General features: G+C 36.9%; 1 non-coding gene across 1 annotated transcript; it reads left to right on the top strand.

Annotated features, from left to right (window-relative positions):
- The first annotated feature begins 31,153 nt into the window (after nt 1–31,153).
- Nucleotides 31,154–31,256, top strand: LOC120101173 (U6 spliceosomal RNA). The gene has a single exon (XR_005501570.1). It is a non-coding gene; the product is annotated as a U6 spliceosomal RNA (small nuclear RNA).
- Nucleotides 31,257–72,089: the final 40,833 nt, after the last annotated feature.

Consider the following 72,089-nt stretch of genomic DNA (forward strand, 5'->3'; position numbering starts at 1 on the left):
GAAAAGATTGCATTGAGAAGAGGAAAGTTTTATTCCTGATAAATTGGTTCTCTTTATAAAGGAGTCAGAGGAAATTAACTCATCACGCTATTAACTAAAGATCTTCATCTTTTTGTCAGGCTGTGCCTATCGAACTGAAAAGATCTGACTCCATTATTAGGTGCTGTACTAATGCCAATATTGATGCCAGCATGGCTTTCTCCATGGTCAATTAGATCATTTATTTGGAGATGGGCCATTATAAAATAGTAAGGGGCAAATGGAATTGATTGCACTGCATTGACAAGGTATACTGTCCTTTTTGTAATCATTTGAACAGACAGATATTAATTTCACCCAGGAGAGAACTTGCTTTGTTTAGGAAAAGCTTTATGCTCTTCAAGTCTCCATTCAGAAGCATTTATATTGCTCAGGGCATAATTTTTGAGTAATGTAGAGATAGTATTACATGTAATGGGGTAACAGGTAAAAATGAAAAAAAAACCTTAAAATTAAAATGCTTTAAGATATTAAATGAAAAATCTCAAATTCCTTAAATTTTAATTGATTTTGGATATTTAGGGTTTGCTATGTCTAGACATTTAGGACTGAAAACTGGAAGCTTTCACTTAAGGGAAATTAAAACAGCCTTATAATATTCTGCAAAAAAAAATGGGGGTTCAGATAAGATCAGCCATGTCAAGAATTGCTGCACAGGCGAATTTTTAAAAAGGAAAAAGTTAAGAAAATTAAAGAGAAGATTGACAGTTATCAGAGGTTTGTTCAGAAGACATTGGCACTAATATAATACCATTTGGAGAGTGAGTAATGCAATGAAAGGAATTTAGTATTTTAGCTATGTTTAATTTAAAACCCAAGCATCTGTTCTTAATAATGAAAAACTGTAGCCTTCTTAACCTGTACACCCCACAGGCCAACAACTGCAGTCTCCTAAAAGCCTCACAATCCAACTACAACCTTCCTGAACTGAGCCCCTCACAACCGAACAGCTGTAGACTCTAACCTGTTCTCCGCGCACGGCAACAACAGCAGCCTTCTAACCTGTACTCTCAGTAACCCAACAACTGTAACCCTCTTAGCCTACACACTGAACACCCCAACAACTGCAGCCTCCTCACCTGTGCTCCCCATCACATCTAGTTTATGTATCAGCATCAGGGAAACAATTCAGTTCAGAATATGAAATGAAACATACATATGATATATCTTTGGAAAAATCATTTTTTTACACTTCAGATTTTATTCCCCTCCTGGTCCACCTCCCCTCCCACCACCCCACCCCACCCCGTCCCCAGTCTCTTGAGAGTTAGGTGCATCTTCTCTCATTGAACCCAGACCCAGGAGTCCTCTGCTGTACATATGTTGGAGGCCTCGTCTCAGCTGGTGTATGCTTCCTGGTTAGTGATCCAGTGTCTGAGAGAGCTCAGGGTCCAGATTAATTGAGATTGCTGGTCCTCCTACAGGGTTGTCATCCTCCTCAGATTCCTCCAGCTTTTTCTTAATTCAACCAGATGGGTCAGCAGTTTCTGTTCATTGGTTGGGTGCACATAATTTACATCTCACTCTTTCATCTGCCTGTTGGCTCATTTGGAGGGCAGTCATGCTAGGTCCCTTTTTCTGAACGCCCCATAGCCTCGGTAAGGGTGTCAGGTCTTGGGGCCTCCCCTTGAGCTGGATCCAACTTTGGGTTTGTCACTGGACCTTCTTTTCCTCAGGCTCTTTTCCATTTCCATCCCTGCATTTCTTTCAATGGGAAGAATTATGGGTCAGAGCAACGCATCCCACACTTGATGCCCTGTCTTTTGGTTGGAAGTGGGTTCAGAATTCAAAGAGATAGTAAAACTGTAGAAGAAGCCATAGAAAAGAATAGACTTATTTTTGTGAAGACAGGTGCATAACAAAATAAAGGGCTAGTTACTTTTAAGGACTCAGGCCACAAATATTGCTACATACTTTTTCTTTAATGTTGATGGATCTAAACACTTTAATTCAGCAATTTAATTAACAGTCACAGAAGGGATACTTTATATTTCCAAATATAAGGAAAATTCTTATTAGATTGTACTATGAAGGCTAAGGGATACCGTGGTGCCTAGCCCAGAGCTAGGAAGTAGGGCACTTGGAAGGGCAACTTTTCCTTAGGAATCACCAATAGCCTATGTTCTTTGGAGCACTCTAGCACTTACATTCAGATCCTCCCCCCCATAAAAGTCAGACATTCATTAGGACCTATTAGCCTTTCTGGAGTGCCTTAGCACCTTATCCAGTTTGTACCTGTGATTTTTCCCAAATGAAAAATTTGCATATCTACTTCTCTTGTACTATCATCATCACCAAATGGCACTGAGATTCATCAGCATTCAAATGTTAAGGTTAGGGCTTTTGAATGAGCTTATGCACAGACTGTGGGTGATGAGCTGGGAGGATTACACTCTGAAACACAAGGTAAACTTTATCGTGGAAGGTTTTACTTGTGGGCAAGAAAGTGTCTGGTGATTAATGGTTTGCTGGAGTGTGAAGAGTTCAGAACTTAGAATGTTTGGTTTAACAATGCCTATTGTAGCATTGGCATTTTCTGGTTACTCATGTAAGGTAAGATAGGTCATTTTCTCTATAATAGAAGATTTTGCAGAAGCTACACCTGCACAAAGTAACTGGGCACTGATCCTTTTGCAAAGTGCTCATTTTTCTGAGCTGCCTGAAGTTGGATGATTAGTCCCAAGTTCCAGAATAATCATGCTTTATGAGAGAAGAATAGAGAAAGCTATATTATGTCGTAGAAAGTTGAAATGATTAGCTGGCTTTACTATGTTAAGCCAGAGAATTATATACAACATGGAATTTTGTTGGTCAAATCCTGTATAATTTTATAAGAAAATATTCCTGGAGGGTGTCTAAGTCAGGGTTTCTATTCCTGCACATAGCATCATGACCAAGAAGCAAGTTGAGGAAAAAAGGGTTTGTTCAGCTTTAACTTCCACATTGCTGTTAATCACCAAAGGAAGTCAGTACAAGAAGTCACACAGCGACTTGGAGGAAGGGGTGAATGAAGAAACCATGGAGGAATGCTACTTACTGTATTGCTTACTGTGGCTTGCTCAGCTTGCATTCTTATAGAACTCAGATTACTAGCCCAGATGGGCGTGTCCCTCCTCACCTTGATCACTAATGCCTTACAGCTGGATCTCATGGAGGCATTTCCTCAGGGAGGCTCCTTTCTCTGTAATAACTCCAGCTTGTATCAAATTTACACTCAAAATCATACAGAACAGAGGGAGATATTTAACTCTCAGGGAGATACTTAACTCTGTTAGAACAAGACATATACTAGAAAAGATGCAACAGGATGGACCATACCCACTGTAGAGGTGTTTTTTTGATGAACAAGCAAGATAATGGTAAGCATAGAGTGAAGAAGAAATGTCTGAAATGTCTAGTTACATACTAGAGATGGAAATAATGAGGATGGAGTGGATGCAGGATGAGAAACCAGAAGACATATCTGAAGATGATGTTTTCAGGATCTAAGAGGAAATGTTACTCCCTGTGGTGATCATCAAGGTACTAGGAAGGGGACTTCTAAAATCACTAAAAAATTCAGCTGGTCCTCACAATTTTCAGTTCAGTTTATTAAAGAAAGACAGGCAGATGGTTACTCAGAAGACATGTAATTGAATAGAACCATGAAATGGCAGCTCAGAGTTATTCTGAAGTGTAAGTACTAACATGAAATCAACAGCTATGGATGCTTAGCTAGCATGGAGCTGTGAATGTGTATAATATGGGAAGAATCCCAAGGGCACCAAAAGGTGAAGAAGAAAAGGAGTCCAAAAGAGCAGGATGTCAGAATGACTGAGTTATACATGTCTGCTTTGTTGTTTAGTGCCCCAACAATGTTTAATATATAAAAGTCATTGACTTGATTTCTTCATTTTAATAACACTGCATACAGAATTCATTTTCTAACTAGTTATCCAACCATAATGATGGCAGGCAAATATTCTGAAGATTTCTCTCATCTACTCCTACATGGATCACCACCACTTATTTGGGTTAGTACATGTGGAGTAAAAAGGAATAACAAGCCCATTCAAGATCTGCCACATACAAGTTAGCACTGACACTTGCGTAGTTCAAGTCTCCTTCCAGTTCCTTATGTTAAAGCAGAGTTCTGTGGAAAGCATCCCTACAGGATTCTGTTAGATGGAGTCTATAGGTGTCGTCTCATGAATGTGTATCCTGAAAGTCTGTGTTACTATTCTACCTCTGTAACGACATACCTTGGATAAGCAGCTCATAAGTAGGAAAAGCTTAATTTGGCTTATGACAGCCATCATAATTGATGGCTGCTCTTGCTTCTGTGCCTGTGGTAGCATTCCTATTGGGAATGAGTGACAGGAGACCAGTTCACTTCATGGTTGCTGGGCACGGAAGTGTGTGTGTGTGTGTGTGTGTGTGTGTGTGTGTGTGTGTGTGTGTGTGTGTATGATACTATTCACTTCAATATCACTCCCCAATGACCTATCTTCTTTTCATGAAACCTCAAATTCTAAAGGATAATGACCTCCCAAAAGTTATACAACTTCACAACTAAGCCTTAAGCACACTATTTTTTTCTTTTTTTTCAGAGCTGGGGACCGAACCCAGGGCCTTGCGCTTGCTAGGCAAGAGCTCTACCACTGAGCTAAATCCCCAACCCCCAAGCACACAGTTTTTAGGGCACATTTTAGAGTGAAATTCACAACAACTTAAATACATATTAAGAGTTGATAATCCTGGGAAGAATGGACAGCCTTGTCTTGTTTGGTCGAATTGCTTCAAGTATCTCTCCATTTGATTTTATATTGGCTGTTGGTTTGCAGTAAATTGCTTTTATTATGTTTAAGTATGGGCCTTGAATTCCTGATCCCTTCAGTACTTTTAACATAGAGGGTCATATTTTGTCAAATACTTTTTCTGCATCTAAGGAGATGATCATGCTATTTTTTTCTTTGAATTTGTTTATATAGTGTTTTATGTTAATGGATTTTCAAATATTGAACCAAACTTACATCACTAAGATAAAGCCCACTTGATCATGGTAAACGATGGTTTTGATATGTTCTTGCATTCAGTTTGCAAGAATTTTATTGAATAATTTTGAATCGATATGCATAAGCAAGATTGGTCTGAAATTTTCTTTTTTGGTTGGGTCCTTGTGTGGTTTAGGTATCAGAGCAATTGTGGCTTCATAGAATGAATTAGATAGTGATCCTTCTGTTTCTGTTTTATGTAAGAGTTTAAGGAATATTGATATCAGGTCTTCTTTGAAGATCTGGTAGAATTCTGACTAAATCCATCTGGCCCTGGGCTTTTATTGTTGGAACATTTTCAATGACTTCTTCCATTTTCTATTGGGATATGGGTCTGTTTAGACAGTTTACCTGCTCTTGATTAAACTTTGGTGTGTGGTGTCTGTCTAGAAAACTATCTATTTCATCTAGATTTTCCATTTTCGTTGAGTATAGGGTTTTGTAGTAGGATCTGATGAGTGTTTGAATTTCCTCCATTTTGTTGTTATGTCTCCCTTTTCATTTCTGATCTTGTTAATTTGAATACCACCTCTGGGCCCTTTAGTTAGTTTGGATAGGGGTTCATATATCTTGTTTATTCTCTCACAGAACCAGCTTTTGGGTTTGTTGATTCTTTTTATTATTCTCTTTGTTTCTATTTGATTGATTTCAGCCCTGAATTTGACTTTCCTGCCATCTACTCCTCTTGAGTGAGAGTTTGCTTCTTTTTGTTTTAGAGCTCTCGGGTGTGCTGTTAAGTTGTTAGTATAACTCTCAAGTTTCTTTACCAGGGCACCTAGTGCTATGCATTTAACTCTTAGCACTGTTTTCATTGTGTCCCATGAATTTGGGTATGATGTGTCAATATTTTCATTAAATTCCAGGAAGGCTTTAACTATTTTATTTCCTCCCTGACCAAATTATCATTGAGTAGAGAATTGTTCAGTTTCCACTTGTAAGTGGGTTTTCTGTTGTTTTTGCTGTTATTAAAGACAAGCCTTAGGCCATCCTGGTCTGATAGGGTGCATGGGATTATTTCAGTCTTGTTTCAATTGAGGTTTGTTTTGTGACCAATTATATGCTTGATTTTGGAGAAGATACCATGATGTTCTGAGAAGAAAGTATACTTTTCCTTTCAAGGTGAAATGTTCTGTTGATATCTGTTAAGCTCATTTGGTTGATAACCTCTATAAGTTTCACTGAGTGTCTGTCTGTTTAGTTTCTGTTCCAATGATCTGTCCATTGGTGAGACTTGGATGTTGAAGTCTGCCACTATTATTGTGTGGGGTTCAATGAGTAGTTTTAACTTTAGTAAAGTTTCTTTTATGAATGTGGGTGCCCTTTCATTTGAGGCATAGATGTACAGGATTGATAATTTCTCTTGGTGTATTCCCTTTGATGAATATGAAGTATCCTTAATCATCATGCTTGATAACTTTTGGTTGAAAGTCTATTTTATTGGATATTAGGATGGCAACCCAAGCTTGTTTATTGAGACCATTTGCTTAGAAGACCTTTTTCCATCCTTTTACTCTGAGATAATGTCTATCTTTGTTATCGAGGTGGATTTCTTTTATTCAGCCAAGAAGCTGGATATTGTTTGCATATGTAGTCTGTTAATTATACCTTTTTATAGGTGAGTTGAATCCATTAATCTCCCCATATCTATTCAATATAATACTCAAAATGCTAGCTAGAACAATAAGACAACGAAAAAAGATCAAGGGCATACAAATTGGCAAAGAAGAAATAAATGTATTACTATTTTCAGATGATATGTTAGTATATATAAATGACCAAAAATTTTACCAGAGAACTTCTCCAGCTGATAAGCAACTTCAGTGTCTGAGTATAAAATTAATTCAAATAAATCAGTAGCCTTCCTTTCTACCAATGGTAAAGAGGCTTAGAAAGAAATTAGGGAAACAACTCCCTTCACAATAGCCACAAATACTATAAAATACCTTGGGGTAACTCTAACTAAACAAGTGAAAGATCATTATGATAAGAACTTCAAGTCTCTCAAGAAAGAAATCAAAGAAGACCTAGACGATGGTAGCATGCCCATGGATTGGCATAATTAATGTAGAGAAAATGGCCATTCTACCAAAGCAATCTCCAGATTTAATGCAATCCCCATCAACATACCAGTATAAATCTTCAAAGACATGGGAAAAGCAATTCTTATGTTCATCTGGCAAAAAACAGAATAGGGAAAAAATTTTAACAATAAAAGAACAGCTGGGGAAATCACCATCCCTGCACTCAAGGTCTACTACAGAGCGATAGTGAGAAAAACTGCATTGGTACAGAGACAGACAGGTTGATAAACGGAATAGAATTGAAGACCCAGAAGTAAGATCACACACTTATGCACACTTGATTTTTGATAAAGAGGCCAAAAATATACAAAGATAAAATAAAGCATCTTCAATAAATGGTGCTTTTCAAATTGGCTGTCTGTATGTAGAAAATATGAAAATAGACCCATATCTATCACCTTGCACAAACTGAAGTCCAAATGGATCAAGGACCTTGATAATAAACCAGTTACACTGAATCTAAAGAAGAGAAAGTGGGAAAGAGCCTTGAACTTATTGGCATAGGGGCAAGTTTCCTAAACAGAACTACAATGGCTCACTCTTTAAGGTCAAGAATTGACAAATGGGACCTCATGAAACCGGAAAGCTTCTCTAAGTCAAAGGACATAGTCAATAACAAATCAGCAACCTGCATATTGGTAAAAAAAAAGTCTTTACTAACCCTACGTCCAATCGAGGGCTAAAATCCAAAATATATAAAGAACTTAAGAATCTTACCACCAAAAGAACAAGCAACCCAATCATTAACGGGGTATAGAACTAGACTGAGAATTCACAACAGAGGAATTTTGAATGGCTGATAAGCACCAAAAGAAATGTTCAAAGTCCTTACTGATCAGAGTAATGCAAATCCAAATATCTACCTTACACTAATCAGAATGTCTAAGATCACGACCTCAAGTGACAACACATGTTCCTTAGGATGTGGAAAGAGAGAAACACTCCTCAATGGCTGTTGGAATGGCAAACTGATACAACCACTCTGGAAATAAATTTCGAGGTTCCTCAGAAAAATGGAAATAGATCTACCTAAAGATCCAGCAATACAACTCTTGGGAATATACCCTAAAGATACCCACCATGCCACAGGGGCACCTGTTCCACTATGTTCACAGTAGCCTTATTTGTGATAGTCAGAAGCTGGAAACAACCCAGATGGTGCATGACGGAAGAATGGATGCAGAAACATGCGGTTCATTTACACAATGGAATACAACTCAGCTATTAAGAATGAAGACATCCTGAGTTTTGCAGGAAATGGGATTAGAAAATATTCTAAGTGAGGGAACTCAGTCACAAAAGGATATGCAAGGTATGTTCTCACTAATAATTGGATAATAGTCAAAAAAAAAGAAAAAGAAAAAGTGGAGAATACAGAAGAGACATTCCACAGAACTCAAAAATGTCAACAAGCTGAAGGACCCAAGTGAAGACCCCTATATGCTACTTGGGAGGGAGAAGAAAGCAACCACAAGGGGGTGGGAGGGAGACATCTGGGATGGGAAGGGGTTGGGGGGGTCAGAAGGGAACATGAATTGGTATTGGGTGGGGGAGAAGGACTGAAACCCTGAGGGCCAGCAGAAAGAATGCAAACAGGCCACCAAGGGAGGTAGGGGGTTGGGAGAACCCTCCAGAATGTACCAGAGACTTGGGAAGCAAGAGACTCTCAGGAATTAAATGGGGGGACCCTAGATGAAATGCCCTACAATGGGGAGAGGAAACTTGTAGAGCCCATTCCCAGCAGAAAGACAGGGCATCAAGTGAGCGATGGGGTTGCTATCCCCCAGTCAAACTCTGATCCATAATTGTTCCTGTCTGGAAGAACTGCAGGCATGGAAATTGAGGAAAACCTGAGGAAAAAAAATGTCCAGTAACAGACCCCAAAGGAGGATCCAGTTCAAGGGGAGCACTCAAGGCCTGACACCACTACTTAGGCTATGGAACGCTTACATAAAGGGACCTATCATAACTTACCTTTGAAAGGCCCAACAGGCACCTGAAGAGTCAGATATAGATATTTCCACCCAACCAATGTACAGAAGCTGCTGACACCTCTGATTGAATTAAGGAAAAGCTGGAGGAAGCTGAAAGGAGGGAGACCCTGTAAGTGGACTAGCAGTTTCAATTAACCTGGACCCCTGAGCTCTTTTAGACACTGGATAACCAACCAGGCAGCATACACCAGCTGATATGAGGCCCCAAATGTACAGCAGAGGACTACTGGGTCTAGGTTCAGTAAGAAAAGATCTGTTTAGCCCTCAAGAGACTGGAGATCCCAGGGAGTTTAGAAGTCTGATGGGATGGGTGGGGTAGGGACATCCTTGTGGAGACAGGGGGTGGTGGGGATGGGGATGGTGGTGTTGGTAGGTGGGGAGGAGTTATAGGATGTGAAACAGTGAGAGGGTAGACTAGGAGGGGAAAAATCTGGAGTGTAATATATATACATATATATATGCATAAATAAATGAGTTGGTAATCCTGGAGACTGTGCTTAGGACTTTATTTGTAGGCTTGATTTCTACAGAAAGAAACCTATGCCACAATTAAAATATCCAACAAGCTAATTTTCATGAAAAGGCTCACTCACTGTAACACTGAATCCAGAGGCATTCCTTTAATTAATACATATGAAAATGCTAAAATATGGTGGTCATTCTTAGGGCAGCCATGAAGCACCTTTCAATATCATACACTAAACTCCCACACATTTAATATAATTTAGTTCTGACAATTGCTGTCACTGTTAAGCACATGGCATGATATTTTGACTCGATGGACTCTGGGTTTTCTTTGTTTTCAGTTTTTTATTTACAGTTTTGCTTAAGGTCTGTTTAAGCTCTTACCTCTTGGGTGCATTCCACAGAAACAGCCTGATCTATCCAATCAATGATATGCACCTAAGAAAAGAAGCTATGCATGATAACTATATTGGAAACCTTTTTTTTTGAGAAGAATTTTATGGTGCCAACTGTGTAGGCAACTATAAAAACGAACTTCTGATCCTTCTGCCTCCATCTCACAAGTTCTGGAAGTAAAGGTGCATGCATGTGCTATTGAGGATAATATACCGAGCTTCCTGTAAGCCAGGAATGTATTCTACCAATGTTGGAAACTTAGGAAGATTTTTATAAAATTATAAACTAGAAAAACTCCAGAGGATAGAACGTATTTGTATCAAAACTCAAAGATTTGAACATCAGCATCTTCATGGTCCATAGATGTATTATAAAAAGGAAAGGGTTCACTATGGGGTTCATGGAAGACGTGGATGGGATGTTATCCACAAGACTCTGGGATTCCGGAACATGATTAAGGGATGTGAATTAGGAAAAAATGTTCCTCAAGAGCACCTCCTATGGTGTATGACAGCAGAAGGGACACACACTGGGTCATAGGATCATAAATTATTTTATTCTATATCTGAGCATCATAGACAGAGCTCATCAGGTATTACCATTATAGAGCATTCAGTGCTCTTAGTTTGGAGGCAACTGTGCTACGATAAAAATCATTTGTTGGTGATCAACTCTCATCAGATCAGAGAGGATCAGCAGACCACTAAAATGTATGTTCCGTTTTCATGTTGCTCACTAGAACCATCACAGTGCACATTTTTGACCTCACTCTTAATGCTAAATTTAGGTCTGTGTTGACAGTTGAAATGGGAAAAATGGTCAGATTGATGTTTTTGTCCTTACACTTTCTAGATATGGATTGTGATACATTTCAGACACTGAAAAACTGTGGAGGGAAAAGAATCCTTCCCAATTTGGGAAACTGAGTGGAAAACCTACATTTTCACTTAATACATACATGTGTACATACATAACGTAACATATTTCTATGAACACACATTAAATGGATATATAGAAATTTTCACAGTTGCCAATGGTCTGACCATTTGGCTGGAATCTGGATAGAAAATTAGTGAGTCTTATAGGAGAAAAGCTAAAGAGATGGCTCAGTGGTTAAGAGTGCTTGCTGCTTCTGTGGAGGACAGGGGTCAGTTCTCAGAAACTACATTGGGTGGCTCATAACTGCCTGTAACTATAGCCCCAGCAGATTCACAGGCTCCCACAGACAAATGTTTGTCTGATAGTGTATATGCACATGCACTTGCCTACACACACAAACACCCCCACACACAAAATTTAAAAATAATATTCTTTAAAAAGAAACAAGGATATTTAGAGCCTTATGGTTGAACATATGGAATGAGATTGGACACACATTTTTCAAGGCTATTTGTTTTACATATAATGCAAAATATAAAACATACTTAGCATTGATGGGTCACTAAACAACCAAGTAGACAAAAATAATCAGCCATTTGGTGCCAACCTGCTTCCATTATCAACTTTCTAAAATGTGGCAGGGCCATAATGGTAGAGACAGAGTCCATGGCTCAATAGTATTCCATTTTACTAAAGATAGTTAAGCTAGTACTATTTCTCCCAAATCTCCAACCTTCAAGTTAGACACCACAACTTAAATTCTCAACAATAAAAAAACTAGAGGAATCACCATCCCTGACCTCAAGCTGTACTATGGAGGAATAGTGATAAAAACCGAATGGTTGCAAGCATCTGTCTTTGTATTTGTCAGGTTCTGGCAGAGTTTCTCAGGAGACAGCTATGTCAGGCTCCTGTCAGCAAGCACTTCTTGGCATTAACAATAGTGTCTGGGTTTGGTGTCTGTATATGGGATGGATCCACATATGGGGTAATCTCTGGATGGCTTTTCCTTCAGTCTCTACTCTCTCTCTCTCTCTCTCTCTCTCTCTCTCTCTTTTATTAACTTGAGTATTTCTTATTTACATTTCGAGTGTTATTCCCTTTCCTGGTTTCCAGGCAAACATCCCCCTAATCCCTCCCCCTCCCCTTCTTTATGGGTGTTCCCCTCCCCCTCCTCCCCCCATTGCCGCCCTCCCCCCAACAATCACGTTTACTGGGGGTTCAGTCTTAGCAGGACTAAGGGCTTCCCCTTCCACTGGTGATTTCACTAGAATATTCATTGCTACCTATGAGGTCAGAGTCCAGGGTCAGTCCATGTATAGTCTTTAGGTAGTGGCTTAGTCCCTGGAAGCTCTGGTTGCTTGGCATTGTTGTTCATAAGGGGTCTCGAGCCCCTTCAAGCTCTTCCAGTTCTTTCTCTGATTCTTTCAACGGGGGTCCTATTCTCAGTTCAGTGGTTTGCTGCTGGCATTTGCCTCTGTATTTGCTGTATTCTGGCTGTGTCTCTCAGGAGATATCTACATCCGGCTCCTGTCGGCCTGCACTTCTTTGCTTCATCCATCTTGTCTAATTGGGTGGCTGTATATGTATGGGCCACATGTGGGGCAGGCTCTGAATGGGTGTTCCTTCTGTGTCTGTTTTAATCTTTGCCTCTCTATTCCCTGCCAAGGGTATTCTTGTTCCCCTTTTAAAGAAGGAGTGAAGCAATCACATTTTGATCATCCGTCTTGAGTTTCATGTGTTCTATGCATCTAAGGTAATTCAAGCATTTGGGCTAATTCTGCTCTACTCTTTGTATTTCCTCCCTTGAGTATTTTTCCCCCTTCTAAGGAGGACTAAACCATCCACATGGTCTTCATTCTTCTTGAGCTTCGTGTGGTCTATGAATTGTAGTTTGGGAATCTGGAGATTTTGGCCTAATGTCCATGTATCAGTGAGTGCATACCATGTGTCCACTAACCAAACATGAAGGGATACATGGCTCTAGCTGCATATGTAGCAGAGGATGGCCTTGTTGGATACCAATGGGAGGAGAAGCCCTTGGACCTCTCAAGGCTGGACCCACCAATGTAGGGTAATGTCAGAGCGGTGAGGCAGTGGATGATTGGGGGAGCATCCTCATAGATGTAGGGAAAAGGAGGAGGTAGTAGGGGGTTTCCAGAGGGGAAACTGAAAAAGAGCATAACATTTGAAATGTAAATAAATAAAATATCCAATAAAAAAATCCTGCATGGTATTGGTACAGAGGCAGAGAGTTTAGTGAAAATAATGGAATTGGAGATCCAGAAATAAACTCAAATGCTTATAGAAACTTTATCTTTGACAAAGAAGCCAAAAATGTACAGCAGAGAAATAAAGCACCTTCAATAAATGGTGCTGGTCTAACTGGTAGTCAGTATATAGAAAACTGAAAACAGATCCAAATCTATCACCTTGCACAAAGTTCAAGTCTAAAAGGATCAAGGACCTTAACAAAAAACCAGATGCAATGAATCAAATAGAAGAGGTAAATAAAGTGGGAAAGAGTCTCCAAGTCTTTGGCATAGGGGGTAATTACAGGAACAGAACACAAATGGATCAAAGATCAAAAATTGCTAAATGGGACCTCATGAAAGTGGAAAGCTTTTGTAAGAGAAAAGATGATTTTGTCAATAGCACAAAATCAGCAATCTACAAATTGGTAAAAAATAATCTTCACTAACTCCAAACCTGAGAGAGGGATGATATCCAAAATATATAAAGAACTCAAGAAATTAACCTCAAAAACCAAACCACACAATTTAAAAGTAGGGTATTAAGCTAAACAGAGAATTCCCAAAGAAGAATCTCAACCGGTGAGAAGCACTTAAAGAGATGCTCAAAGTCCTCAGTGATCAGGGATATGCAAATCAAAAATGCCCTGAGATTCTACCTTACACCAATCAGAATTGCTAAGAACAAAAACTCAAGTGAAAGTACATGCTGATGAGGATGTGGAGAAAGAGGAACACTCCTCCACTGGAATTGCAAACTTCTAAAGCTATTTTGGAAATCAATCTGGAGGTTCCTCAGAAAATTGGAAACCAATCTACCTGAAGACCCAGCTATTCCATTCTTGGGCATATAACCCAGAAGATGCTGAATCATACCAAAAAGCAGCCTTATTTGTAATAGCCAAAACCTAGAAACCGCTCATATGTCTATCAGTTGAAGAATGGAAACAGAATATGTGGTTCATTTACACAATGGAATACTACTCAGCTATTAAGAACGAGGACATTATGAGTTTTGCAGGCAAATGGATAGAAGTAGAAAGTATCCTGAGTGAGGTAACCCGGATCCAAAATGACATCCATGGTATGTACTCACTAAGAAGTGGATGTTAGCCAAATTACAGAAGACCTAGGACACAGTCCAGATTACAAGAAGGCTAACAAACAGAAATGCCCAAGTAAGAATGCTTCCAACTCACTTAAGTGGGGTTTGTGGAGATGAAAATAATTACAGAGGGCTGAAGAAGGGAGGGACCTCGGTATGTTAGGGAAGCAAGAGGAGAAAGAGGGAAGAGGATCAGGTATGAAGGGCAGGAGAGAACATCAGTGTGCAGGAGAGAACATCAGTGGGCAGGAGAGAACATCAGTGGGCAGGAGAGAACATCAGTGGGCAGGAGAGAACATCAGTGGGCAGGAGAGAACATCAGTGGGCAGGAGAGAACATCAGTGTGCAGGAGAGAACATCAGTGTGCAGGAGAGAACATCAGTGGGCAGGAGAGAACATCAGTGGGCAGGAGAGAACATCAGTGGGCAGGAGAGAACATCAGTGGGCAGGAGAGAACATCAGTGGGCAGGAGAGAACATCAGTGGGCAGGAGAGAACATCAGTGGGCAGGAGAGAACATCAGTGGGCAGGAGAGAACATCAGTGGGCAGGAGAGAACATCAGTGTGCCGGCAGAATGAATGGAAATATTCCGCCTCAGGGCTGGGAGGTAATGGGACCCTCTAGAAAATACCAGGGATCTGGCAGTTAAGAGACTCTCAAGACTCAGTGGACATGATCACAGCCAAAATGCTTTACTATTTGGTGAGGGAACTAGAAGAGTCCATCTCCAGTAGATATACAGGGCTACAAGTGGTGGGACTGGGTTACCAATACATAATTAAATTTCTGACCCAGAATTTTTCCTATTTAAATGTATTGCAGGGACAAAAATAAAGGAAAGGAAAGGCAGTCCAGTAACTGCCCCAACTTGGGATCCATCTCATGGAGGTAGGGCACCAAGACCTAACACTATTACTATTGCTATGATATTCTTAAAGACACGCACCTAGCATGGCTGTCCTCTAAGATGCCCAACCAGCAGATTACTGAGACAGATGCAGATACTGATATCCAACCACTGGACTAAAGTCAGAAATCCTTATGGTCGAATTAAGGGAAGGATTGAAGAAGTCAAAAGGAAGGGCTACCCAATAGGAAGACCAACAGTCTCAACTATACAAACCCCTTGGAGCTCCCAGAAACTGAGCCACCAACCAGGCACCATACATGTGCTTGTCTGAGGCCCCAGCACATATATAAAAGAGGACTACCTGGTCGGCTTCAGTGGGAGAAGACATGCCTCATCCTCAAGAGACTTGAGCTCCAGGGAGGGCCAGGTATTAGTGGGGAGAGCATCTTTGTGGAGATAATGGGAGAAGGAAATGGATAAGGAGCTGTGGGAGGAGGACCAGAGAGAGGGTAACAGCTGGCATCATTCCATCATTCCATCATTCTATCATTCCATAGAGAGATCAATGAGCACTTTCAGGTAAAGTGACTACAACAAACTCTTTCTAGGTATGTAGGGACAATATTAACTTATAATCAAGATCAGATATTTATTCTACAATACATTTGAATTTCTTTCTTTCAGGGTCTCAATTAATAACATAATGGTGGGTCCCTAATAGGACAGACATACTCATCAAAAATCTTAGAGTAGTTATTTGCCTTCATTTTTATGAACTTTTCTTCACTATTCTCTGCAGCTATGTTTTTCCCCCCAGAGAAAGAGTTCTTAGAATCTAGTAGTAGACAAAAGTATTCCAACAAAATACATGTTAACATTTTTGTCTGGTCATCCTAGATGCCTTTGAGGCAAGAGATCAACAGGGCAGAGGGCATGTGTATTATACACAAAATATATCACTATATTGCAACGGTTATTGGATAACTAGTGAGATGCTAATATGCTAACCTCATGCAGTAGGAATGGGGAAGGAGGTGTGTGGAACACAGGCAATGCATGTGACCATCTCCTATCATGCAATTGTTCCTTTGTAACTATGAAAGCATGCACATATAACTATGAAAGTTTGTGTATGGTATCCTCTGTTTGAAGATAGTATGATTATCATACTATTAACATGTAGATACAGTCTACTCCAACCAAAATGAAGATTTTTATTATCCTACAAGATGTACCAATAAACTGCTCAGGTGTTCACCCATAAGATAATTTCCAAATGCATATAGGACGTAGTTGATATACCAATTGTAACAAAACTACCCTTTCTAACTCATTAGTCAGAAAGAGGGGGTCTTTAGAAAAAATGATTAATCCTATATTTAAGATGAGAAGATATATGAAATGCATGGTGAATGAGATGGCCATAAAATTGTTTCTGCAACAACTGATGAAAAAGTAATCAATGAACTAATATTTTGAGCATAGAAATCTATCTCCACAATTATGCTAAGGCTGACATTTCTAATGTTTTTCCTCTGAAAGTTGGTGATTCCTACAAGGCATGTGTGATGCAATATTGCTATAGAATAAGGAGAGAGAGAGAGAGAGAGAGAGAGAGAGAGAGAGAGAGAGAGAGAGAGAGATTGCAGTTTTACAGGCCATTTGAAGTCATGATGTCAATGACCTAAAGAAGGTTCCACATAGAATCTCACATTAGTGCTGCTGTGGTGATGAAGCCTTTCACATACAAATCTCTTGGCTTGTTTCCTCTGAGAACTTGCAGTAACTTTTGTATTGGGCGAAAACACAAATTAGTTTGTGTAGTTAATGAGAATAAACTGTATACTGAACCAAGATTGATTTGTAATATGATTCTACAAGTAATTTTTGCTTCTGTATATAGCAGTTGACAGACTGGCTCTCTTCCATCTACTAATGATAACTGACTGTTTTTCATCCACTCAGTAACTTTTCAATTTTTTCTTGCTCCAAATAAGTCAGTACAACTTAACCAATAAAAGAATGGAATGTATAACTTTCCTACAAAATCATAAAGATAGTACCAAACATATGCCTAATGGCAGAATAGTTCTGAGCCAAGGGAGTGCATCAGAACATGAAGCAGAAATATGTGGAGAAATAAAGAACAATGAAAGTAAGAAGTCCCACCTATTTTAACATTCTGAAATGTTTAATTTGTTTAGTCTTTTAATTGTGTTCAAATCTAAAAATAAAGTAACTCTAGAAAATGGTTTTTACATGAACATTAGTGAATCAATTATACAGTACTTCATTCAAAAGTTTGTTGAACAAATGGACAGATACTTCTCATAATGCGCACTAATTCCGTAGACAAATAGAAGTCAGTGATTGGACAGACTTATACATCCATGTTCATATTATCAGCATCCTTCTTTGTTTAAATACTACATGACATCTATTATATCTTTCAGATAAATGATGCCCAAAAATTTTGATTGATCTGAAATGAAAAGATATTTGAAGAGGGCATCTGTACAGAATTATGCTTCATAGTTGTAACTAACTCACCAAACGAGCATTATAAAGACACAGGACCAAACGCCTTAGCTAAGGCTCTTTGGTCCTGTGAGTATTAGAATGCCATCGTTTCACAAGTGGTTTTGCTGATCGCATTACAAATAGCCAAATGACCCAAATGAACATCACAACTTGTTGTCATAATGCTGTAGCTTGCGCAGGGAACAGAGTTCTATTTCTGTATTTCAGTAGAAATTCAGATGGCTCTCTGATATTCTGTTTGATCCCAGGTTCTAGTGAGGCACAGGCAAATTCCTGGCCTTTGTATATTTTTGACACACAGGGAAGAAACATTCCTCTGAGTTTATCCCATTCACTAGTCCTCATACACATGTGCCTTACAGGGGATGGAAAAGGAAGTTAGTTGTCAGAACTCCTATTAAATATAGGAATAGATAAAGTGTAAAGGGGAAATGATGACATATGCCAAAATTAAGGGGACAAGAATCTTTTCAGAATGTGTTCCAAAGAATCCAAACAGTTTTGTGACATTTTAGACAGAAAAACTCATTTTTATACTGAAGTAATGTAGGGTTGTGCAAACCTTCATTTCAGTTGATAAAGAAAAATATTACTTTCATAGGTTCACACAAGAAGTTCAAGTATTTCATCTCGGCTTCGATTTTTAAGCCATTTTCCTGCAAACTGGCAAATTTCTGCCTCCAGCAAACTGATGAAAATTCATGTGTGTTTTTATTCCTCCAGTTTAGGGCAGAATAGTAAAACTTTTGCCTTAGATCAAACTTTTGAATATTTGAGGGGAGGAAAAAAACCCCACATCACTTCTCAAATGTGAATACCCAAAGTGAAATGTGGCTGTTTCTTACATTTTTAGATTCCTGGAAGTTTTCCACCAACTTCTATAACAGTCACTCTGCAGGCTTCCGCTATAAATGTTGCAGGAACTATCTGGGGAAATATTCTATTGAGAGGCAAGGCAGGATTATCTAACAGATAGAGCGTGGAATTTGGACTTAGACAACCATCTGAGACCTGCACCTGCCTCCTTCAGTGCCTTATGGTACGGCTCTGTATAAATGATTCAGATTCACTTTGCTTATATTTTTCCCTGTGGCAATAGAGGAAAATGGGCTAAACGTTAGTCCCTTCTTGTCTCTCAGAGTATTCTATGAAGGTAAACATAACACTGTTTATAAAATGGAATGACCTTTAACACAGAAAAGTAGTACCACTGAGCAGGACAGCGTGGGTATCAACACTGTAGAATTCTGGGACGGGCACCTGTGCAGCAGGACCCTCACATTTGCATTCTTACAGGGATGCCTAGGACACATAATCAATAATAGGAGCTACAAATGCTAATTCTGTCAGCACATATCTTTTCGTCAGCATCTGGACTTATTAATGTCTCTCTCACAAATCCAGTGAACAGAGACAACAATCCATAACAACTGGTCAGCTGACATCTATCAAAATCTATCAGCATCTGTCAACATCTATCAACAGCAAATTTCACTGCGATGCTGCGTGCTTAGATTTTTCACAATCTTCTTCTAAGGTTCTTAAATGCTTTATCCTTCCATCTAGCCCACCAGACACCAGAGGTAGTGGAAAGGAAAGGTTAATAGAGCAAAGAAGGGTGTGGACCTGTTTAAAAATAGTTCTTTGGAGCAAATCCAATCTGCATTGTCAGGATAGCAGTGGTTCAGTTCACCCAAATCAGCAGTGGCACCTTGATCCCATTGCAAACATTATTCATGAATCAGCGATGGCAGTTCAATACAGAAGAAATCGAGAGTCTCTGCCAATCGGCCTGAGTCCTTAAAAGTGACAAGAAGCCACTGGAACAGCATCAGAAGTTTCGTGGTGCATTTCTCTCTATGAAGTCATGACAAATGATGACCAAAAAAGAATGGTAAAGTGACTCAACAGCATACAGCATCATTAGTGAAGAAGCTAGAAGCAGCAAAGTCCAACAATGACCGTCAAAGAATGGTAAGGTGCGCCATCATCCACTGTCTGTTGGGTTATATTTATACTCTTTCCAAACATCATGTGTTCTCTCAAGCATCTGGTCCAGGAAAACATCCCATGCCCCCTTTCCAGACTGCTTTCAGAAAAAAAAAAAACACAACGTGTCAGTTCTCAGCAAAATATCCTCCCACAAGTCTGCCTCAGCAAAAGCATCCTCTTACAAAACAGTTTAAAGAAAAACAAATCACATGACATGAGTCTCTAAAGAAACCAGAAACTTCCACTTCATGATGCACTTCAGCCACCTTTTGAGAATCTACTGGAAGGGTAGTGATTAATTTAATAAAGCACACTTGCTCTTCTCTAAACACTCATGTCTTTGTATTGATGATGTAATTATGAAGGAGATATGTCTGAATGACAAAATAAATCACATGTATTAGTCATACATGACAGGTGACAGATAATGATTATGAATTTAAAGGAAGACATTTGTGACTGAGGACAGTAGAATCTTTGTTACATCTTTGTGGAATTAGGACACGCATACATCAGTGTAAAAGGTATACACACACACACACACACACACTCACACACACACACACACACGTGAGTGGTGCATGCTTTATACCAAGCCACTGTATAGAAATATTTGATCCCTGAAAAATACAAGGCACTTTTGGAGAAGAATATTAATCCATTCATTTATCCACAACTTAATTGCTTTCCATGTCCCTACTCATTAAGGTTTCACCATCTCCACAAAGGACCTAAACTTGCAGCACAGCAACCTCTAAGAAATAAACCATATTCTAAGGTGCTAAGAACACCCTCAGCCGTCACTGTGATGCTGAGATTGTGATTCATTAGTGTCTCTTGCTACCATATAGAATCTCATTGTCACTGATTTTAAACAAGACTAATCCTACTGCATATTATATTATAGGCCATGGTTTTGACATTTTGTTGGCTTGTTAGTAAACCCTGACCTAGAAAAATCAATATGGATGTGGTTTATGACAAATTCTATAGTGAAGACGGCATGTAGTATTGAGGAGAGAAACTATTGGAGGTGGAGGAATATGTTTATACCCTGTTTGGACTCAAAGTTCCCCATTTAATTTTGTCTGATCATCTCCTTTTTCATTGCGAAGATGGAAGCTATGCATCATATTTTTAAATTCCCTTCAAAACCAGGGCCCTTGAAAGTTATATAGTTCCTGTTCCTCTTGTTATATATTTCCTCATGCTATTGGATTTTGTCAGAATCCATGATTATTTTGTGTCATTAAGCTCAATATCTCAATTTTATAGACCTTGGATCCCTCAGTAGAAACAAACCAGATGGTGATATGCTTTCAAAACAAGCTCTAACTGTAATTCGCAATTTAATTATAGCTAAACTGGGCATTCCCAAGCTCTATTAAATTTAATACCCAACTCAGGTTATGCGTATATGCATTGCCTTAGATGAATGTGCTGGTTCTTGATGTAGGAACTTGTACAGGAGTAATGAGCAATGCATCTATCAAACCTACAGAGGTGTATTGCCTTTTCTTTGGCTTATGGGTAGCATTACATCTCTTAAATAAATATTTATTTCTATATACCACCAAGAAGATTGACAAATTCAAATCATCAGGTCAGCTTGTAGAACATAGTTATTGATTTTTTAATGAAGTATCTACTATACTATTGGTTTACAAAAAATTTTTAAGTTTTGATTTTCTTTGAACCTTCATGTTTTACTATGTCTCAGAGACAGTATTTGGAATGTGTTCTGCATTGCAAGTGTGCTGTATTACATAAACGATATGGTTAGTATTAGTCTATCCAAAAGTGAATGTTAATTATCTTCCAAAACAAGGGCTTTTTTGGTAAACATGGTTTTAAATAGATAATAATATGAGTAAAGATTAAACAATTGTGGCAAGAACTGTTTTATCATGAATGAACATATTTATTCTTTCATTTTGAAGAACTATTTTGGATTTCTATAACATTATGTATAGTCTAAATCAACACTATAACATGCAAATATTTAAGTTTTGTACTTTGTATCCCACTTATAACAGAAAAGATACAATAATATCCTTAAAAATACTGTTTAATGCTATACATACACATTTATCATCAAACATAGGAGATACTTTATTCGTTTTACTGATTCATCAGAATTCACTGTGCATTTAACTTATAATGAGACTAAAGTCCATCTGGCCACATTTTCAGTGTGACATAGCCACTCCTAGCTAATGACTGAAGCACTGTTTGTTTAGGAATCATAAGTATAAAAGTAAATAACACAGATGTGGCCACTGCCTTCATGGAATTTATAATCTAATACACACAGTAAAAGTGCATAAATGTATAGTATAACTTCGAAAAGTATTTTATAAAATTACTATTTATGAATAAGTTCCTTACATTTAAATATTTCTATTTTACATATGCTTTATGTAATATAGTTTTCTATGTGAAAAAAGTAAATATTTTATGTACATATACTCTAAATTCACACAGTTTTATACACTGTGTCCATTCTGTTACCTCTGTGTTTGCCATTCATGCCATCTCAGGATTATATTTTAAATTTAAAGTTGAACGCAATCTAGGAGTATAATAATCTTTTAAATCAGTCTTATATTAGTTAAAAATTAAAATTGGTTGACATGAAAGAAAAGTTATCAAAGAAATTGCCATTACTTTAAAGAAAGTTGAATATTTCTGTGTGTCCTTTACATTTCTATAATATCTGTAATTTCTTCTGACATATGTCTGCAAAGGTTTCCAATGTAGCACAGTAGACATCCCTTAGTTTTATTTTAGGGCTTTATTTTTCTGAACTCTTGCAAATATGCTTTATTTATTTAGAGAAGTGGTTTGACTGTAGTGTTTTGGTTTGAAAAAGTAGAATAAAATAAGGAAAGCAGTGATAGAAGTTTGTAGATACATGCCTTAGTTGGTTCCATGGAGATCAGACTTAATTGGTGATGTGCTGAGAGTGGCTATTTATTGAGATTTGAAACATGCCAGAAAGAATGGATGACATAAAGGTTTAGTGCTCATTCATTTAACTAGACATACAACTTTCCCCACATTCCTTCTTAAAACAAGTTACCTTAGAATTTCAAACAAGGCTGTGTAGACTGAAGACTTGCTCTGAGAGAATCCACTCTACACTGGAAGTCAGTGTTTGAGTAGATCTGGGCTGGGCTAGGAAATTCTATTTATTTAGCCAAGGCACTAGGAGAATAGAGCAAACAGCTTCCATTGGAGCAAAAGTGAAAATGTAAGAAGCATGAGCTAATGGAGTCTTAGAATATCAAACTTGATCAAAACATGATATGGTGCCAATATAGTAAGCATCAAGGAAGTGACACGATGAAAATGGCATAGTTGGAAGTTTCATGGAGCAGAGGTGATGAGATTGATTTAAAGACACTGCAGAGAAATATCACGGAGGTTGAGCTGAGAGACCAGATCCAATAACAGATTTGGAAGACTTAACAGGACTTCTTAAAATGGAAGACTCATGGTGTAAGACATAGTGGATGGGAACAAATAAGAGAAGGCTTGTGGAAAACAGAATAAATGCATCAATAAGCTTGGCTTCAGGGATGTTTGTAGGAAGTTAGGTGGCTATTAAAGGATGAAATGAGGGTTCTTTCATGACGTCATGTACGAAGCTGGGATATGACTGTGGCAGTGAATTTTGTTGAGTTTTCTGTTGTCCAAAATAAAATACAGTGCAGTTTCATTTTATATTATTATTCTTAGAAGTCATTCCTCAAAGCAAAAGTAAATTGAAAGTTGGTTGAAAAATTACTAAGTGAACTAGGGCAATGCTTCCATCTCCTCTCTGAGAGCTACGTATTTGGGCTTGAATTATTTAGGAAGTTATGAAACAAAACAGGATTTATGTTTGCTTTATTTTGACATATGGTTTACATTCTGAAAACTTTGCCCTAGGATGGCATTGCATGAAATTATGATGATAAAATTGGGCATTGCCCAAGGAAAATCACAAAATTCAGAATAGTAATAGACTTTATAAATCATATGAGTAGGAAAACAGTAGGTTTTTGAGTTACTATCAGGTTCCAAGTATGTTGAGAACATTGGGATTGCCATATATATATATATATATATATATATATATATATATATATATATTCTTATAGATAACTTAGCTGTCCAGTCTAGTTGGGAACATAGTCATCGAGTAAGCACACATATGTATATGTATATACAATTATTAATTAAATAACTCCTTGTTCTTGTTACTGGTTGTAGTTTGTCTCCTAAACATTCATATATTCAACTCCTATTTTCTAGTGAATCAGGGCATTATTTGAATAGGCTAGGAACACTAGGAGAAAAAAACAGAAGAATAATAAATGAGGACATTTTAATGGACAGATTAAATTTGACATGTGTGAGTGTGTAAAGATAAAGTTAGACACTCAATTAGAAAATTCTTGCTTCAAAGAGCTGTAAGGAAAGGTGGAACAATGGACGTCAACTCCATGTTCATCAGGAGCTCTTAACACAGTTTAAGATTACCAGACTCCAGATCCTGCAGCCAGTGTTGATCACTAACGCCAATATTTGGTTAAACTTGCAAGTGCCTGTGAAGCAAACAGGAAGGTAGAGACACAGCAGTGACACCATGTCAAATGCACAGAAATAAAGTTAAGAGGCTTGGAGTCTATTTTAGCCTTGTTGCTAATTAGCTCACTCATTTCTTAGGATAATGAGTATGCAGTATCCGATGAACTCTAAGATACGTATTAGTTTCAAAGCTTGATGACTCATATTCTTTTACATGGGCATAAGGAGGTACACATGAAGGCCCTTGTTAAAATATTATGTATCTTTTTGTATCACCTCCTCTCATAACTTTAGCTTTGCTCTTCAATGCTCCAGTGAGTTGAGATCAAGCCAGCTTCAAAGATATTAATGGAAATATCTAGAAATAACTCACCTTTGAGTCATCATTATGAATATTTCTGAGGAGACTGACAAAATCTTTTGCTGTTCCCTCATCTCTCTGTCCAGGATATCTATGATGCATGTGCAACCTGCCCTCTGGAGAGAGGAGGAAGAAGAGAGACAAGAGAAGAGAGAGACTGCAAAAACCCATCTATCTAATTTTACCATTATGTTTTGGAATTACTGTTATGCCTTATCAGTATTATTAACCTCTAGTATATATTACTAAACTATTAATATATTATAGGTATGTATAATGAATTCATACATACATACATACATACATACATACACACATATGTGTGTTTGTGTGTTTTTGTGTTTCAGTGCTGGCCACAATTTCCAGCTCTTACTAGGATCTTTGACCCCATCCCGTGAAGATATGAGAAATGACTATATATACACATATCATAAACATGGGATACTGTACAGCAAAATTTACCCTTAAAATGTAAAGTGAAGTTTGAAATAACTCATCTTCTATAAATGTACATATGTGTAAAAATATAAAGAGTAGGAAGGATGAAATTTTGGTGAATTACTGGAAAAGAGGAGGAAACAGAGAAGAATGATTCATAAGGAAAGCTTCCAGAGAGTTGGTCCTTAAGGTCTCTGTTTATAAGGTGGGGGAATTGATGTTAAAGTTAAACTTCTAATTTCATAAATAGGAACAGTCAAGCTTTGGCTGACAATTGAGACCTTGTGGTAAAAGAAAAGGTCCAATTTCATAATAAAATTTAATTTGGCTCTATATGTAGGAGGAACAGATAAAGTTTATACATTATCCCTTGTATACTTATATTTACGTTAATTTTATTTCTCCATGCATTATCTAGGACTTGCATTTTTCATTTTAAATTGTTGAGGCCAAAAAAGATTTTCATTTCAACATTATGAATATTTTAATACCACATCATTAATTTCCTAAGGTTGGGGACGATGTAGTACATATTAACTTTGTGTTCATTGTTTCTTTTTGAATGTTTTCTTCAGCTTTATCTAACCATCTATGACTCTTGTGCTTCAGTTGTGCTGGGCAATCTCACATTCATGTTTATTTCAGATAAACACTGTTCTAAAAGGAGCACTAAGGATGCCAATAACAAGCTTCAGCTCCCTAAATGTTCAGCCCTTGCTCTGGGCTTCAGAACTGGTAAATTCTGGTCAACAAAAGACAGAAGATTTGAAATTCAACTGCACTACTTGAAACTGTGTTCTTGCTAAGCCATAATTGACAGGCATGTTGGCGTCAATTCCACCTCAACCTTATTTTCAAACTTTCTTATAAAGTGGGACACTCATTCAGTTAGCATATAGTCTAAATATACCGAACATAGTGTTCATGTACTTTGCACATAAGTGGTGTGAAAATTTCAGAAATATACAGTAAGTGAAGGAAATATCTATCTTTAGTGAATAAGGAGATGGCTTAGTGGATAGCATGCTTGCCTTGTAAGTCTGACAATCTGAGTTGGATTCACAGGACCTGTGCAAAAGCCAGATTCAATAGCACGAGGGTCTGTAATCCTAGAGCACCTCTATTTGGAAAGGGGAGACAAAGGCAGGACATTACCAGAAGCTTATAGTGCATGGACAATGTCCTGGCCAAACAAGACAGAATGGTGCTCTAATGTTCTTTAACATCAACATGCCTGCCTTGATACATGTAGGGCATGTATCCATACCTCCCACAGTAAGATGTACACATGAAAACACACACTTTTTATATACACATACACAGCAAATTTAGAAAGTGCATTGTGTTCTAGACACAGGCAAATGACTCTACTTGATGCTCAGGCTCTGCTTTATCCAAATATTTTGTTAGCCATGACAGTGCTGTTTCTCTCTACCCATGCTTCACACTATTTTGCTATTGTCAAAGTTAAATGGAAGATTGTCTTACATTCATGGGTGTCGCTGTTGTGGGATGAAGAATTTATTTGTTGATTTTCTAAAGAAGAAAACATTGAAGACAACTTCAAGAAAAGAACAACAACATGTTTAATAAAACGTCCATAATGTAACTTTGCTGTCAATAAATATTTGCATCCCTCTTTCTTGTTTTCTCAAGTCCATTGTTTGTGTTCTTCACCTTAACACTTTTGTGCTATATTTAAAGGATGAGCCAAAAGCGTGGAAAGCTGTTGTTTTCAAAATTTATTAATGTTTTCCAACTCATCTCCCTGTTTGCCTGCTGACAGCCTGCCAAAATCACCCTCCAGTGAATTGTAACAAGATTGGGGTAGCAATCACGGGACCCAAAATGAGTTGCAGATAATTAGTAGATCAGATCTTTGTCACAGCAGATAGTTGCTTCCCACACATCTCTATTTTTAAGCCTGTGTGTCATACAATGTGTATGCATTGTCTGCTTCAGAGTGAGGCACACATCTTTGCATTGCATATAATACAGCTGAGTTGAATGAGAAATCTCATTCTTTTATAATTTTGTCTTGTGACTGGATAACACACGAGGTTTGAAAATTTGACAAACAGTTGAAATCACCCCTTGGCTTTAAACAGTGCTAGAGAGGGAGGAGGATTTTCCCATTTCTCTATTAAGTGAAGCAACTCAGTCATCACAGACTGTTTTCTAATAAATGCAGGAAACAAAAATCTCCTTAGATGATCAAAATTTTTTCATGCTAATTAGCTCTGACTAATTTGATTGGCAAGCCTAGCAGGTCAGGAGATTAGTTTTTTAAGTGGAACGAAATAAGAAAGCCTTTTTAGTGAAGATATGAAGTGATAAGTTGAGGGAGAAAATAAAGATTTAACTCTAGGACGTTGAAAAGTCTAAGGTTATCAGCTAATAGGCTTTCAAGGGAATCAACCAGAAGTTCATAGGTAGCAAATCATCTTCTAGTAATCTGTTCCTTTTAGAATACTATCTAATGCCTTCACTCACCTTGTCTTACTTTATTTTCCCCTTAATTCTACAGCCCATAGAGAGAATGTATAAGAAGTCAAATGGGAGATTATGGGGTGCTCAGGTATGCCTCAGCATTAAGGGAAATCTATTATTCTTTGTAGTGCAAGTCAATATATTGGTACATACCTGGCACTTGGGTGGAAGAAGGTTGAAGAAAAAAAGATCAGAAGTTCAGGTTCATCATCAGTTACATAATGAGTTGGAGGCCAGGCTGAGCAACATCAGCCCTTGTCTCAAAGGAAAAAGGCATAGTTTTGGTATTTGGAGTCTCAAATCTAAGAGGGCCATCTAGGAATTGCACAAAGAATGGACTGATGCTGCAACTAAAATAAAAATGAAAGAGTCAGGACATCAGCCTTAATTTTTTTTAAAAGGAGAACCTTGTATTTTATAACTAAATGTTTCACTTGGAGAAAGCATACAAACTTTAAAATGTAAGTTATTTAACTATATAATGAGCACAAAGGGCTTTTCTAGCTAACATGAGTTTTGTTATCTATAACAAGATTGATCTAGAAATAATCCAATGGATTTCTAACATGTTATAAATGTTTATAATATTATTGAGATCACTTAAACATTGATATTTTAGGAGAGAAGACATATCTTAAGTCAATTTTAATGTACTAAATATAAATTGGTACTGTAAATATGAATTTTTCTAAGTTTTGATAAATGTTCAATAGACAAATCATGCAGTAACTCTTATCTTCATAGACCTTATAATTTAATGAGTCAAAATTGTATAGTATCTTAATAGGTAATAAACATTGCAAAATGAGATAGAATGGTTTTAAGCACATTTTATTATATATGCATGTATGCATGTGCATAATACATGTGCACGAGTTAGTGTAGTCATATATGCAGCACAAATGTGCAAGTGATCACAAAAGGCAGAAGAAGGAATCAGATTCCTGAAACTGGAGTAAGAAGCATTCATAGTCTACCCTATAGGTACAGGGACCAGGAATAAATTAAGTCTCTAGATGTAAGAACAGAAACAGTATTATAACTGAGGTTTTGTTTTACCAGATCTTCATGGCATTCCCCATTTGCATGACTACTGGTACATAGCTGGGAAGCAGGACAGAAGTTAAAGAGGTACTTTCCAGGGTACTAGGGTAGTCTCATTGATCTCATCTCTCAGTAGTAAGAGGGAAGGACTGTGTGATGGGGCAACTGAGTTGTGTGGTAGGCAAAGAAGGATTGTATTTAGTCAGAGGAAGAAGAAGAGGAAGAAGCAGAAGAAGCAGAAGAAGCAGAAGAAGCAGAAGAAGAAGAAGAAGAAGAAGAAGAAGAAGAAGAAGAAGAAGAAGAAGAAGAAGAAGAAGAAGAAGAAGAAGAAGAAGAAGCAGCAGCAGCAGAAGAAGCAGAAGAAGCAGAAGAAGCAGAAGAAGCAGAAGAAGCAGAAGAAGCAGAAGAAGCAGAAGAAGCAGAAGCAGAAGCAGAAGCAGAAGCAGATGCAGATGCAGACGCAGAAGCAGAAGGATCAACTACTACCTCATATCTGGCCACCTGAATCAGTGAAGAATAAAAAGGAATTTTCCTTCAAGCTTGTAATGTGTCTCAAAGAAACTAATCAGAAAATCTCCTATGTTTTGTTACCTACAGGAAATTGCTGCTAGCTGTATACTTTTTATTATCAGCTGAGGAAACTGGGTGCTTGCTGTCATACATATAAGTGAGACCAAACTATGATCAGTCAAATTTGAGTGATCACAAAATTCCATAACCCAGTTCCTCCCTACATAACAAATAGATGTTACATAAATATGTAACTTGTAAGGAGAGAAAAATGTAATAGCAATGAAAATCTATAAAATACGAATTAAAACAAAAAAATGAAGACATCTTTAGAAAAGCCTCGCATATGAGTTGATGCAAAACAAATCAGTAGATTTGTATTGTTTTGTTTTACAGGATATCAGATTTTCCTCACATGTTAATAATTATCTCAGTTGACTCAATTTTCCTGGTAATGGGATCTATTGTTAGCGATTATTTACTCCTTCAATGTTGAACGCTTTCTTGTATAAACATACTAATGCATACCATCAACACTTGTGGATTTGAGTCAAGTACAGAGTTCTTTGGAAGAATAGACACAGGTATTAAGGTGGTTTTGTCTTCCAAAATCTTAAAGGGTACTTGCAACCACCCATTTCTAGGCCTGATGTCTAGATCACTTTTAAACTATGGAAATTCACTGCTGTACACAAAGTTATTTTTATGTATATGTAAGCCAGAAATGTAGGTTAAATATAGAAGCCCCTATCTGTAATTCAAGAACATTTGTAGCACAGCATAGACACAGTCATTTGTTTATGCATTATCAATGGCTATTCTTCATGGCAAAGTAATTGTAAAAGAGGCTATGCATCTTAAAAGGTCTAAAACACTTATAATCTGACTCTCTGCAGAAAGTGTTTGCTAATATTATCTTATGCTATAACCTTGTCGAGAAAACTGTGAGGACTTTATAGCCACAAAAATATGCATCCTCTTAGCAAAGAGCATCTACAGCTTTGTAAAACATTTCTGCTCGTCAGGACATTTGCAAGGCTCCATCTCCAGGATTACATCAGTTTCAGGGCTGCTTTCCCAAAATCTTATTTTTACACAGTCAAACCCCAACTATAATTAAAAACAGTTTTACTGAGTGATTTTAAGTAAGGCACAACCAAAGATCTAGTTTCTACTCCCACCTCACATTTGAAGGGAAATAAATAAAGTATTCTTTTATTCCAGAAAGTTAATCTCTATAAATGAAACTTTAGATTAAAAAATGCATAGTATTTTGATTTAAAATTTTTACATTCATATGCTGTTTATATTAAGGATATATAATAGTTTTACATGTTCTAAGTTTAATAAATTTATCACATTTATGGCATGAATGTTATGTATTATGGGGCATAGTGGATACATGAAAAATAGTTTACTATAGCTATAAAGAGGAGAATAATATTAGACTGTAATTTTATGTGACAGAATTTTTTGGATTGTAATTAACATTTATTTTGCATTCTTAGGAACTATTTGATCCTTCTACTAATAAGACAAGACCACAATAGAAGGTAGATGTTTACTCTTCCAGGAAGAGAAGGGTGGGTTCACGTGAAAAACAAAAGTTTATTTCTTCGGTTCTTTATGACACTTAAAACTTTTTTGAGATTATACTATAATTGTAATATTTTTGCCTTCTATTTCCTCCATCTAAATCCTTCCATATACACCTTCCCACTCTCCTTCAAATTCATGAACTCTATTTTCAATAACTGTTATAGCATGTGTGTGTGTGTGTGTATATATATATATACCAGAATGGCTTGACAATCATGCATGAGCTTTACAAAGGTGATACCAATGGATGTACCAAACTGACCTTGGATAAAGAAAAGCCTATGAGGCCTCATTCCTAAATTGAGAACTATAGGCAACTAAGGAAAGATCGAAATAGCATAGACGTGCCTCCCTAGAGAAGAGCATAACAATAGTTTGTCCAGTGCTAAATGTTCAGTCCTGAAAACATACACATAAGTAACATTATGTGACAGATTATTAAATTTCTCCTCCTTAATGATAATACTGAATAGAAACACTCTTGATACATAAGAACTAGACATTAAGGCTTGCTACAGCAGCACATATACTAAAATTGGAATAATACAGAGAAGATTAACATGGCTCCTGCACAAAGATGACACACCAATCCGTGAAGCATTCCATATCTTTAGTAGATGGAAAACTTCACCACAAAGTGGGAAACTATACCCTAGAAGAAGCAAGAAAGTAATCTTCTTTCAACAAACCCCAAAGAAGATAGCCACACCAACATAATTCCACCTCTAACAATGAAAATAACAGGAAGCATCAATCACTATTCCTTAATATCTCTTAACATCAGCGGACTCAATTCCCCAATAAAAAGACATAGACTAACTAATGGATATGTAAACAGGACCCAGCATTTTGCTGCATACAGGAAACACACCTCAGTGACAAAGACAGATACAACCTCAGAGTGAAAGTCTGGAAAACATTTTTGCAAGCAAATGTTCCCAAGAAACAAGCTGGAGTAGTCCTTCTAATATTGGATAAAATCAACTTTCAACCAAAAGTTATCACAAAAGATAAGGAAGGACATTTCATACTCATCACAGGAAAAATCTACCACAATGAACTCTTAATTCTGAAAATCTATGCTCCAAATGCAGATGCACCCACACTCATAAAAGAAACTTTACTAAATCTCAAAGCACAGATTTCAACACCCCACTGATCAAGGGACAGATAATGGAAACAGAAAATAAACAGAGACAAAAAGAAACTAACAAGTTATGAAAGAAATGAATTTAACACATATCTATAGAACATTTCATCCTCAAACAAAAGAATATATAAACCTTCTCATCACCTCATGGTACCTTCTCCAAAATTGACCATATAATCAGTCACAAAACAAGCCTCAATAGATAAAAGAAGATTGAAATAATCCCATGCAGTCTATTAGATCACCATGGACTAAGGCTGGTCTTCAGTAACAACACAAATAATAGAAAGCCCACACACACACACAGAAGCTAAACAGTGCTCTACTCAATGAAAACTTATTCAAGGAAGAAATAAAGAAAAAAATTAAAGAGTTTTTAGAATTTAATGAAAATGAAGGCACAACATACCCACACTTATGGGACACAATGAAAACAGTGGTAAAGGGAAAACTCCTAGCTCTGAGTGCCTAATAAATAAAAGAAAGAAAGAAAGAAAGAAAGAAAGAAAGAAAGAAAGAAGGAAAGAAAGAAAGAAAGGAAAAAGAAAAAAGAAAAACAAAACCTTGGAGAGAACATACATCAGCAGCTTGACAGCACACCTAAAAGCTCTAGAACAAAAAGAAACAAATGCACCAAAGAGGACTAGAATGGAGGGAATAATCAAACTCAGGGCTGAAATCAACCAAGTACAAACAAAAAGAACTATACAAAGAATCAACAAAACCAAGATTGGATTCTTTGAGAAGATTAACAAGGTAGATAAATCATTAGCTAGATTAACTAGAGAGCACCAGGACAGTAACCAAATTAACAAAACCAGAAATGAAAAGGGACACATAACAACAGAAAGAGAAAATTAAAAAAATTATCAGTTCTTACTACAAAAGCCATTATGCAACAGAACTGGAACTGGAACTGGGACTGGAAAATCTGGATAAAACGAACAATTTTCTAGACAGATACCAGGTACCAAAGCTAAATCAGGAACAAATAAAGCATCTAAACCATCCCATAACTCCTAAGAAATAGAAGCATTCCTTAAAAGTCACCCAACCAAAATAAATAAATAAATAAATAAATAAAGCCCAGGACCAGGTGGGTTTCATGCAGAACTGTATCAGACCAAAACAGAAGACCTGATATCAATACTCTTCAAACTACCCCACAATATAGAAACAGAAGGAACACTACCTATTTCATTCTATAAAGCCACAATTATTGCTTATATTTCCTATCAAAACTGCATATTGGTTCTTTTACTAAATATTGCTAAGTTTTTATTTAAAAAAGAACTAGACATGAGAAGCAGATTTTTTTTATTTAGAGTTACTATTTTTCCTATGTGATTAGTTGAATCCAATGATACATACACCATAGATGGAGAGGGTCAACTGTATGTACACCTTTGAGGAAGAAGGGAGGGACCAGAGATGCCTGGCTGTCTTGTGTGTCAGTGAAATCACTGTAGCATTGAGCAGAGTCATCATGCAGACAAGGCTCTGAATAGGGGCCAACTTAGCAACAGAACATCAGGTAATTGAAGAGTGAAAACTTCTTTCTATGATTATAGAAACACAGAAGTGGACACATCAGGAAGAGCTATGACCAGGCTAACGAGACACTGCTGAGAACTTTATTCTTGCTCCTAGCCAACCTGGGTACAAACTGAAAGTCTCCCCAATATGACCTCATAACATGCACACAATGTACATACACCCACATGCACATCTGCACATATAGGCCCTACATGCACAAACATACACATGTGTGTGGATACAGAGAGAGAGAAAAGAGAGAGAGAGAGAGAGAGAGAGAGAGAGAGAGAGAGAGAGAGAGAGAGAGAGAGAGAGAGAATGGACAGAGGGACAGAGGGACAGAGGGACAAAGGGACAGAGGGACAGAGAACAAGAATAGAAGGGGCATTTAAATACTAAGTGAACTGAAGCATAGTTGAATAAATAAGATGGGGATTACATCAGTCCCCTTAAAATGGAAAACTTTACTTTCTTTTCTGCTACAAGTATGAACAAGGAGATTTGTGAATGAGCTCAGTAATAAAGAAATACATTCACATCTGTGCTTTTTAGTTGTATCATTAAGTTTTCAACTGCATATATTTTGTATACTTGTTAAGAAGCAAGCGTATTTACACAAATGTGAAGGTCAGTAATCTTAGGTGGTGAGTATGTGGGTGACTCTTAGGTCATCCACTTGTATGTGTTCTCTAAATATGCTCAAACAAATCCGTGTCAGCTTGGCAATGAGAAGGGAAATATAATGTCAGGACAGATGTATTTGTGCCTTTGCTCACTCTGTGCTCACTGAAGCTTGTTAATCTAAAAACCATTCCACCTTCAAGTGTTAATGAGCTAATAAGTCATTTTGAGGTGAACTACTTTTCAAAATTGCTGAAGTCACACCTCGGGCTGCATTCTTTTTCTATCTATTGGAAGGGAGGGCATGACTATCCTTTTCTGTAACCTAACATATGAAAAACAAGAAAATATATGCTTGTTATCTCCAAAATTTCTTATGATGGCAAATCAACAGGAACAGTTATTTTGGTAATGACCTGTTTGAACGTGATGAATTCTATACGTGTGGACTTAACAGAATATAAAATTATGGCAAAGATCAAAATCACTTCTTTCATATCCAGACATTTTTCTCCATGTTAGTACATAGTTTTAAATATACTCAGTTAAGTGTGTCTTGAAAACTGTAAAATCAAAGCTAAGGTGTGAACTGGAGCTGAGATGCTTGCAGTGTGCTGCGGTTAGAATAGAACACAAATGTACCCATTTCATGTACTGTAATGCTCACACCTTACTATGACATTAGAAAAAGCATATTAGATGTGAAGAATTCCAATTAGTGATGCATTTAGTGTTTGATTGATTACACAGTGGTACCACATAGCCGTAAGGACAAGCACTTATGTGAATAAACTTGCATCCCCCTCAGAAGAGAAAGGAAACAGGGAATGAGAATAATAATGTAATTAGAGCTTTCCTTTTAGGCTTGTGTTTAAGGTTTCTCTTAATATTTTCAAAAATTACAATTCATGCTTCTTTTTACAGTACACATTTTTATTCTTATTACACTTTTCTATTAAATATTGAATATAAAATGAATGTGGCTATTTTATTACAATCACACAAATAAAATGAAATTAATGATCATTAAAGCATAAATCCATGTTAGGGTTAAATATCAAAAAATTAAGAAATGCTACATCTCTTAGATATAAGAGAAATGGCATAAAAAGGCTTTAAGCAACAAACAGTAAAAATGTGACTTAATCTGGCTATAACTGTTAATTACGTGTGTTAAACATGGTTCAAACAGATGTTATATCTTTAATATGCATGATTCTATGAGGATATTTTGGATGGGAGTCACGTTAATGTATAGAGAATATAATATAGAATGCATGCTCTATTGCTGATGACCTCATCTAGAGTGTTGAAAAAAATCAACAAACTAGAACAAAAGTTGAAGCATGAGTCAGTTCACTCTGCTTTAAGACTTTTCAGAGTGAACAAACCTATTTAGCCTTTAGACTCACATTCACACCAGAATTTGTAAAATCAGTTCTATTTCTTCTCAGGCTTTTACATCAAAATGAACCTATATTATCACATCACTTGCTTCTTCAGTTTGAAAATCTTAGGTATCATCTTCCATAATTTACTGAGCCAATTTTTTTAATCAAATGTTTCTATACCTTACCCCTCCACCTATCTATCTATCTATCTATCTATCTATCTATCTATCTATCTATCATCTATCTATCTATCTATCTATCTATCTATCTATCTATCATCTCTCTCTCTCTCTATATATATATATATATATATATGAATATTCCATTGGTTCCCTATGCATCCACATGATTATATTTGTTTCTCTGGACAACATTGGTCAATATATTAGCAAAACAAATTTGTCATTTCAAAAACAAGCCAAATAAGGTCAAATCATGTTGCTTGATTCAGTGTGATTGTGTGACTCTCAGCCCCCAACTGTCTTAATAAAAGGAAAAGAATATAGGCTATGTTAATGATTAGGTTGATTGGATCTCCTTTTTAAAAGTGAAGAGCAAATCAAACTGAAACAATGCTGGAAATGCTGGTTTTAGTCCCAACACATAAAGATCAGGGACGTTTTCACTCCTATTTTTATAGTAACTGGAAAAGACAGAAAAGTTGAAATTCAGTTGGATCTTCCCTATTTCTGTCTCCAAGTGTATTAGACAAAAGTCTAACTTGGAATATGGAGGGATTGGCATACTGAGGACATGATCTGAAGTGTTCTCACAGGATGCAGAATCCACTGGGGCCACAGATTCTTACCTTTTTCTGAAATGTCAAAATGGATAAGATGGAGAGAAAATATCTGAGAACTTCACTTTTAAGAGAAATCCAAGGTTTCACTTTGTGAAGCCACCCGATCCTCCTATTGAAAGTTAATAAAAATTGGTCCTCATGCTCTCAAAGGAAAGGGAGATAACCATCAGCAAACAGAACCATACCCTTGTCTGCAACAGCATATTCCTTGGGAGATTTTTACAGAGTATTTATCTCACCAATGTTAAGCGCATTTTTATTCTTCTAATTTACCAGCTTTTTCTGGTCTGCCTGCATCATTAAATGATGGGAAGGGGGTTCAAAAACAAAAGGAAAAGAAACTAAATGGAATTCATAGCTGGGAGCACAACTCCATAAAAGAATGATTATTTTTTGAGAACAAGATTAGATGTTTCCTCTTTGCTATAAATTAACATCATATCAATGGGAGTGCAGTTTGATAGTGGAAGATTACAGTACAAAGACCTTCAAAGCGCATATGTTCTCTGAGAAAGAACAATTCTGTGAACTTAGCATCAAAAAGGAAGAAAAATAGAAATGAATTCAGAGGCCCATGGCTGCACAAAATGCTGAAAATACATAGCCTTAAATATTACATTTACACTATATCTGTAAGATTCAAAGAACTACAACAGAAGAGTAGGAAGAAACTGAATGATCTAAATATAGAGGAAAGGGCTATGAAGTAATATCTTTTAAGCATACACAACCATGGCAAGTGTAAACTTAAGTCAGTTGTGCTTCCTGGTACTGAACCTATAGAAGGTTGGGAAGGTTATAAATAAGCTATGGATAGGGAAGGGCTGATTTGGCCTTACTGATTACTGCTAAACTATTGGGAGCTAAGGAATCTGGGGAGAGGGCGTTGTATAATAATCACTTTTACCTCCACAGATGAACCCACTTGTTCCCAAAATACACTTTCAAACTCAAATTCATGTAGATGAACCTATTGGAACTCAGTGGGACACAATTAACTCATGAATATGGGAAAGATATTTGTAGGGTAAATGTGGACTGGAAGTAGAAAAGAGAGAAGAGAAGGCATGGGTGCTCTGGGCAACCCAAGAGAGATACGAATGTAATCCACCACATTTATAGATGACAAAGTCGTGTCACCATGTACAAAGTTGGCACAGCCCTACTAGATCCTAGATTTAAAGTTAGTGAACGTAAAGTCTCCAGTGAAAGACCTATTTTTCTCATTTCCTAACCATGAATGCATTGTGCATAGCTATTGACAAAACACAGAAGCAAACTTCAGTTAATTTAAGGGAGAAAACATAAAAACAAATCAGACAAAACGAAAGAGAAAGATAGTAAAAGATAAAGAACGATTGACCCAGGAATTGAAAACATCTCTTTATCTGTAAAGGACCCTAAGTAATTAAGGGTGTCATATATTTTCAAAACAATATCCAAAAATGGAGTCCTGTGAGGAAAACTCTGAGTAGTTATGACGAAACTCCAAGAAACCAAGACAATAATCTTACGATTTGAGTTTCTTCAAAAAACACAGATTATTTTCTTGAATTATGCTTTTGTACCCTTCCAAGATATAGCAGGTAGGAATAAGTTTACTTTAGATCATCATTGCAACTGGCTATTGTTATTTATTTATGTATTTCTAGGGAAAAACAAGTTTTTTTTCATATGAAGCTTATTCTTATAATTGTAGACATCTTGAACTCATGAAAACTTTGTTCAGGTAACTTTTCTATTTTTCTTTTCATATATTGGATATTTTCTTTATTTACATTTCAAATGTTATTTCATTTCCTAGTTTCCCATCTAGAAACCCCCCATCCTATCCTCCAACCCCCCTTACTCCATGAGGATGCTCCCCTCAACTCCTCACTACGTCTCGCCTCACCACCGTGGCATTCCCCTACACTGGAGCATTGAGTCTTCAGAGGACCATGAGCCACTCCTACCATTGATGCCTGAGAAGCCCATACTCTGCTACATATGTAGATGGGGCCATGGGTCTCTAAATGTGTATTCTTTGGTTGATGGTTTAGTTCCTGGGAGCATTGGGGTGTCTGGTTGATTGATATTGTTGTTCTTCCTATGGGGTTGCAAATCTCTTCAACTACCTCAGTCTTTTCTCTAACTCCTCCATTCAAGACCCCATTCTCAGTTCAATGGTTGCAAGCATCCACATCTGTATTTGTCAGGCTCTGGCAGAGCCTCTCAGGAGACAGCTATACCGAGCTCCTGTTAACATGCACCTCTGGGAATCCCCAATAAGGACTGGGTTTGGTGACTACATGTAGAATGGATCCCAGGAGTGACAGTCTCTGGATGGCCTTTTCTTCAGTCTCTGCTCCACACTTTGTCTCCATATTTCCTCCTGTGAGTGTTTTGTTCCCTCTTTTTTATTGGATAATTTTTATTTACATTTCAAATGTTATTCCCTTTCCCGGTTACCCATCCATAAACCCCCTATCCCATTCCTATCCCCCTGCTTCTATGAGGGTGTTTCCCCACCCATCCACCCACCACTTCCCGCCTCCCCACCCTGACATTTCCCTACACTGGAGGGGGGCGGTCTAGCTTTGGCAGGACCATGTGCTTCTACTCCCATTGGTGCCCAACAAGGCAATCCTCTACTACATATGCAGTTAGAGCCATGGGTCTGTCTATGGATGGTGGTTTAGTACCTGGGAGCTCTGGTTGGTTGCTATTGTTGTTCTTATAGGGTTGCAAACCCCTTCAGCTCCTTCAATCCTTTCTCTAACTCCTCCAATGGGGGACCACGTTCTTAGTTCAATGGTTGGCTGTGAGTATTCCTATATGTATTTGTCATGTTCTGGTAGAGCCTCTCAGGAGATAGCTATATCAGGCTCCTGTCAGCCTGCACTTCTTGGCATCAGCAATATTGTCTGGGTTTGGTGGCTGGATCCCCATTTGGGCAATCTTTATATGGCCTTTCCTTCAGTCTCTACTTCAGTCTCTGCTCCAGTCTCTGTATTTCTTCCTATGAATATTTCTTCCTATGAGTATTCCCTTCTAAGAAGGACTGAAGCATCCACACTTTGATTGTTCTTCTTCTTGAGCTTCATGTCATCTGTGGATTGTATCTTGGGTAATCTGAGTGTTTGGGCTAATATCCACTTATCAGTGAGTATATACCATGTGTGTTTTTCTGTGATTGGGTTACCTCACTCCGGATGATATTTTCTAGTTCCATCCATTTGCCTAAGAATTTCATGAAGTCATTGTTTTTAATAGTTGAGTAGTATTCTATTGTGTAAAAGTACCACATTTTCTCTATTCATTCCTATGTTGAAGGACTTCTTGGTTCTTTCCAACTTATGGATATTATAACTAAAGCTTCTGGAACATAGTAGAGCATGTGTCCTTGCTATAGGTTGGAGCATCTTTCGGGTGCATGCCCAGGAGTGGTATAGCTGGGTCTTCAGGTAGTACTATGTCTAATTTTCTAAAGAACCACCAACTGATTTCCAGAGCAGTTATATCAGCTTGCAATCCCACCAACAATGGTGTATTCCTCTTTCTCCATATCCTTGCCAGCATCTGTGGTCACCTGAGTTATGGTCGTAGCAATTCTGACGGGTGTAAAGTAGAATCCTAGGGTTGTTTGACTTGTATTTCCCTGATGACTAAAGTTGTTGAACATTTCTTTAGGTGCATCATGGTCTTTTGATATTCCTCAGTTGAGAATTCTTTGTTTAGCTCTGTATCCCATTTTTTTAAATAGGGTTATCTGACTCTATGGAGTCTAGCTTCACGGATTGTGTACATATATTGGACATTAGCTCTCTATCTGATGTAGGATTGGTAAAGATCTTTTCCCAATCTGTTGGTTGCCATTTTGTTCTATTGACAGTGTCCTTTGCCTTACAGAAGCTTTGCAATATTATGAAAAGTCTCATTTGTCGATTCTTGATCTTAGAGCATAAGTCATAAGTGTTCGGTTAAGGAAATTTTCCCCCATGCCTATGTTTTCAAGGCTCTTCCCCACTTCCTCTTGTATTATTTTCAGTGTGTCTGGTTTTATGTGGAGGTCCTTGATCCACTTGGACTTGAGCTTTGTACAAGATGATAAAAATGGATCAATTTGCATTCTTCTATATGCTGACCTCCAGTTGAATCAGCACTATTTTTTTGTAAATGCTGTCTCTTTTCCACTGGTTGGTTTTAGATCCTTTATTAAATATCAAGTGACCATAGGTGAGTGGGTTTATTTCTGGGTCTTCAATTCTATTCCATTGATCTACCTGCCTGTCTCTGTACTAATACCATACAGTTTTCATCACTATTGTTTTGTAATACTGCTTGAGGTCAGGGATGGTGATTCCCCCAGAAGTTCTTTTATTGTTGAGGATAGTTATCATTAACCTGGGTTTTTTGTTCCTCCAAATAAATTTGCAAATTGCTCTTTCTAACTCTATGAAGAATTGAGTAGGAATTTTGATGGGGTGTGCATTGAATCTGTAGATTGCTTTTGGAAAATGGGCATATTTATTATATTAACCATGATAATCTATGAACATGGGAGGTCTTTCATTTTCTGTGATCTTCTTCAATTTCTTTCATCAGAGTCTTGAAGTTCTTGTCCTACCCATGTTTCACTTGTTTAGTTAGAGTCACATTGAGGTATTTTATATTATTTGGGACTATTGTGAAGGGTGTCATTTCCCTAATTCCTTTCTCAGCCTATTTGTCCTTTGAGTAGAGGAAGGATACTGATCTCTTTGAGTTAATTAAATATCCAACCACTTTACTGAAGTTGTTTATCAGGTTTAGGAGTTATCTGGGGGAATCTTGGGGGGTTGCTCAAGTATACTATCATATCATCTGCAAATAGTGATATTTTGACTTCTTCCTTTCCAATTTTATCCCTTTGACCTCATTTTGTTGTCTAATTTGTCTGGCTAAGACTTGAAGTACTATATTAGGTAGGTACAGAGAGAGTGAGCAGCCTTGTCTAGTCCCTGATTTTAGTGGCGTTGTTTCAAGTTTCTCTCCATTCGGGTGTTGGCTACTGGTTTGGTATATATTGCTTTTACTGTGCTTAGATATGGGCCTTGAATTCCTCATCTTTCCAAGACTTTTAACTTGAAATGGTGTTGAATTTTGTCAAATACTTTTCAACATCTAATGAAATCATCATTTTTTTTAAAATTTGTTTATGTGGTGTGTTATGTTGATGCATTTCCAATGTTATACCATCCCTGTGTTCCTGGAATGAAGCCTCTTTGATCATGATAGATGATTGTTTCGATGCGTTCTTGAATTTGGTTTCTGATCATTTAATTGAGTATTTTTTTTATTGATATTTATAAGGATAATTCATCTGAAGTTCTTTTTCTTTGTTGGGTCTTTGTGGTTATTTGGTATCAGCATAACTGTGGCTTCAAAGAAGGAATTGGATAGTGTTCTCTTATGGAATAGTTTGAAGTGTATTGGTATTAGGTTTTCTTTGAATGTCTATTAGATTTCTTTATGTGGTCATGGATTTTTTTTGGTAGGGAGACTTTTAATGACTGCTTCTATTTCTTTAGGGTTATGGGACTGTTTAAATGGTTTATCTGAACCTGATTTGGTACCTCATATTTGTCTAGAAAATTATTAGTTGACAATTTTCTTAGAAGAGTAAGAATTGTCTGATGGTATGAATAACCTCAGCTATTGCACGAGGCTGTAGTCTACTTCAATATTAGGCTGCATTTTCACAGAGTCCACAACCTTTAGGTTGGTATACAATGATAAAACCATGCATTGTAAGGTAGTTTGCATAAACATAGAGAAAATTTGTAAAAGAGAAAGAAAAACATCGAAGAATGTCTCTCAAATGTAAGAAAACACAGAGAATGCATGGAAATATGCAAATCAGAAGGCTGGATTCTGCCAAAGGAAGAATCAGAAACCAGGCCAGTAGCAATTTCACAAGCTAAAATATAAGAGGAAAAGTTAATGAAAAACAAATAAAAACATGCTACAATATTAAATAATTGTTATTTAAAAGTTAAATTAGATTTGATCAAATATGCACAATATAGTTGAAGGTTATCACTGAAGTTTTCAGAAGTATAATTGCCATGCTAAGAGAGAAGGAAGATATAGTGTAATGACATTAAATATTTGCTTTAGAATAAAGGCAAAGCCAGGCAGTTGTAGCAGATGCCCTTCATTCCAACACTTAGGAGGCAGAGAGAAGTTGACCTCTAAGTTTGGGGCCAGTGTGATCTACAGAATGAGTGCCAGGAGAGCCAGGGCTATACAGTAAAATTTGTCTTGATAAAAACAAAACAAGAAACAAAACCAAACAACAACACCAACAAAAAAAAAAACGAAACAACAAATTGACAACAAAGAGGAATAAGAGGATATAAAAATAAATTCTTCTATAAGAGAACAATTGTAAATAAATTATTAAGCTCCATCCTTGCCAGATTAGAGGAAATACTATAAATATAGTTAAAAATCAAGAAACAGTTAGGGTCAAACAGTTTGTCAGATGGATGAAAAATTTAGCCGTGTATATAAACCCCATTTACAGAGTCAGATTGAAAGCAAAAAGAGAAAAATTTACTATTTCACCTTGACTAAAATAATCCAGAAGTAACATTACTACATTAGATGCAGTAACCTTCAAACCCAGGAAATTTATCACCTTAAAATATAAGATAAGAAGCAAGTTGTTGAAGAAACTGTAATTACCTGGAAGATGCATTGCCACAAAACCAGCAACACTGCGTGTTAGACTGGAAATGATAGAATTCTGTAGAAAAGTAAGCAAATCTGCTAAGATCCTTTGAAACTCACCATTTTCTTCCATCAGTAACTGATAGAAATAACATGTAGATTAACAAAGAAATTAACAGTAAAATTATTTTTCTCATTAATATGAATAAGTTAACCTATTAAACAGTATCAACTTCTGAAGTATGAGGGGGACATTTTCTAATGTGGATAATATTTACTTAGTTAATAGCACAAACACATTTTGTCAACTTTAGAAAAATTAAAGCCAGAGTGTAATCTCAGATATCAGTAGAATTAAACTACAAAGGAAAATAGAACAATATTTGATAATATTTTAATTTAAAATTAAATATATTTTTCTTATCATATGCAGAAGAATTTTTGTGGAAAATTTAAAAATATTTTTGTTTAACTAAAATAGCACTTATTATTGAGAGCATATGAGAGGGGGTGGCAGGAAGATCAGATGATGTAGCCAGCTGTGTTTACATAAAAAGTTTAACGTCAGTCTGATTTGTGTGAAAATCATATAAAGAAAATGCATATCAAAATTTGTGAGATCCAGTGAAACACTACTTGGAGAGACATTTGTTGTATAGGTGTTTATTGCTGAAAAGAAGAAATACTTAAGATGAGTAATGTAAGCTTTCAATTTGGAAGCTACAAAAAACCCGTTAATGCTAAGGTAATGGAAAATTTAATTCTTTTATTTTCCCAGTGAAGTAATTCATTTTATTGAATTTTTTTAATTTAAATTTCAAATCTTTTTCCCTTTCCCAGTGTCCTGGACATCTGAAAGAGCAATTTGCAAATTCATCTGGAATAAGAAAAACCAAGGATAGCAAAAACTATCCTCAACAATAAAAGAACTTTAAGGGGATTCACCATCTCTGATCTCATGCAGTATTACAAAACAATAGTGATAAAAAAAACTGTATGGTATTGGTACAGAGACAGGCAGGTAGATCAATGAAATAGAATTGAAGACCCAGAAATGAACCCACACACCTATGGTCACTTGATTTTGACAAAGGGGCTAAAACCATCCAATGGAAAAAAGATTGCGTTTTCAACAAATGGTGCTGGTTCAACTGGAGATCAGTATGTAAAGGAATGCAAATAGACCCATTCTTATTGACCTGTAATAAGCTTAAGTCCAAGTGGATCAAGGACCTTCACATAAAACCAGATACACTCAAACTAATAGAAGAAAAAGTGAGGAAGAGCCTTGAACACATGGGCACTGGAGAAAATTTCCTGAACAAAACACCAATGACTTATGCTCTAAGATCAAGAATTGACAAATGGGACCTCATAAAACTACAAGGTTTCGGTAAGGCAAAGGACACTGTCATTAGGACAAAACAGCAACCAACACATTGGGAAAAGATCTTTACCAACCCTACATCAGATAGAGGGCTTATATCTGATATATACAAAGAACTCAAGAAGTTACACTCCAGAGAGCCATATAACCCTATTTAAAAAATGGGCTACAAAGATAAACTAAGAATTCTCAGCTGAGGAATAACGAATGACTGAGTAGTACCTACAGAAAATTTAATCCTTAAGAAGGATTTGCTTATAAAACAATAAATTAAGTAAAATAATAAAAGAAAGAAATCAAGACATGGAAAAATATTTTTGTTTGTGCTTTGTTTCTTTGTTTGTTTGGGGGGCAAGGTAAGAAGTAAATGTTTCCAGTTAATTGTCTAAGACTAAAAGCAAGGTGTACAGAAGCAAGCAATTCTAGAATTGAAAGAACAGTCCCAGTACTGGTCTTAATGACATTCATAGTTTAGGAAAGGCTAGATATCTAGATTAGTGCAAAAAGTTGTCTAGAGTGCATGAGGGCTGAAGCACAGTGTGCAATACTGAACAACAAAAGTATTATAAAAATTATTTATGATATACATAATATTTATTACATACAAACTAATTTGATTACTTAAACAGGCTACTTCCTTCAAATATACCAAAATAAATAGGTGATTCAAGCATTCCCACATATTAAAATGAAACTGAGTATATATGAAGGGATAATTAAAATGAATTCACTGAATAATTTCAAAATTTAAGGAAGACATAATCCCTCTGTGTGTGTGTGTGTGTGTGTGTGTGTGTGTGTGTGTGTGTGTGTGTGTGTTTCTGAAAACAGAAGCAGAGGGGATACCCTTTTAACTTATTCAGTGTAGCTAACATTACATTCTCCCCAAACTAAGCAAGTACTTCAAAAAAATCTATAATTTACTATTTTTCATGAATTTTGATGTAAATATTCCCACTAATATTGCTGAAATTACACTTAACACTGTAATAATCATTTCATTTCTATTGGTAAGTAGAACTGATGAATAGATCTGGAATTCAGGGTGTGACAAATATTTCTAGTAGGTTTTTCTCCATTTTTTAGTCAGTTTAGAATTAGAACCTAAAAGTTCTTTATCAGATGTATGTTTTGAAAATCTTTTACCATCTTCTGCATTTTGCCCCTCATTCTCTTACTTTACTCTAAAACTCGTCTTATACACCATTCTGAATTTTCATTATGCAAAACCCACAGCTGAGAAAGACAAGTAATGTCTTACATTCTAGAGTGTGGGAAATATACATACATCATTTTTGAAATTTATCTGAATTAACAGATGTTTTAGTATACTTGAACTTTATGAAATAGTGTATAGAATTAAGTATATTACTAGACCTTAAGGGTTATGAGTAACAGAAAATAAAATAAAAGATATATAGCTTATAAGTAATAGGAATAATAAGAAAATATAGCAAAGTCAAAAATCTAGGTACATCAGACTAAAACTCTTTTTCAGAAAATAGATTTACAGAATATTAAAAATAGAACACAAGTAAAATTGCATGAATAGCATGAAGGCATTCATTAAGTAAAAATATTGAGTCACATACTATTCTCAAAATGTAGATAGCTTAAGAATGCCTTTAAAATGCAGAAAAAAAAAGTCACTGCCATGTAAAAACCACACTTCAAGTTTAAATACATCCATCAAACTGAATCAAAAGGGTAGAATACTATATAACTGGCATGTATTAATCAAAAGAAGGAAATTGAAGAATGTCGTTACCTGGAAAAATATGGAGTTCAAGGCAAATGCTTTCTATGAAGAAAAGAAATATTCCCCTTTGATAAAAATAATAGTATGTCAAGGTGCAATGATATTCATGAACTTTTTATAGGAACACGGTTACAGTATACAGAAGAAAACATTTATCAAAATAAAAAGAAATCAACAGTATCAAATGCATTTCATCCTGTGTTAATATGGGAGAAATGAACTCTGTGAATAGGTTAGTAGTGGAATGATTATCTAACATGCACAAAACCTTGGTTCAGTTTCTAACACCATAACCAACAAACCAACAAACCATCCAGCCAACCAAGAAATAAGCTAAATAGAAGAAAGAAATGATAGGAGATAAATTAGTACACAAAGATTGTAAAATTTAATATATATATATATATGCATATATATATATATAGTACAAACTCATGGTATGTATGTACATTTATATATTTATATGTAAGTCTGTGGCTATATATGAATGTAATAAAATGTTTTTCTTTAAACAAAAATATGTACTATGCACTGGAGAAGAATATAATTCTGGTTGTTCACTCAGCAAGCCCAAGTTCATACTACGAGGTCTTGCTTTCTTGCTAAATAGAAGTAGAGTTTTTTAGTTTAAAGAAGAAAGTGAAAAGAGTTTTTAGGTTTCATGGAGTCCCTTGTAGAAACTCACATCAGACATGTGAAGACAAGATAAAGTTAATGAAGCTGCTGCTTAAAGTTGGAAGACAGTGGATGTTTTCATGCTAATGAAATAAAACGAGATTAAGGTGAACGTCAAAAGTCAAGAAAATTAAAAGTACTTAGCTTCTTAGAGAGGCAGAATAGTGATATCTCAGGGTCCTTAAACTTTGTGGGAATTTTGACAGGAACAGATATACTTAAATGACACAAGGTCCCCCAAGATTGGAGAAAATGTAGCTTGTTTATCTGCGAAGGAACTAACTTCCAGACTGTATAAAGTATCCAAGAAGGTAAATTTCAAAAATATAACCAATACGTAAAATGCATATATAATTCGAAAAAAAGATGAACATATCCAGTAAGTACATGAAAAAAACATGTGTGAGAACTTTAGTGAATTAAGGAAAATTCAAATCAAAATCACTGTGGTTCCATTTAGAAAAAGCAGGTATCAAAAGGAAACAGACAAAAGTATCTGGAAGAAAAGTAGAATCTTTCTACACTATTGGAAATGAGGACAGTCTACCGAGTCTGCCAGCCATGAAAATAGCATATGCTTCAACAAACAAACAAGCAAACAAAAAGCTGTGGCATTTGTTGCAGACCTTAAAATTTGGCATTTGTGAGGCAAAGGCAGATGCATCTGTCTAGGAGAGTTCCAGGCCAGCCTAGTCCACATAACAATTTCTAGACACACTGTGAAACCTTGTCTAAAAAGTCAACTCTATAAATCCAAAACAAAACCAAACAAAAATAGAATTTCCATGATCCAACTATACCATTTCACTTGGATGTACAACCAAGGGAATTTGCCAGCATTCCGTAGATATACCTGCGCATCCTTTCTTGATGTACTACAATAGACATGATGTAGTGAGTCCAAATGTCTAACATTTGATAAATACATAATGAAAATGTTGTCTGTTAGTCAGCCACCTTTAAGGACAAAATTAAACTTATTAAAAAATAGACCAAATGAGAATTTATCATACTTAACCAAGGCAGAATATTGCCTGTGTTTGTCTCATTTATGATGTCTAATAACTAAAGAAAAACATGACATATTAGAATGGAGACTATTGAGATAAGGGATAAAGATGAGTGAAGGAGGCAGAAAGACCATAGGAAACAAGAGAGGGGACCAAGGAGGTGAATATTCTTAGAATAGACTGTATGCATAAATGAAACAATAATGAGAGCCTCTATATTTTACAATTCATAATACATACTCATTCAAAGAGGACATTGATATTTTATTAAAACTGAGATTGTAAATCTCATAATTATATAATTTAAATCACATGGAAATTAAAAGGTTTAAATTATAAAGAATACATAACATTTCTAATCCTATGAATCCAAACTTTATTTTTGATTATATAATGACTTTATTCAACATTACCAATGGATTTTTATCACATGATTATAGTCAACAATAAATCCCTTATCAGGGGTATAAAGACCATCAGAAGTAAACATAAAATATTGCAGATAAGGAGGAATGTGTGGAAGTGATAATGTGATATTCATGTTAAAGAAATATTTGATACAGATTTTTTCTAAGAAGATAAAAAGAAGACATAACTCAGGGTCAAATAATGAGATAGTGATTAATCTTTAAGTCTTGAGGACTCTAGAAATATGTTTCAAGTATTTTTCTCTTTCTTTTTTCTTTGTTTTTGGTCTTTTCAAATTCCTCACAGGAACAAAATACTAGCTGAGTTGAGAATTCTCTGGGCCAGGATGCTTTCCAATATAAAGAGATGACTGCAGAGAGAAAAGTTATGAACAAATGATTTAGAAGGATGAAGTCTCTGGTCCACCCTTGTTACCTCTTTGCTTCTATTTATTTCTCCTTTTCTCCCTTCTCCTTCTCCTTCTCCTCCTCCTCTTCCTCCTCCTCATCCTTATCTTCCTCCTTCTTTTCCCTCTCATTAAAGTACTGCATAATATCTGAAATGTTTTTAAGTTAGTTTTTTGAAAGCTCATAGAGTGTATTTTCTCCACGTTTACCCTTGTCCCAGTTACTCCAAGACCCATATCCCCTTCCCTATATACCTGAGTATTTCCCCTATCAAGTTCAGTGTTTGTTACCAACATGTTTATAAATGTGTGTCCTTAGAGTGGAGGTTGTTTGGAGACAAACTCTCAGAGACAGCCTGTTTTCCCCTCCTAAGCAACCATCGGTTGACAGTAGCTCCTCAATTAGAAGTGGGTCTTTGCACCCACCTCCCTTCGACATATTGCAATTTGTTCTGGTGTTTTTTTCAGAGGTCCATGTAACTTCCATAGCCACTGTTAGTGTGCTATATGCAGCTATCATGTTATACTTGGAACATGCTGTATCCTTGCACTCATTTAGTATCTCTGATTATTACAGTCTTTTCTGCATCTTCTTCTTAAAAAGGCTCTTGAATCTTTGGAGGAGATGACTCATGATAGACAGTTTAGTGCTAAGCATGCTAACTGACTTCTCTTATTCTCTGCATCTTTGACAGTTGTAAGTATCTTTGTTTAACATCATCTACTGCATGTAATATCATCTCTGTTGAGCATTGAGCTGTATATTAATCTATGCAATAATAATAACTCATTTGTAGTCAGTTTAATACTATGCTGATTTAGCAAAATAATAGTAGGAGGCTCTTCTCTATGGCCTGTGACTTGTGTAGTCATAGTTTCTTGTATAAGAATAGTGCCAGGTATGGGTTTCATCATGTGGACCAGAACGTAAACTCAATCAGAAATTAGGTGGCTACTCTCATGATGTTTGAGTCACTATTATACCAGTATGCACGTCTTACAAAGCCAGGATTTATTTTAACTCACAGGGTTCACATCTATGTAAGTGTGATAATTACTTTTCTGTTCTATACTATGAACACCTTTTATCACTATTAAAGTAGGGATGGAGTTTCCAGGTCAACACCAATTTACTACCTCTGTGCTCTATGACTCAAATATGTGGTTTCTTTAGCAATAGGCTCTTACTGCCAAAAATAATCACCCACAAAACAAAGAACTCAGCTAAAAATGGTAGATAGAACTAAACAGAGAATCTTTAAATATGAAGTATAAATGTCTGAGACACAGTTTTAAGAATGTTTAACATTCTTAGAAATCAACAGAATTTCATCTGACCTGAGTCAGAATGTTTGAAATGGTGATGATGATGGTGGTGGTGGTGATGATGATGGTGGTGATGATGATGGTGGTGATGATGATGATGATGAAAAGGAGGAGGAGGAGGTAGAGGGGAGGAGGAGGTGGAGGAGGAGGAGGAGGGGGGGGAGGAGGAGGGGGGAAGAGGAGGAATAGGGGGGAAGAAGAAGAAGAAGAAGAAGAAGAAGAAGAAGAAGAAGAAGAAGAAGATCAGTGATAGTGAGCATGAAGCATGAAAACTGGTGCAGCCATTATGAAAATCAGCGTAGAATTTCCTCAATAAATTAAAAATAGATCCATCTATAGCATTCTTGGGTACATATCCAGAAAAATCTATTTCTTACCTGCTCATCCATATTCATTTGTGATCTATTAACAATAGCCAAGAAATAGAAACAGCCTAAATGCCCATTAAATGATAGATTATGAAAATGTAGTATGTTTATACAATAGAATATTAATTAGATATTAAGAACAACAAAATCATAAAATTCACAGGGAAGTGGATGGAACTAGAAACAATTATTCTGAATGAGTTATCCCAAGCCCAGTAAGATGAATTTGTATGCTTTCTCTCATTTGTCGATATTAGTTTTCAGTCTTCAGATAGCTATTTTCATTTGGAATACCCACAAAGATAAGAAAATTATTTATTAACCAAGGGGTGGAGCTTTTGAGAGAAGAGAGATAGAAAAGAGTGGTATAAATGTCTAAAGATAGTTGATTAAACAGGAGGGTTAAATTGGGGTGGGGAATAAGAGAGCAGGGGAGCAAAAAGAACATAAGAAGGGATAAAAATCTTTTAAGAAACCTTTAAAAAGTCATGTGAAACCTACCTATGATTGTAGAAGTTTCCGAGAAATATGTGTATACATATCAAAGTGCATGAGTATATATATGTATGAAAATATAAAATTAGTGAAAACATAGTTACCATGTAACAGATCAATACTCATACGAAGCACTATTTGCTAGCAAATGAAAGACAAAATGCTAATAATGGGTTTCTTCTTTTGCAGTTGCTGGCCAGTAAGCTGACACAAACTCCAAAAATTAGAGGCCATTAACTATGCTATTGATTGTCTGAAATGTTAACCGTTGAGTGTTAGCAGTTAGAAACTTCTCTGAATGCCATTTGTGGGAAATGAGGACAAATACTGTTGGGGGAGGAAATAAGAGAGAAATAGGCAAAAGAAGGAGGGGAAGGAGACATCAGAGGGGGTTGAGGAGGAGATTAACGCAATTAATAGGGGAATTATCTACATTAGTTAGATTATTTTTTTCCTGATTAAGTTCTGATTGTTGAAATCTCAGTCATGGTACTATACAGAAGCAGCCTAACAAAGCAGGCAGGAGTCAACTCAGTGAAACATCCTACTGACTGGAGTTTCCTATGCTCAGCTTTATAGTGCTTGTTTATCTCTAATGTAAAAACGCCTCCCCCATCTCAGTTCTTTTCTGCGGACTGGAAAGCTTTGAATCTTGCTCCTTTGAAATAGAATAAAGTTTAAGGAACAGACAAGACTCACCTTTTGCATTTGTCCAGCTGGTGTTAAAATTATCCCAGAGCTATAGTTAGACTTCTCTTGAAGTCTTTCATGGATGAACAATGAAGGGGGAAGTGCAGAAAAAGAAAAGAAAGGTGATAACATTGAAAAAGGAATTTGAATTGAATGTGAATTGAGATACAAAGAGCTGACTGGAGAGTGCTTACCACTGCTTCCACCTGAGAGACTCTAGATGTCATCCAGCACCAAAGGAAGGGCACTTTGATCATGCAAATGAGAGGAATTAAATGTGACAGTAAGATTAAAGATTCCTCAGAAGATATTAGAGGATTTCCTGGAGATATTATGGATCATCAGTAGTACAATTAATACATGTGAACAAAACTTAAAATCAGTACTAGAAATGTGTAAATGATAAAATGCTATCATTCATTTGTTTATTCATTCATTTATTCATTCATTATTGGGACAATTATAGTTTTCCCATTAAATTATTAAAGATATTTTTGTGTGGCTTCAGTTGGTAAGTACCTTCATATGGGCACACACCACTGTGCAAAGCTACACTGTATGAAATAAACAACTTAAGATCTTGAGATGTAAAGGCTATTTTATCTCAAATCTTGTAGGATAAATATGTCAAAAATCTGATTAATTGCATTTAACTCAGAAGGGCTTATTTAGTAGAGCATGAGATGAAGATTCAAGAGGCACATGTCTGAAGTCCATAACACCTGTTATGCATGGCATTCAGCTATGTGTGGCAGCCAGATTGTTCACATCCATGTTGCCCAAAGGGTTCTCCTCATGAGTTGACCAGGAAAATCAAGCTCACTGTATTGACACAAGCAGATGACTTCCTTTCTGAACAGAACACCAATAGCACAGGCACTATGATCAAAAGGTTAAATGGGACCTTAAGAAACTGAGCTTCTGTAAGGTAAAAGATACTTTCAAGACAAAGTGGCAGTCTACATAAAGGGAAGAGATTTTTTACCAACTCCTCATCCAAATTAGGACTAATATCTAAAATATATGAAGAACTCAAGGATCTACAAATCAACAAACAAATAATTCAATTAAAAATGGGGAACACACCTAAACAGAGACTTCTGAATAATGAAATCTTATATGGCTGAGAAATATATAGAGAAATGTTTAACATCCTTAGTCATCCAGGAAATGTAATTCAAAATGTACACCTTCCTGAATGGCTAAGAGCAATAATACAAGTGACAGGTCATGTTGGCAAGGACTTTGAGCAAGGGGAACACTCCTTCATTGCTACTTAGAGTATAAACTTGTACAGCCCCTATGGAAATCAATATGGTGGTTTTTTAGAGAGTTGAAAATCAATCTACCTCAAGATCCAGCTTCACCACACTTGGGCATGTATCGAAAGGATGCTCCACTTTACCCCAAAGGCAACTGCTCAACTATGTTCATTGTGGATTTATTCATAATAGCAAGAAACTGGAAGCAAGCTAATGTCCCTTCACAAAAGTAATCTAGAGAAAGGTGGTACATCTACACAATGGAGTATTATTCCTATGTTAAAAATGACATCATGAAATTACAGACAAGTAGATGGAACTGGAAAAAATTATTCTGAGTAAAGTAACCAAGACTCACCAAGATAGATATGTATTCACTTATAAGTGAACATTAGATGTTATGTAAGTGATAACTAAATTATAATATGTAGACAAAGAAAGGTAGATTAGGAGAAGGAGAAGGTAGGACACATGAATTTCCCTGGGAGGAAAAGTAGAGTAGATTCTAGAGGTGGACTAGGCATGGTAGAGATGATATTTTGGGGGATCAGCTTTGTGGAGGTGATATTGTGGAAAGAGAGCTGGAGTTTGGAGGCATTTTGGGGTTGTTGTGGAAACCTAGTTCAGTAGAAATATCCTGAAGTTTATAAGGGTGATTATAATAGGACTCATAGTAATGATACAGGGTCTCAACTGGCCATCTCCTGTGACCACACCAGGTTTCCAGTGGTGAAATTAGTTTGCTTTCACTTGAGTTGTTGGCTAACAGGGTCACACGGAAATCCTTAAACAACCAAGGCTGTTGCTATGACAAGCATTGTTTTCTTCAAACTGGCAATGAGGCACTCACTAGTGGTAGGACAAACCCCCACATAATTCACATGAAGAAGTAGAGTTGGTTAGTACTTATATGGAGTCTTTACCCCTACAGTATGGTATCTTTGGTAGAAGGTACTCTGCGACTGCCAAAAAGAAATGTGGACAGCAGTCCAGCCACAAAACCTCTGACAACATTCTGTCCTGCCTGCAAAACATTCTAGGACAATGGTGACATAGAACTTCTGGGAGAAGCGACCAATGTATGATTTGACTTAAGGCTTATTCCGTTAGGAGGAACCCAGACCTGGTACTGCTAAAATAACCAAGAACCAGAGACGTGATAGCCAGATAGCCCAGAGAACTATGGTAAAACCAAATATGATTTGTCTAAGAAAATTATCAAAAAAAAATGACTCTTAAAGATACTCTGCTATACTAGGTCAATGTCTTATCCTGTCATCACCAGAGGCTTCCTCTGCCAGCAGATGGGAACAGATGCAGTGACTCACATCTAGATTTAAAGGGGAGAGAGAATCTAAATGAGAGATCTCCATCACATTTTTTTTCTCTCAGAGCCCAGGGAATCCTGTGGAAGAATAGACAGAAATATTTTAAGAGCCAGTCAGGATGGAGGACACCAGAAGAACAAGACCCTCTGAATCAATGAAGTTATAAGCATATGAGCTCACAGAGTCCAAACCAGCAAGCAAAGGAATTGCAAGAGTCTACACCCAGTCTTGTACTACTAGCTTAGTATTTTTATTATACTCCTGACAGTAAGAACAAGTGTGTCTCTGAATTTATTGCCTAAACTCTTTTCCTACTCTTTGGGTTGCCATGCCAAACTTCTATACTATAATTTTGTTTCATATTATTATATTTTGCCAGGTCTAGTTGTCATTTCTTAGAAACCTGTTCTTTTCTGATAAGAGACAGAAAAGGAGTGGATCTGGAGAAAAGAGTTGGTGAGGAGGAACTGGGAGAAGTAGAGGGGAGAGAAGCTAAATCAGTGTTTATTGTTTAAGAGAAGAATCAATTTTCAGTAAAATAGTAATTGAGGAGGAGGGCAACCCTCTAGGAGGCCCAGCAGTCTCAACTAAACAGGATCCCTGAGATCTCTCAGACACGGAGCCACCAACCAGGCCGCACACACACCAGCTGATATGAGGCCCCCAACACATATGCAGCAGAAGACTGCCTGGTCTTGACTCAGTGAGAGAAGATGCACCTAACCTTCAAGAGACCTGAAGCCACAGGGAGTGGGGAGGTCTAGTGGGCTGGGCTGGGGATGGGGAGGAGGTATGGGATGAGGAACAATCGGAGAGTGGCAGACCAGGAGGAGGATAAAGACTAGACTGTAAAAAAAAAGATTAAAGAACAACAGCAACAAAAAAAGAAAATCAAATGACAGTCAAGTTCACCTTACTGATTAAACCAAATTTTAATAAATAAGTAGATTCTAAAGTATTTATTTTAGTGAACTCTGTAAAGACCATTACTTAATTTGTTATGGTAATAAGGACATGGTTGAAAGTAAAAAGGAAAAAGATAAAAATAAATTAAATTGTCTTAGAAATAATGAGTTTTATTTTTTTGGTGAAACTAAAAAAATTTAAATAAAACTTTAAATTTCTTTCCAAAAGTCAATAATAATAATAATAATGATAAAATAACTATATTTTAAAATAAATTTAAATCATGATTTCAGATTATCTAAACATTAGTGACTATCATGGGAAAATAGTTTTACTTGGTACATGTATCTTTCTTCCTTCTTATTTTAATTATATCTATTTCAAACAAGAAGCCATTATTTTAATCCCATTAAATGGAGATCAATAGTTTTCAAATCATTCACACATGCATATGTATAAAAGTTTCAGTAAAATTATGTTATGGTTGCTAAAATTCTTTATACATTTATGTTGTGCAGTCAATGTTTTTACTGAATTCATATTTAAATTTACAAATATTTTATTTGTAATAGGTTCCCTTGTATCATTTTCTTCCTGAGGAACTTGAAATCAAAACCTTAGCAAGTATGTTCTTATTTTCAAGATTTTCATGGTTTATTTGAAAGTAAGAGCCTTTCATATTTATGGAATCTTCTTTGTTATAACTCTTATATAGACAATCACTTTATCCAAATAAAGAATCATACTTATACAGAGAGCTCATAAGAAATTATATGAGGCTTGAGAAAGAGGGGTAAGGAGAGGAAAAAAGGAAAATAAGAGATAGTTATATATTCCTTAAAAATTTAGATTATCAGTATGCTAGTAAAATATAAGCATTCAAGAATAATCTAAAATTTTTAAACCAAATTCATAATATCACTCATGATAATGCCATGAATCGAGTGGTCTTCTATTTAAAATATCTATGCTATTTATAAAAATGTATATTTCAACTCTTGAAGAGATTCTTATGCTACTTGAACAAATCAATTATAGTTATAGTTTTGTTTTCAGTAAAAGGAAATTAGATCTTCATTTAGGAGAATTGCTCTATCTAAATGAAAATTTATAATTTACAGCATAGAGTGATAAGCAGACACATTAGAACCCTTGCCTGTGAAAATTTGTTAAAAATAGACATTGTGTTTTGGTTGTCTTATTTAGCACACTTTACTTTCTAGTTTTTGTGTTCTTATATTACTCTGGCCTGGGGAGGAGAGCGCACATGTCTGTAAACATTTTGTCAATGCTTCATATTCATAACAATATTTCATGAGAATTGGGAATTTTGTACTTAATTTTTGAGCTTATGCTCTCATTTTTTCAGATCTCAGTGCTGCCAGACTTCATTAAATAAATGTCATTACATTCAATTCCAACATGAAAATAAAAGCTCAAAAGTAACAAAGATTTATACCTACTAATAAATGAAAAGGAATTTGCAACACTCGGGTTCAACATTTTTTAACATGATATATACAAAGGTTGTATTCATGCTTGATCAACTGTGTGTACTTCGGGGACTCTAGAGACTAAATTACCACCTCTTTTCATGACCAGCTGTGGCCCTGACAGTGTCCGGCACTCAGAAGTCCAGTACTTACCCATGGGCACCTGATGCTAGAATATTTTTGTAACCTCTGCACTGTCAGATCCAAATTTACTCTATTTTAGCAACCTTTGTACTCGGTCTGAAATGTAGGTATTGTTTATGCCTGGGAAGATGGAAACAAAGGCAGCTGATATCTTGCTATCTTCCTTCAGATATAAGAACATGTTAACATGCGACAACTTCTCAAAACAATATGTAGTTGAAAGTAATGAACTCACAAGGAAAAACAGCAATGTCAGTGAAAAAGTAACAGGATGCATGATTTAGAACAAAGATTAGATATGATAACGTATTCCTCAAATAATGTAAAATATTTTCCCAAATGAAAAGGGTAGAACTGAGGTAAAACACTAAGAGTGATAGAAATGTATTTGTTATACAAAATGTTACATTGCACAACGAAGATTTGCCAGGCACCTCCATCCATCACAGAGAGCAAGTTCAAAATAAATTTTAAAGACAACATGAATAATAAAATAGTTGAAAAAACTGAGAAAAAAATGAAAGCTGCTTCTCAAGCCTTAAAACCTTGCTTGAATGGGGCTTAGGAGATATCTCAGCGTGCAATGTGGACTTTGCCATGAATTTAACGGAGTTTAATGTAGTAGGCCTGTGTAGTCTAAGCCGTTCTTCAGTGAGATGGAAGGTAGTGATAGGAGATTTATCTTGGAGCCTGAAGGCAACTTGGCCTTGTGTATACAGTGAAGCCAAATAAAATACTAGAGAGACTCTGCTTTACCAGGGTGGGAGGTGACAACTGACTCTTAAGACGGCACTTAACTACACTCATCCACAGATCCAAACATGTTTGATGAATATAATTTCTTTAAAAAGAAGAAAGAGACTACATTAACAAATGTTGCAGACATACAATAATAAAAGAAGCAAAGTGAAGCCCCCAAATGTAATTAACTATTAAGTTACCGAATGTACTGATATTTTTTTAATGATCGTTCATGTTCAAAATATTAAGGAAATCAGGATATATAATTATTTATGCTAATTCATGAGCATTTATCACATATTAAATAATTTGAAGAAAATATCAAATTACTTTGCTGATTTGGTTAGAGATTAGGTGACTCGTTTTAAAAGTTTCTTCTCTGTTTTTTGACTCACTGCTGTATAATGCATGGTGGTCATAATCACATTAAACATTAGGTTACCCTTTTACTTTTATATGCAAAGTATCAGTATTGCTATTTTGATACACATAAACATTAGAGAAGATATGCAACTTTATATTTTCTGTGTCATACTTTGGTTGTAAACAATGGATCCAATTCTTCATGTTTCTACAAATGTTCTCTAAGATCGCTTGTCTTGTCTTGTCAATTTTGGTATAGGTTTTCACAGACAGGAGGGATGAAATGGCATACCAAAACCTATGGTTAATATCATCCTGAGTGAGGTAACCCAATCACAGAAAAACACACATGGTATGCACTCATTGATAAGTGGCGATTAGCCCAAATGCTTGAATTACCCTAGATGCCTAGAACAAATGAAACTCAAGACGGATGATCAAAAGGTGAATGCTCCACTCCTTCTTTAAAAGTGGAACAAGAATACCCTTGGCAGGGAATAGAGAGGCAAAGATTAAAACAGACACAGAAGGAACACCCGTTCAGAGCCTGCCCCACATGTGGCCCATACATATACAGCCATCCAATTAGACAAGATGGATGAAGCGAAGAAGTGTAGGCCGACAGGAGCCAGATGTAGATCGCTCCTGAGAGACACAGCCAGAATACAGCAAATACAGAGGCGAATGCTAGCAGCAAACCACTGAACTGAGAACAGGACCCCCGTTGAAGGAATCAGAGAAAGAACTGGAAGAGCTTGAAGGGGCTCGAGACCCCATATGTACAACAATGCCAAGCAACCAGAGCTTCCAGGGACTAAGCCACTACCTAAAGACTATACATGGACTGACCCTGGACTCTGACCTCATAGGTAGCAATGAATATCCTAGTAAGAGCACCAGTGGGAGGGGAAGCCCTTGGTCCTGCTAAGACTGAACCCCCAGTGAACGTGATTGTTGGGGGGAGGGCGGCAATGAGGGGAGGATGGGGAGGGGAACACCACTAACGAAGGGGAGGGGGTGGGATTAGGGGGATGTTTGCCCGGAAACCGGGAAAGGGAATAACACTCGAAATGTAAATAAGAAATACTCAAGTTAATAATAATAACAATAATAATAATAATAATAATAATAATAATAATAATAATAATAATAATAAAAAGAAGCCTTGGTTACTTCAGTCCCCCTGCCTTCCACTTAGATTTGGTTTTATCATGACAACATGCCTGAGCTGATACTTGATGTGTGTGAAAGTCTCCTCGCAAATAGAAGTTGAATTAATCAATTACTAATCTCATAGATAAGAGACAATAATCAATACCATACAACCAAATTTCAGGCTTGATAGTGAGCATGGTCTAGACAAGTGGAGCCATCTAGACTCTTGGAAGTCTATTGAGCAATTGTCAAATTTCATCATGCTGAGGTATGGAGCCTGAAGTGAGAACAGATTCCTAAGACACAAATCAATACTTGACAGAAGGTGCTGTGGTTAAATATGTTTAATAGAAACTTGAATTTTTGTGGTGATGATTTTGGAAATGTTTCAAACCGTTACCCAGGACTAGAAGCTTGGTAAAGGAACTGTAATTGGAACCTGGAAAAAATGATGATGTACATAAAGTTCTCACAAAATAATTGACCAGATCATTGCCTGCAGAAACTTGGAAAGATGGAAAGAGTGTCTAATGAACTTTTGGATTGGCCTAAGGAGATCTCTAGGCAGAATGTTGAGAGAGTCAGCTGGATTTTTCCTAATTGTGCAGAATGTGTCAAGAAAGTGATGAATTAATGAAAAGCTGTCCAGTTCCTAAGCAGAATTTAAGGGGCATACGAGAGAGCTACACTAATGGATTGAAAACTAAAACAGCTATAATTTTTAGTCCCTCAAGTCAAAATAAGATTGTCAAAATCAAGTGTAGCCCAAGAGCATAGACTGAAAATGTTCATACTGTTTGTAAAACTTGTCCAAGTATTAAGCAGTTTGTCTCCCACACTCAGCCTGACAAAAAGAGTTGTAGCCATAAGAGGTATCTCTCATGGAAGTCTGATATGTTATAAATGGGTATGAATTAAAAGAATATGTAAAACATTGTGGATATAAATCTAATTGTAGAAAGTCCACAAAACTTTTCAAGGGATTATAGGGACAAAGTTCTGCTGTTTTCGTCCCCAGAGAGATTGGGATTATGTGAAGTACAGAAAACAACAGAATTCTGTCCATACATGAAGGTTTGCTAAGGGAAATATTTACAGGTTGTAGTTTTGTTGAGCTCTCCACAACGGAGCAGGAGAGGTGGAGAAGGAAAGATGTGTGATTAGGAAATCATAGGAAACAATGGACTGGAAAACCTGACCTAGAAAATAGCATGGAGGCCGAGTCCAGGTACATTCTGTTCTTCCTGAAGCTGATTACCTGGTTATTCATGTCCAGATGGTCTTCAGAATTTTTAAGGTGGAGAGATTTCTATGTGTCTCACATTCTGAATCTTTACAAAGGAAATCCTATTTAATGTCACCTTTTCCACATTTTTTTCACCCTTGTAACCTAGGCAGTAATGGCAGTGTATACATACCTTGTCGTCTTAGTCTGGAAGTCTCTCAGCTAAAAAGTGTTGTCTCTGAAAAGCTTTATATAAATTTCTGGATTTAGAAATACTCGAATAATACTCTACTTGGATAAGCCTTAGATAACCAGCAGGGTGTTGCTGTGAATTATGTGTGGGGTCTGTCTAACATTGGAACCAGAAGGGGGAATCTATTTGCTGTAAACACAGCTGTTCAAGGGTATGTTTGGTATTTGTTAACGTTACATAAACCTAGAATATCTGGGAAGGTTAACCACAACTGAGGAATTCCCAATGTTAAATTGGCCTATAGACAAGTCTGTGGGTACATGGCTTCATAAATCATTAATGTGGGAGGCTCCAGTCCACTGTGGCTAGTTCCAGTCCTGGGATCCTGATTTGGATTAAAAAATAGTGTAAACAAGCCTTGAAGAACAAGCCAGTAAGTGTCATGTATCCATGGCTTCTGCGTCGTTTCCTGCCTTCAGGTTTCTGCCTTGTGTTCTTAGTCTTGGCTGCTTTCATTCGACTGTGAGCATGATTCATATGTCAAGTAAACCCTTTGCTCTCCAGGTTGTTTATAGTCATGGCTTTATCATAGCAATAGGGACCAGATATACACCAAGCCTGCAGCTCTTATGAACTGTATATTTTCTGATGTGACCTTAAGTCCTTCTCATTGAGATTCTTTAACATTGCTTGAACATTAATATATATTGTGACATCTATACTATAACCTGAATTGTTGGATTAGACAGGCCTGTCACACTCTGCCTCCTGTTATACCATTGTCTCCTCATGACAATATTCTAGGATGGTTGAATACGGAAGCACATAGAGAAACAGTTGCCTACCAATACCTACCACTAATGTGCGTTTTATCTGTCAAGTTACAAAAGTGATGACTTACAGATTGCTGATAAATAGGTTTATGTGTGTGCCAGGAGAGGCTTAAAAAGATAGTTAACTTGGTATGTGTAGGCTGATATAAAAATACCATAAACTATATTGCTTATAGATTACAATTTTATTTTTCACAGTTTCGGGGAATGGGAAGAACAAGATCAAGGTATGAGCAGACTTGGCATCTCTTGAGGACCCATTTCTATATCCATGATCTTTTCAAGTCTTTGCATTGGAAGATAAGCAAGGTTATCCATTAGATCCTCAAAGGATTTTAATTCTATTAAAGGTTTCAATTTTCATGGTCTAATGACTTCTAATAGGCCTGTTTTTCTAATTATTTAATATTAGAAGTTAAAATTTCCACATAAAAATTTGGAAGACAGGAACCACACATTCAGTCCTTAGTCCCCTTTGACGCACAGAGGTCTGCAACTACTGTTACACTCTCTTTGCTTTCTGACTCCGAGTTAGCAGTGGCTTGATACATAATAGTAACATGACAGTAAGTTAATGTATTAGGGATGTAAGCTGCTCTAGTAAGTCTAAGTGATTTACCTAAACTAGTACTGCAAATTTCTATTGTTCATTACAAGGAGTGTAAATTGAATCAATACTTTAAAGGGAGGGATAATCAGTCTCCTATGACAGGAAAGCTACAGATAATGGGGTTTCTTTTATTCTGATTCTGTTGCCAGGCTCAGGAGCGAGAAGAATAGAAGATGGATCAACACCTCTGGGGAACTGCGTTGGTAACCAAGCTGGAAAGACAGGGAGATGGCAGACAGCTGCCACTGTGATGGGAACTTCAATGCTGAGCACTGACTTTTTTTTTTAACAAGAGTTGGTGAGAGTAGTTATTTCAACCCATTCTCCCTTTAATAACCTTAATTAGAGAATTAAAAACTAACAGAGCTACTTCCCACAAAAAGCCTCATGTGTAGTTGTTTATGAACATGGAATCTTTATTTAGGCAAGTGTGGAAAACATTGGGTCATTCACAGGAAACCTTTTTTCTTCTAACTTTAGCATTTCCAAGACTCTATCCTAAATTATTTGTATTGCAAATTCCCCCAAAGGACTATAAGGCTTACAATATCTTGTGACACGACTTGACCCTATGACTGAACCCCCACAGACATCTTGAGGATTATATTTCGCTAAGCACTCTTTGGGGAATGCTGAGTACATGGCTTGTGCAGTGTGTAATATCTACCTCTACCTTTAAAGTTTATGTTTTCTTTCTTTTTTTTTTCTACAAAGTCAACCTTTCTTGCTGTATGTTTTAACATTTACATTTTAACTGATTTTAAATGTAAAGGTAACCTAGTGAAAAATTCTGAAATTATTTCAGATATTCAAATGCATTTCTGGTCAAAGACTCTATGATATGATGCCGCATTTTAAACACCAACATGTAATTATAGGTCAGATTTGATGATGAGAGCCTTTATAAACACTCACATTTTGAAAAATTCCCACATGGCAGGTATTTCAGAATACATATTATTATGTCATTACAAATCAATCTTTAGGACAGCTCTATAAATTCAGTACAGTTATGCTATTAAAGATGATGGTTACACTGTTAACATATTGTATTATGGCAGTAGCATTAATACACAGTTATTTAAAGGAGATGAAATCGAATGTATGACCAAACCGTTAACCAACTTATCTGTAAGTGATGATTCTTAAATAAAGTTACTATTTTACTTGATAATTAATCCACTCTCCTTATGACTGCAAAGTTACAGAAGAGGCCTGATGCTTGATATTTAGAAGGCATGGTGGTATGAATAAAAGTATTGCTCTTATGATTAAATGCTTGGTCTCCAGTTTATGGAAGGAAGGTTTAGGAGGTATTTAGAGAGTCTAATAATTTGAATGAGAAATTTCCCAAGTCTCTACTATTTGAGTACTCTGTCCCAAGTTTGGTGGTGCTATTTGGACAGGATTAGAAGGTATGGCCTTGAAAGGGGATGAAAGAGGAAGTTGGAATGGTCCTTGAGGTTTCAGAGCCTTGTAGCATTCCCAGCAAGTTTCCTCAGCTTGATACCTGATGCTCAAGGTGTGAGCTCCCAGGTGCTGCTCCAGCTGCTTGCTGTGCCTGCTTTTCTGTTTCTTTTTCTTCCTTTCTTCCTTTTTCTACCTCCTTCTCCTTCCTCCCTCTTCCTCCTCCTCCTTTCCCCTCTTCCTCCTCCTTCTCCTCCTCTTCCTCCTTCAAACCACAAGGAACCCTTAGCCTTCTGAGATCATAAGGAAGTAAAACCACACTCTCCCCCCTGCACTCCCATAATTGCCTTGGTCATGCTATGCTATACATGTGGTGGAAAGAGAACTAAGAAGAGGAACACAACTTTACATAACCACATGTGCTATTGAATAGCTAGCTTCAGCAAGGACTGCTCCAGGCACGTTGCTGCTGTTTAGTGAGTGATCCTGTATAGAGGTAGCTGATGAGTGTGTTACTAGCTTTAAAGTGAATTTTCAAACGTTTCTCTTTCTCTAATTTGTCACAAGCTCCCTACTGTGATGTGTTGCTTCAACACAGACCTGTGTCCTAATGATTACATAGTAAAATTTCTGAAACTGTAAGCTAACCTGGATCACCTCTTCTTTTCACTTCATTGACATGCCAGGTTTTGAAAGAAAAAATATTTTATATTTTCATTTAATTTTTTTGTTGATAACCTAATTTTGCCATAATTGAAATAACATAAGTTAGGTATTTCAGTATTTGCTTTTCTTCATATGCATTTATGCCCTTCGGTGTTCGTCCCAATAAGATTAATGAACACAGTCTCTCTGCTATAACTTTTTAAGATATGCTACCCATGATCCATTTCACCAAAAAATCTTTACTTGACTCTAAGGGTGTGTGTGCATGTGTGTGTGTGTGTGTGTGTGTGTGTGTGTGTGTGTGTGTGTTTGTGTGTGTGTAAAACAAAGCTCTTATTAATAAAAATCATAAAGAATATTAAAATAGCTCTATATGACATAACTTTTCATTTAGTAAAAGGAAGTCAAATGTTATGCATTAATGAAGAAGCATACAGAGCCTAGAGTGAGTGGGTAATTGGATAACTGATTGGGTAAATCGATAATTGATGCTGGTAGAGAAGGCTATGAAGGCATAGTAAAATTAAACAAAGTTTACCTAACAGGCTGATCGTATGTATTAAGATTAGGAACTTACATTAGCAGATGTAAAGGATATCCCCCACTCTCATCTCATGGTAATAGATCATTTTTCCATTTTCATGATGTTTTTACAAGGGGAAACTAGAGTTTTAATATGAATTCCAAAAGCATACTTAGGTTAACCAGGTTTTAATGAGGAATATATTAGTTAATTATTGAAGAGTAAACTGTTCGATAAGCAAAGGCAGAAAATAGATTTGATGCATAAATAAAATATATTAATAGGTATTAGAAAATGATGATGTGTTCTATAATACATGAAAATTTATGGCAATTTAGAAACATCTCAGATATAGTTAAGAAACATGACAGATTGCATGTGTACAACTTGATAAGTCTTATCATATATATGTATGCACATATATATATATATATTAATAAAATGGTCATTCTACTATAAATAATAAACGTACCTAGCTAAAATATTCCACTGTGTTATTTTCTATGTCATTTCTTTCTATTTCTCAACTATTAAGCAATTACTAACCTGCTGCTACTAGGGTTTATTTTGCCCAAAAGCTCTAATTACACAAGATAAAATTCACAGACCATATGAAGCACAAGAAGAAGGATGACCAAAGTGTGGATGCTTCACTCCCTCTTAAAAGGGGGAACAAAAATATGCATAGGAGAGGATATAGAAGCAAAGTTTGGAGCAGAGACTGAAGGATCAGTCATTCAGAGCCTGCCCCACAGGTGGCCCATACACACACACACACACACACACACACACACACACACACACAGCCACCAAAACTAGATAAGATTGATGAAGCTAAGAAGTGCATGCTGACAGGAACCGGATATAGATGTTTTCTGAGAGACACAGTCAGAGCATGTCAAATACAGAGCTGAATGCTAGCAGCAAACCATTGAACTGAGAATGGGACCCCCATTGGAGGAACTAGAGAAAGGAATGAAAGAGCTGAAGGGGTTTGCTACCCCATAAGAACAACAATGCCAACCAACCAGTGCTCCCAGGGACTAAACCACCACCCTAAGACTATACATGGACTGACCCAGGGCTCCAGCTGCATGTGTAGCAGAGGACAGCCTTGTTGGGCACCAAAGGAATAAGTTCCAGGTTGGACCCCCAGTGTAAGGGAATGTTGGAGGGAGGGGAGGAAGGAGGAGGAGGGGGGGAACACCCTTATAGAAGAAGAGGGGGGATGGGATAGGGGGCTAATGTTCGAGAAACTGGGAAAGGGAATAACATTTGAAATGTAAATAAAAAAATCCAATAAAAAGAAAAAAAGTTATGTAAACATCACCATATACTGTCCTTTCTCTTTTTTTTTCACGAAACAAATACTTTGAATAACTTTGAAATGAACCCATATGCATTCTTATTTCTGTGTCACATTATGAGAATATTCTGTTTTATTAATTCATCTATTTAGGTTCTTTCTTTTCATCTTTCTTTTCTTTATTATTATTTTTTTAAGAATTTCTTTTTTTTTGTCCTTGAACCACACGCTTTATTATTACCCTGAATCATTTTTCTAAGTCTCAATTGATTCAACCATATAAAGAATTTTTTTAAGTAAACATGGAGGACTTTGCAGGGATGATATTTCCTTCCCTTTAATATTTATCCATTCCCTTGGTAACGAATTATCCTGGAGCTGATCTGTCATTATGAAACCAAAGGAAGCAAAGGAGTCTAAAACAACAGTCAAGGTGGCCATTTGCAAAAACACCCTTGGAAAGTCACGCTAGAACAGTTCTAAAGTATAGGCCAGATCAGTTGCATGAACACCTAAGACAGCACTTTCAGGCACTCAGTGCTGCTCATAAAATATTAAGAGAATGGATACAGAAAATGTGGTACATCTACACAATGGAATATTACTCAGCTATCAAAAACAACGACTTTATGAAATTCGTAGGCAAATGGCTGGAACTGGAAAATATCATCCTGAGTGAGCTAACCCAAACACAGAAAGACATACATGGTATGCACTCACTGATAAGTAGCTATTAGCCCAAATGCTTGAATTTCTTTTTTTAAAAAAGATTTTATTTAATGTATGTGAGTACACTGTTGCTGTCTTCAGACACACCAGATCGGATCCCCATTACAGATGGTTGTGAGCCACCATGTGGTTGCTGGAATTTGAACTCAGGACCTCTGGAAGAGCAGTCGGTGCTCTTAACCACTGAGCTACCCCTCCAGCCCTATTATTATTATTATCATTATTATTATTATTACTATTATTATTTACAGTTCAGTTCTTATTTCCTTCCTGTTCTTCCATCCGACCGTTCTTCATTCCATTACACCTCTCCTGTCTCCAAGTGAATGTTGGCATTCCCTACACTCCCTACACCCTGCCGGCCTTTCCATTCCCTGGGGCCTCAAGTCTCTCAAGGGTTAGGGGCCTCTTCTCTCATTAAGGCCAGACAAGCAGTTCTCTGTTGTGTATGGTTTGGCAGCCTTAGTGCATGCTGCCTGGTTGGGGGCCCAGTGTCTGAGAGATCTCAGGGGCCCAGGTTAGCTGAAACTGATGTCTTCCTATGGGATCGCCCTTCTCCTTAGCTTCTTCCAGCCTTTCCCTAATTGAACCACAGGGCTCCCCAGAGTCTGTCTATTGGTTGGGTGTAAGTATCTGCTTCTGTCCTAGTCAGCTGCTTACTGGGCCTCTCAGAGGGCAGCCATCCTAGGCTCCTGTCTGTAAGTACATCATAGCATCAGTAATAGTGTCAGGCCTTGGAGCCTTCTCTTGAGATGGGTCCTAATTTGGGCCGGTCAGTAGACCTCCTTCCCTTAGTCTTTTCTCCATTTTTGTCCTTGAAGTTCTTTTAGATAGAGACAACTCTGAGTCAGAGCTTTTCTCTTTGGGATGGTAACCCCGTCCCTCCCCCTGATATCCTGTCTTTCTTCTGGAGGTGGATTCTATAAGTCGCTCTCCCCAGTGTTACATATTTCATCTAAGGTCCCTCCCTTTGAGCATTGAGATTCTCTCCCCTCCCAGGTCTCTGGCACATTCTACAGGGTGCCCACCTTACACCTCCTGAGGTTGCATATTTCCATTTATTCTGCTGGTCCTTGGGGCTTCACTCCTGTTCTCCCGATACCTGATCATGTTTGCCTTTCCCCCTGCTCCTCCACTTCTCCTCCCCCACCCAGTTTCCTCCCTCTCTCTGATCTCTGGTTTCTTCTCCCTCCCTCGTGGGATTGAAGCCTCCTCACTTGGGCTCTATGGCTTGTTAATCTTTATATGAGTTATGTGGATGCATTGTATCCTGGGTATTCCGTGGTTTTTGGCTAATATCCACTTATTAATGAGTACATACCATGCATATCCCTTTGGGTCTGAGATACCTCACTCACGACGATATTTTCTAGTTCCATTCATTTTCCTTCAAAACTCATGATGTCCTTGTTCTTAATAGCTGAGTAGTATTCCATTGTGTAAATGAGCCATGTTTTCTGTATTCCTTCTTCCATTGTGGAACATCTGGGTTGTTTCCAGCTTCTGGCTATCACAAATAAGGCCACTGTGAACATGGTGGAGTATGTGCCCTTGTGGCGTGGTGGGATATCTTTTGGGTAGATGCCTAGGAGTGGTATAGCTGGGTTTTCAAGTAGATCTATTTCCAATTTTCTGAGGAACCTCCAGATTTATTTCCAGAGTAGTTGTACTAGTTTACAATTCCACTAATATTCTCACCAACATGTGCTATCACCTGAGTTTTTGATCTTAGCCATTTGTGTATGGTGGTATCACAGGGTCATTTTTATTTTAACTTCTCTGATCACTAAGGACCTTAAACAATTCTTTAAGTGCTTCTTGGCCGTTCAGGATTCCTCTGTTATAAATTCTCAGTTTATTTCTATACCCCATTTTTTGATCGGAATGTTTGGTTTTCTGGAGGGTAGCGTCTTGAGTTCTTTATATATTTTCAATATTAGCCCTCTGTCAGATATGGGGTTATTGAAGTTTTTTTCCCATTCTCTTGGTTGCTATACAGAAGCTTTTTCACTTCATGAGGTCTCATTTATCTATTCTTGATCTTAGAGCCTGAGCCATTGAAGTTCTGTTTAGGAAACTTTCCCTGTGCCCATGAGTTCAAAGCTTTTCCCCACTTTCTCTTTTATTAAATTTGGTGTATATGGTTTTATGTTGAGGTTCTTGATCAGCTTGTTCTTGATATTTGTGCAAGGTGACAAAGATGGATCTATTTTCATTTTCTATATACTGACTGCCAGTTAGACCAGCACCATTTATTGAAGATGCTTTCTTTTTCTCATTGTATATTTTTTTTTCATTGTCAAAGATTAAGTGTCCATAAATGTGTAGTTTTATTTCTGGGACTTCAAGTCTATTCCATTGTTCAACTTGAATGTCTCTGCCTGCAGGTTTTTTGTTTTGTTTAGTTTTGTTTTGTTTTGTTGTTATTGTTTATCATTATTGCTCTGTAGTACAGCTTGAGGTCAGGGATACTGATAATCCCAGAAGTTCTTTTATTGTTAAGAATTGTTTCACTATCCTGGGTTTTTTGTTTTTCTATATGTAATTGTGAATTTCTTTTTCCATGTCCTTTAATAATTGTGTTGGAATTTTGATGGGGATTTTATTTATTATTTGTTATTCATGTGTTTTGATTGATGAATTGCCTTCAGATTTTTACACAACTTAAGTTCTTTTGTATATGTTGATAACTGCTAAGTACAAATTTGAAAACAAATTATGGCTAGTTGTTCAAAAATAAATGCAAAGTATATATATCTAAGAAAGAAGCCCTTATTGTATAGTAATGTCTGTATAAAGGTCATTCATTCTATATAGAAGTCAATAAATATTGCCAATTCCAGTTGATATGAAGAACTAAAGGCTTGGATATATAACACAATTAATTCCTCTTATTGCTGTCTTCTAATCCTTTCCATGTACATGTATTTTTGATTTTTTTTATCCCCCAAAGCTAAAGAATAGTTTCACTATAGTTGTGATCTTTACCTTGGTCATCCTACAGCTTGCTGGCTCTATTCTGATTTCTTTGGGGGTAACAACCAATCCTTTCCTTCTCTCTAGTTCATAATAGTTCTAATGATGAAGATTGTGTGTGCATGCATGAGTGTGTGTGTGTGTGTGTGTGTGCGTGTGCATGTGCATGCGTGGGTGTGCACGTGTGTGTATGTGTGTGTGCACGTATAGGTGTGCAAGTGTGTGTGTCTGTGTGTGCACGTATAGGTGTGCAAGTGTGTGTGTGTCTGTGTGTGTGTGCACGCGCGCGCGTGTGCGTGTGGTAACGGGCATTGAAAATGCTTGCTGTAATTTTTTTCCTGCTTAGTTCTCAGTACCTTCTGTGCATGAGTCTGAAGTTACTATGCAAGCTCTGTTCTGCCATCATCTTCTAGTCTTTCCCTTGGTTTCATCCTCTGAAATTCATGGCATGTAGTTGTATGGTTGAGTGGCTGCTAATGCTGAATCAGTACGTCATTTCTCTATACTGCTTCTGATGTTCTTACTCATTTTATGACAACTGGAAAAAGAAAATTGTTTCTGCTTTACTTTTCTATCATCATTCTCAAATCTTCTGAAATAACCGTTGCATTTTCACACAATTTAAACCTCAACTTGAAAGTAATGGAACATAATTAAAAAAAAGAAATATTTTTGATTGTTTTCAATAAGGAGCTTCCAATAAGAGAGCATGTTCCAGTGGAGGACAAGAGAAAAAAATAACTAAATGTCTTTTCACCATATTATGACATTACTGTGCAGGCAGCATATATTTAATCAGTCAGTCAATCAATCAATCCACCAATCAATCACCAAGATTCAGACTGTGAGGAACTGAATTCAATCACATAAATACCTACATAGAGGACATTGTACTTATTCAAAAGCGAATGGTCTGAATTGTCTTTTACTCTCATCTTATACATGAAATGTAAAACCCAATTAAGAAGTTTTGGAAAGGAGACATTTCACCGAAGCCAATGAGACAGATGAGAATGAATTCCAAGTGCTGTTTTATCTCTTTTGGGAGCTGCATCAATCAAGGGTTATCTTTGCTTTGGAGCACTTCATAACTCTGGCTTAGAATTCTGTGTTGTTGTTTGTGGGCCGTTTCACTAAATGTCACCATCCAGAATAATTGAATTCTGTCACAGATTAAGAATTAAAGAAAAGTATAGACAAGAAATAGACAAATGTTGTATGATTTACATTCCAAATGCCCAGGAAACCTTCATATTTTAGGATGCATGTATTTAAATGTATTTTTAAAATGCGTTTATGCATAGAAATGCTTTTGAATGAGTTTTTGGTTACATTTGATATTTAAAATATTTTTATTAGTTACTTTATTTATTTACATTTCAAATGCTATTCTCCTTCCCAGATTCCCCTGCACAAGCCCCCTAGACCCTCCTCCCTTCATCTATGAGGGCATTTCCCCCACCACCCACCCATTCCTGCCTCAGCCCCCTCTCCTGGGCCATTGAGCCTCCACAGGACCAAGGGGCTCCCCTCCCAGTGATACCAGATGAGGCAATCCTCTGCTATATATCCAGCTGGAGTCATGGATAACCCCCCTATACTCTTTGGTTGGTGGTTTAGTCCCTGGGAGCTTGGAGGGGGAGTCTTGTTGGTTGATATTATTCTTTCCTATGAGTTTGCAAAACCATTCAGCTCCTACAGTCCTTGTCCTTATTTCTCCATTGGGGTTCACACGTTTTGTACAATGTTTGACTATGCACATACCTATCTGTATTGGTTCAGCTCAGGGACCAGCTATACCAGGTTCCTGTTAGTAAGCTCTTCTTGGTATCAGCAATAGTATCTAGGTTTAGTGTCTGCAAATGGGATTGTTCCTAGGTGGAGCAGTCTATGGGTCGCCTTTCCTTCAGTCTCTGCTCTACTCTTTTTGCTGGGGTTCCTTTTGACAGGTGGAATTCTAAATTAATGTTCTTGAGGTGAGTAGTTTGCCCCATCCCTCAACTGGGGCCTGTGCCTATCCACTGGATATGGTCTCTATAGGTTCTATCTCCATTTTGTTGGGTATTTTGCCTAAAGTCTTCTTTGTCTCATCCTGGGAACCTCTTGGGTCCCTGGAATCTGGGACTTTCTAGTGGCTACTCCCAGTTTCCTCTCCCCCACTGCTGCACACCTACTTCCAAATTCCTGACCCTCTGCACTTTTCCCCCATCTCCTCCCATCTCCTACCCTTTACCCTCCCCCTCCTTACTCCCTCCCTCTACTTATTAGAGATTATTTTCTTCCCTCTTCTGATTAGTACTGTAGAATCCACACTTTGGTGTGATCTTCTTTCTTCTTCAGTTTCATATGGTCTTTGAGTTGTATCTTGGGTATTCTGTGCTTATTTTGGCTTATATTCACTTATCAGTGAATTCATACCATGTGTGTTCTTTTGTGACTGGGTCACCTCACTCAAGATGATATTTTCAAGTTCCATCCATTTGCCTGTGAAATTCATGAAATCATCGTTTTAATAGCTGAGTAGTATTCCATTATGGAAATGTACCACATTTTCTGTATCCATTCCTCTGTTGAAGGACATCTGGGTTGTTTCCAGCTTCTGGCTACTATAAATAAGGCTCCTATGAACATAGTGGAGCACGTGTCTTTGCTATATATTGGAGCATCTTTTGACCAGGACTGGTGCAGCTGGATCTTCAGGCAGAACTACTTCCATCAGACTGATTTCCAGAGTGATTGTACCAGCTTACAATCCTACCAGAAATGGAGGAGTGTTCCTCTTTCTCCGCATCCTAGCCAGCATCTGCTGTCGCCTGAGTTTTTGATCTTAGCCATTCTAACTGGTGTGAGGTGGAATCTCAGGGT

This window comes from Rattus norvegicus, chromosome 2 (genome assembly GCF_036323735.1).
Source record: "Rattus norvegicus strain BN/NHsdMcwi chromosome 2, GRCr8, whole genome shotgun sequence".
Taxonomy (NCBI): Eukaryota; Metazoa; Chordata; class Mammalia; order Rodentia; family Muridae; genus Rattus; species Rattus norvegicus.